Raw genomic sequence first — 72,089 nt, 5'->3', positions numbered from 1 at the left:
CTGGGTGCTTTTGTTATCAATTCTACTGAAGCGTATTAGCGCCACAAAGGTTTGCGTTATAACGCAAACATAAGAAAAAAAAAGATAAAAAAAATAAATTGTGTGGCGCTAATACGCTTCCGTACAATTCTTCTGTGTTCTGTATTGTCAACAACATTTGTTTATTGGTAAACATCAGTCATTTCTTCGCTTGTAATGTAATCTACTCACTCATCTCTTTAATTCAATGAACCATGGTGAGTAGTGTTACATTACAAATAAGTCAAAACTTCAGTGGATTCTTGAAACATAATCAATTGTTTCTTGAAAATATGACGTCACAACAATGGTTTAATCATGTGTAAACGAAACGTTTTGCGTCATACAAGAATGTAAACCTGATGACTTTGTTAAGTTAAGTCTAGTCGCCATGTCGCGTCCATTAAATTTAATTCGTTGTCCGTAAATGAATATTCATGACATGTGACCATTTGTTTGCACTAAAAACCCGTGCAGTCATCTTTCTGGCCATCGACTCTCGCTATAGCCTAACACGTGTATTCATGGATGATTTAATGTGAATTTGTATTTGTAATAATGATTACTTTTGTTATTATGTTTGTATTTGAAACATAATATATAGAATTAAAGGTTATAGCGAGTAGCACACCAACATTAGATCTTTGTTTTTTGTTAAGGCCATAAAATATAATTAGTTTATATTCGGACGCACGTAGTGAGGGAGAATATAATCATCGCGACTCGTAATGGTGTTAGTATTTTGAAAGGAGAGATGATATTTTTATCTATTCGCGCAATGTGCGTAAAAAAATCAATCTCGGAATGTTATTATTCTTCACTTTAATAAATCTTAGTTGTTTACTAAGAATAATAAGTTACGTTATACTGACATGTCTTCCTGGAAACAGGTAGTCTGTAGACTAACTTATCTAAATTCGGTTTGGTACACAGCAGATGCACCTTAGAAAAAAAATGTCTTACTTTGAGAACATTTTGAGTTGTCCCAGTACTCAGATTCTGAACACTGACAGCGAGATTCCGTACACTGGTGATTTTCTTCACATTCAATAGCAGAATTGCAAGACTGTCCAAGGAATTTTTCTTAAATAGAAAACAAGCTATCTGATGTTCTTAAAAATATATTTGTTAAGAATTGTAATAATGAAGAGTAAAAAACAAATTCCGTTTAACGGTATTGAATAACTAATTTAACGACATTATATCTAACATGTCTAATAAGGCAGTACAACATGCATTGGTGTTCTCCCCCATGTTATAAGATGTTTCATTAAAAGGACGTAAGTTTATGCATCAAGTTTACATAACATTTATTATTACAATAACTGATTCCACCTCTACATATTCTGGCATAGTGTACAGTAAAACCTGTATAATCCGAACCTCTTCCGGACTTAAGATTTTGTTCGGTTTTTGCAGATGTTCGATTTAATCGGGATCACAACGCATCAAGTTTGAAAAGACTGGACTTAAAAAAATGTTTGGTTTAAACAGGTTTTCGCGTTTTTATGCAAGATTCGGTTTAAACAGGTTTGACTTTATTTCAAACATCGGAAAACCTAGACTTGACAGGAATGCACAGATAAATAAAAAATGTACTAAATGTTGATGTCTCGAGTCGAAAATTATCGTATCTCATTCAATATAGTGGAATAATCTAGGTGTAGATCTTGAACATTAACCGCATTTTGACAAGACATAAACTTTTCGTCGTATAAACAATTTCCTCTCTCACTATATTTTCCGTTTGTTATAAGTTCAACTGTCTGATTTAAATTAACCTATATATAAACGAGACATTTAATGTCGCAAAAATAAAATCAATTGCGAGTTAGAATCAAACTTACATTAATAGAAGATAACTAAATTATCTTTTATAAACAGTTAAGGGAGGGTTGTCCATTTCTGACTTACTTTGAAAAAGTTATTTTTTAAAATTGTAAATACACAAACACCGAATACTATTAAATTCATATTGAACAAAACATATATTAATATCAGATTATTACATGGTATTTTTCGTATCAGATGTATTACCAGCCCAAGGTTCAAAATCAGCCCAAGAGCCGAAGGCTCGAGGGCTGATATTGACCGAGGGCTGATATTACATCTGATATGAAAAATGACATGTTATGATCTTTTTGTCATATGCTTCAACAATGGAGAAATTTAACAGTTTAATGTATTGATCATTTTAAAAGAGGGACGAAAGATACCAGAGGGACAGTCAAACTCATAGATCGAAAACAAACTGACAACGCCATGGCCAAAAATAAAAAGACAAACAGACAAATAATAGTACAGATGACACAACAAAGAAAACCAAAGACTAAGCAACACGAACCCCATCAAAAACTTGGGATGATATCAGGTGCTCCGGAAGGGTAAGCAGATCCTATATTTTTCATGAAGAAATTCTGCACAACTTGTAGCTTTAAAAAACACAGGGACCTATACAATAAGAATAAGGAGATGTGGTATGATGCCAATGAGACAATTATTCACCAAAGTTCAAATGAAGTGGATGTAAGCAATTAGACAATCGTATAGCATTCAAGAACGAGAAAATCCTATACCGTATAGTTGGCTATTAAAGGCCCAAACATGAAAAAATATGAAACAATTCAATTAAGAAAACTAAAGTCTTAATTTATAACAAAACAATTTTAGAAAAGAATATGACAGACATGAACCAACGACCACCACAGATCTATAGGCTCCTGACGGGATAGGCACATAAAAGTAAATAAAAAACCAAGAAAGGGGAAGGTTTAGTAAGTCCTTAGATTATACTTGAAAGATATTATAAAGTGTTTTGTATTTTTCAGCCCAGAAAAAAGACCAAAAAAATGCCTTTTACTTGAAACCCATACCAAAATCGACTGGACAAGTTTGGTTTGCTGCTATGCCCGTGGGTATAAATATGCTGACAGCAACAATTGCAAGGTTATGCAAAGAAGATGGACTAAAGGGATTCAGGTCGAACCACTCGCTTCGTGCCACGGCTGCTACCAGGTTATATGAAGATGGTCAAGACGAACAGCTGATATCTGAAATAACAGGCCACAAAAGTAAGGCAGTTCGCGAATATAAAAGAACAAACACCGAAATGAAACGAAAAGCGAACCAGACGATCAACAGTAAGCCATCAGAACAAAAGAAACCCCGTTCAGAACTACAAATAAACAGTGCACGTCTACCTTTCAAGTGGATGGCAATAATATCAACATAACGCTTCAAGTAAACTTTAAGAATTCGAAGTAACGTGTGAAGGATTTTCATTTCAATGCTGTTTAAGACACAACTCAGTCGTGGACCAACTATCATGTGAAATAAATTTATGTACATGTACAAATATCTGATCTTTTTCATAAAGTGTCTTATAAATAAGAATATGTGGTATCAGTGCTTATGTCTTCATTGGATGTTGCTCGTGAACCGATAAAATGTTATCAATCACATTTTTTACTATACCCACAATAAAATTTGAATGGAAATGTGTCAAAGAGACAACAACCCGACGAAAGAGCAGAAAACAAGCATTTTATTCAATTGAGTTTCCAATCAATCAAGTTCTGGGTGCTTTTGTTATCAATTCTACTGAAGCGTATTAGCACCACAAAGGTTTGCGTTATAACGCAAACATAAGAAAAAAAAGATAAAAAAAATAAATTGTGTGGCGCTAATACGCTTCCGTACAATTCTTCTGTGTTCTGTATTGTCAACAACATTTGTTTATTGGTAAACATCAGTCATTTCTTCGCTTGTAATGTAATCTACTCACTCATCTCTTTAATTCAATGAACCATGGTGAGTAGTGTTACATTACAAATAAGTCAAAACTTCAGTGGATTCTTGAAACATAATCAATTGTTTCTTGAAAATATGACGTCACAACAATGGTTTAATCATGTGTAAACGAAACGTTTTGCGTCATACAAGAATGTAAACCTGATGACTTTGTTAAGTTAAGTCTAGTCGCCATGTCGCGTCCATTAAATTTAATTCGTTGTCCGTAAATGAATATTCATGACATGTGACCATTTGTTTGCACTAAAAACCCGTGCAGTCATCTTTCTGGCCATCGACTCTCGCTATAGCCTAACACGTGTATTCATGGATGATTTAATGTGAATTTGTATTTGTAATAATGATTACTTTTGTTATTATGTTTGTATTTGAAACATAATATATAGAATTAAAGGTTATAGCGAGTAGCACACCAACATTAGATCTTTGTTTTTTGTTAAGGCCATAAAATATAATTAGTTTATATTCGGACGCACGTAGTGAGGGAGAATATAATCATCGCGACTCGTAATGGTGTTAGTATTTTGAAAGGAGAGATGATATTTTTATCTATTCGCGCAATGTGCGTAAAAAAATCAATCTCGCAATGTTATTATTCTTCACTTTAATAAATCTTAGTTGTTCACTAAGAATAATAAGTTACGTTATACTGACATGTCTTCCTGGAAACAGGTAGTCTGTAGACTAACTTATCTAAATTCGGTTTGGTACACAGCAGATGCACCTTAGAAAAAAAATGTCTTACTTTGAGAACATTTTGAGTTGTCCCAGTACTCAGATTCTGAACACTGACAGCGAGATTCCGTACACTGGTGATTTTCTTCACATTCAATAGCAGAATTGCAAGACTGTCCAAGGAATTTTTCTTAAATAGAAAACAAGCTATCTGATGTTCTTAAAAATATATTTGTTAAGAATTGTAATAATGAAGAGTAAAAAACAAATTCCGTTTAACGGTATTGAATAACTAATTTAACGACATTATATCTAACATGTCTAATAAGGCAGTACAACATGCATTGGTGTTCTCCCCCATGTTATAAGATGTTTCATTAAAAGGACGTAAGTTTATGCATCAAGTTTACATAACATTTATTATTACAATAACTGATTCCACCTCTACATATTCTGGCATAGTGTACAGTAAAACCTGTATAATCCGAACCTCTTCCGGACTTAAGATTTTGTTCGGTTTTTGCAGATGTTCGATTTAATCGGGATCACAACGCATCAAGTTTGAAAAGACTGGACTTAAAAAAATGTTTGGTTTAAACAGGTTTTCGCGTTTTTATGCAAGATTCGGTTTAAACAGGTTTGACTTTATTTCAAACATCGGAAAACCTAGACTTGACAGGAATGCACAGATAAATAAAAAATGTACTAAATGTTGATGTCTCGAGTCGAAAATTATCGTATCTCATTCAATATAGTGGAATAATCTAGGTGTAGATCTTGAACATTAACCGCATTTTGACAAGACATAAACTTTTCGTCGTATAAACAATTTCCTCTCTCACTATATTTTCCGTTTGTTATAAGTTCAACTGTCTGATTTAAATTAACCTATATATAAACGAGACATTTAATGTCGCAAAAATAAAATCAATTGCGAGTTAGAATCAAACTTACATTAATAGAAGATAACTAAATTATCTTTTATAAACAGTTAAGGGAGGGTTGTCCATTTCTGACTTACTTTGAAAAAGTTATTTTTTAAAATTGTAAATACACAAACACCGAATACTATTATATTCATATTGAACAAAACATATATTAATATCAGATTATTACATGGTATTTTTCGTATCAGATGTATTACCAGCCCAAGGTTCAAAATCAGCCCAAGAGCCGAAGGCTCGAGGGCTGATATTGACCGAGGGCTGATATTACATCTGATATGAAAAATGACATGTTATGATCTTTTTGTCATATGCTTCAACAATGGAGAAATTTAACAGTTTAATGTATTGATCATTTTAAAAGAGGGACGAAAGATACCAGAGGGACAGTCAAACTCATAGATCGAAAACAAACTGACAACGCCATGGCCAAAAACAAAAAGACAAACAGACAAATAATAGTACAGATGACACAACAAAGAAAACCAAAGACTAAGCAACACGAACCCCATCAAAAACTTGGGATGATATCAGGTGCTCCGGAAGGGTAAGCAGATCCTGCTCCACATGTGGCACCCGTCATTTAAGTGGTTCTCAAGTAGAAATTCAAAAAGGGAAAAAGTTTACGGACGTCGGACACCAAATGTAATACATCCGACATGAAATCTGTCTATCATATGCCTCAACAGAGGAGAAAAACAACAGTATACTATATTTTTGTATTGACGATAAAAAAAATCAACAAAACATAATGGACACTGTTTGGCCTAAATTATACTTGAATCTTTGAAAAATGCATTCATTATATCATTTGTTTTTTAATTTGGCATTTGACACAATATACTTTCCTGTTTCCTAATAAATGTTTTGTACCCTAACTTGTAATGTTTTTTCACTGAAAACGTTACATTGAGGTGCTTTTTCCGGAATTTGCCGAGTAATGCCGGAATGCCATGCGATAACGTTACGGAAAGGTTTGTAATAATTGTCGGAAGCATGTGATAAATTTTCATATCAGCCCGCTTAACACCATTTCGGCAAATATGGAATTCACGTGTTAATGCTAGTATCATACTGTAAAAATTATAAGTTATTTACTCTAAGTAATATGATAATTTGCTTTTATCATCTCCCTTTGTTTGAATATGCATGATTTCATCAATAGCATTTTAACATCGAATTGAAACAAACATTAGATCAATCACCAATAACTTATTTGCGTATTTAGATGTGAAATTCGGTAACAGTAAGAAAAGTATTAGGTTATACATTAATATCTCATATCTTTCGTGATGCAGCGTAAAACAATTTCAATCAATTATCTTATTCAAATAATATACATACTTAATAAACATTTGTTTCCATTCCAGAATAAATCGACAGGACACTGGCATACACCATCTTTACACAGAAGTTTTGCGACACATTCATTTGAATTCGTGCAAGGTCCTTTAGCTATTTTTTCTGCAAAATAATTGATTTGATTTGATGATTTCTTATTTACATTTGAAATATTTCTATGTCTGGTTTGTCTTAGAATTATGAACTTATATTTTCTGTTGCTCTCTCGTGGAATGATAAGAAAAACTTTTATGATACAGACGTGTTATCTCGTTTATTCAAGTCTACGTCATTCGGTATCTAGTAGATAAAAATATAATTGACAATCAAATCATACCACATATTTTATATTATTCTAGGGGACACATATTTCAAACTTCCTCCACTCTCTTGACGATCTAGCCTTGATATATCTGTTACTTTTTATCACCATATATTGTGCAGAATTGATAAAGCATTTAGAAGGTGCAATTCATTGATGACCAATTCTTTAAAAAAATATTTTTCTGTTCTGTTCATGCGCGCAGAAGTTTATTGGAAATCAAGTGTGAATGTTGTTAAATTACTGCTTTCCAGTAAGTCTCGTCTAAAAAAAATGACAATGGAGTATTAATAATCTTTGTATTAAGGACGAAGTGTGATACAAAAGTAAAATAACAAAAATATCGAACTCCGAGGAATATTCTAAACGGACAGCCCATAAGCAAATGGCAAAATCAAAAGCTCAAACACATCAAACGAATGGATAATAGTTCTCAATTGACCCCTGACATTGCAACAATGAGTAAACGTGGTAAAGCATTATGCCAATTTCGATTTTGATATGGTAGGTTCTTCACTTAGAAACAGAATCGGCTTATTTGGTTAGACAATAATAGTTCATACTTTACTTAATGCGGCGTTATATAATATTCAATCAATCACGTTACATAGATATTTTAAATACTTAATAAACATTTGTTTCCATCCATAAAAATATCGACAGGATACTGGCATACTGTATCTTTTTCACAGAAGTTTGTCAAAATTGACATCTATTATTTAATCATTTTGCAACGTTTTTTGAGAATAAATAATACACTGCAACTGATTTACTAACAACAAACCAATGATGTGAACATTTATGTTAATGCTGTTTCTACTATCGATAAATAAGTGACATAATATCCGATTGAGGCTATTTTAGCAAGTTATTTTTAATTGTAAGCTGTTTGTTGGCCTAACACATATAACACACCCATACACACATATAAGTACTTCTGAACCAGTGACAACTCTACGACAGATTTTATCCATCGGATCACCAGTGATGGTGATACAAGGCTGAAAAACACATTCTGTATATATAACTCGTCTAAATAACAGCCCAACAATGTTACATCTGTAAATTTGCGGAAGCAAATTTTTGTTCTTCCCTGGCCGGGATTCGAACTCATGCTACTGAGATATCGTGGCACCAAATCGCCTTGCACTATGCCCGGCACGCTAGACCACTCGACCACCTAGGCTCGATAAAAATTAAGCTTTCGGTGGCCGGGTGTTACCTATCCTCGTCAGTTTTTATCTAGCGTCTTAACACAGTACATGATATATAAGGCATGGAGATGGAATATTACAGATCAGCTAAATTATCTATCGTAGAGGATCTTACAAATTAATGTAGGATACAGTCACAGAAATAATTATATTATAAGTACGTCTGAACCAGTGACAACTCTACGACAGATTTTATCCATCGGATCACCAGTGATGGTGATACAAGGCTGAAAACACATTCTGTATATATAATTCGTCTAAATAACAGCCCAACAATGTAAAATCTGTAAATTTGCGGAAGCAAATTTTTGTTCTTCCCTGGCCGGGATTCGAACTTATGCTACTGAGATATCGTGGCACTGAATCGCCTTGCACTATGCTCGGCGCGCTAGACCACTCGACCACCTAGGCTCGATAAAAATCAAGCTTTTTTTTTCGGTGGCCGGGTATATATGGATCATGTATGTATACTGTTATAAATACTTACTAGCTAAACACGTATTCCCATTCCAGAAGTGCGTCTGTGTGCATTGGCAGGTACCATATTACAGAACAATGTTTTCACGCATTCCGTAGTATGCTTACATTTTGAGTGTAACACTTTTTCTAAAAGAAATTAAAAAAAAAATATACAATTTGTTTAGGTTGTTAGATGTAAACTCTTTAAATCAAATTAAATATCAATTGTGTAATAGATTAACTCTATTTTCCTTGTTAATTATTTTTAAGAACACCGCTTTACATCCTAATGCCTCACTTTCCCTGCAATTATTTAGGAGGACTTGATTTATATATAACAAAAGAAAGTCAATTCTGCGATTAAAATTATGGAAATTCATTCAATTTTCTAGTACGCTATCAAGTTTTCATTTGGTTTAATATATAAGTTTATGCAAAGCCCGGACATGTTTTATTAACATTCAACATTTAATATTTAATACATACATATTTCTAACTGCAAAACATTAAGTAGCATTCATTATGAAAATAAATTGTTTTACCCATAATGCGGTCTGTACCGTTCCATATTTGTTTTTCGCAACACTGACATTGTCCATCGAAGCTAAACAGCTTTCCATTACACTGATTTGTAGTTTCACAAGAAGAATTGATGGCTTGCCCTTTATGAAAAAAAAATTGGTGAGTAATTTTGCTAGAAAAGTTAAAATAGGTTAATATGTCTTCATTCCTAGACTAATAAAAATGATGGACAAAAACGTAAATTTGTTTGTAGGGGAGAGGTGCATGGTGGTGGCATTATGACTCTGAGTCAGTGTATTAAACGTTACTCATTACATCACACATAAAATAAGAAAATAAGAAGGTACTCCTTTTATTCCAGCATATTATAATTGTTAATGAATATGTAAAAAGAGGTATACACGATTTCATAGTTTTTAACCACATTCTATTCTAAAATACTTATAATAGGATTTTTTCATCAGCTTCGCAATATATTTTTCTAAATCATATCCTATTTAAAAATTAAAAAAAAACCGTCTTACCTTTTTCAGTAATAAGGTCAGTACTATTTAGCTTAGAACTATTTGATTGTGTCTTGTTGTTTCCTGTTAAAAAAAAACAAAAACAAAACCTACAGATAAAGTACAGTATATGACGATTATACATTTTAATGATAAGAATAACTTCGACCTATGCTTTCATTTATACATAAATAAAATGAAAACAAAAGAAACTTTATGTTGATTAAAATATTGAATCAGGAAGAATCGCATCTAAGTTATTCAACTATTTGAAGCTTCGAATAACCAACATGACTTTTTTTCGTTTAAACTTCACATATATGCGGAACATGGAAAAGTTAAAGAATATTAGATGTTAGTATATTAATTTGAAAGTAGCAGTTTAAGCTGATGAACTATATTAAAACTTTGACTAACACATCATTTAAACAAATCTTCATACCTTTATTAGACATTCAAATGCCAAAATATTCCACAATAAGAATAAACTCTGCTCCAAAATAAGATGAGAGTTCAGCGCTAAAAACATGCTTAACCCCGCTACATGCGTGATGTGCCTGTCCCAGGTCAGATGTCTGTTTCCTAAGTAGTTATCGTTGATAGCTGTTTGTCATAACTGTTTTCCGCTTATTAGATTGTTGTTGCTTTAATCAGGCTGTTAGGTTTTCTCTTTTGAACTGTTTCCCATATTATTATTGCGAGTACTTTTAAAGCATAGACGGTATATGGGTTGAGCTCATCGTTGTAGGTCCTATGATGACCTGTGGTTGTTTACATCCTCGTTATTTGGTTATTGTTAGAATATTGCCCAATTAGCGATCATACCACATTTCCTTATTGCTATATATTAGAGTCATATGTGTCAAACAAAATTGAAGCCTGCAATCAACCGACAATTGTCCACATGAATGTAAACGAATATTTTTGTGTGCTTATTGGCATAATTTGCATGTATTGTCTGGTATCTTGTCACGTTTTTTTGCAAACGTTTATACAAAAAGAAAGGTGGAAGATTCCAAAAGGGAGGCAAAACATATCAAAGGAACATCTAAACTCACAAGTTGAAAACAAAGCGACAACACCATGTAAAAAAAAAAGACCGAAAGACAAACAACAGTTCACAAAACAAAACACAGAAAGACTGGGTAACTTGAACCCCACAAAACAGGTAGTGATCTCATTTGCTTCGGAAGGGATAATCATACTCATAAGTCGAAGACAAACTGACAACGATGTGGCAATAAACAAAAAGCGACGAAAAACAAACAGCAGCCTACAAAACAAAGCAGGGAAAAAGACTGAACAACCAAAATCCCAACCAAAACCTTTGGATAAGCCAATAACTATTTAATGCACTATTCTTTGATCACCTTTTTGAGTGAACATCATACTTTGTTTGGCCGTTTTAATTGTTTTGATTGGAGCGTCACTGATGGGTCTTTTGTAGACGAAACGCGCGTCTGGCATGCACAATTTGAATCCTGGTATCTTTGATCTGTGTTGAATTCGTAAATGTATAATACAAAAAAAGTTCGTGAGATATCAACGGACAAAAATCATTTATAAGTCGAAGAGAAAATAATAACAACATGACAACACAAACTATAATTTGGGGGAAAAAACAAGCAACATTCTACAAAACTCTCATAAAAAGGCTAAAGAATGTTCAAATAATAATAGACAAGAAAATAATATTACTATATAGATAGATAGTCTGAAAATATATAATTTATTCGTAGAAGCTTAGGAAAGTCTTAAGAAATGGGAAATATTTGTGTGCATGAAAAATATCCGTATAACCATAATAACGTGATATATTAGTTTCAGACGGTTGAAGCTATATTCCATTTTTTAATTCAAATAACTTAATTTTTCATCAGCTTCGAGATATAATAGTACATTATGAACTTTTCATAAAAAAATCGTACCCTCAATAAAAGTAAGGTCAGTATAATTTAGCGTGGAACTATTATTCAATGTCTCGCACATGTTATCCCCAAAAGAAAAGGAAACATTAGCACAGTATATAACGGTAACATTTTTATGAAAAGAGAAACTGCGATTAATGATTTTTCAAACGTTGATGATGTGATAAACAAAGGAAGCACATTCCTGTTGATAAGTTTACTCGCTGAGGAAATGTCGCGTGGTGTTTTATTAAAAAAAAAAAAAAAAAACGCATTTGTATTACAATTTTTGCCAGATATAAAAAAAAACCTTCGAAATATTTGATAACTTTTCAATTAAAGAGAACATTTTACAAAAAACAGTCGATTGTGGTTCATGTATGCGTAATTACACGTGGATCTCCTTTGTGTATAAGCATACATTCCAAAGAAAGATGAAGTGTTGATCTTTTGAAAGCATTAATGTGCATCTTTGCCTCGGGCGATAGTTTTTGGTAAATTTTCTCCAAAATGGAAAATAATTTTATTGAAAAAAGTAAAATAAACCTTTTTTATGTTCAGGGGTGTTTTAAATGATTATTTTGTTTCGAAAACATTTAAAGCAAAAATATTTTATACATCATCTAGCTTCATTATCTGCCCTGTCATGGCGGCACCCACGAAATTTATTAGCTAAAGAAAAAAAGTAGTATGTCCACTAGGAAAAAGTAATTTGTCGGGAAAAAACAATGTAAACAACTTAAAAATTACTTCTACTTTAATTCAGAATGTTGTGTAAATAACAATAATTATATGATTACATAATCAACGTGAGTTGTGAGAATAGTGATTGTTTACATCGGGACTTGTCAGGTATATACTCGATAATATGGCGACTTTAGAAGCTATTGCCGATCTTAAGTCTGTTGTCATGGGTATTGATTCAAAGGTAACACTCTTTACATCAAGGCTAAACGCATCTAATCACTGAGGTCAGGTCAGAAGTTGTGCAAGTAAAGTCAGATCTTAGTACTACACAAACTGAGGTGGAAAAGCTTAGACTAGATCACAACGAGCTAGAGAGAGGTATAGGGTACATAGAGTCACAACTCAATACTCTAGAAATGGAAAAAATGGAATGTCTGAAAAAAAACATTGACGACAAACTTTTCGCATTGAAAGAAAATCAACTTTTTCTAGAGAAACATGAGCGTAAATACAATATTCTTATTTACGGTATAAAACAAAAACAAGATGAGAACATATGAGAAGTAGCAGACAATTTCTTTGTGAGGGAGCTGGGGATAGAAAAGTTTAAAGCAGAAAGTTCTCCCCTTGCAAATGCCCACAGGATCCCATCAAGAGCCCCAGTTGTTGGCCAAAAAAGACCAGATGCTATAATTGTGAGGTTTATGCACTACTCAGACAAACAATTAATAAAGGAAAATGCATAAAAAGTTGCAAATAAAAAAATCAGAGTAGTAGATGATTTACCCGTTATAATGAAAGAGGCACGAAATGATCTGGCAAAAGTTGCATATAAAATAAGAAATGACGAGAAATTACAAACCAGAATAAAAGTAAGAGGCATACTCCTGGTCCTAGAAACACGACATAACTCAAAGGATGTGTGGAATACGCGCAAAACAATTAATTGTGTCAGATGATACAAGTACATGTCTGACTGTGACTACAGAAATTGTAAATACAGGCTGATGCGATCATGTGCTTTTCTTTGTTGTTTCTATGACTGAAAAACTTATCATACAACTTTAACATATTAAAATGTTCAATCTTTTGAAGAACTTGATGTCAGTAAGTATATTGCTGTGTTAAATTTGCTTATGTGTTTTTTCCATTATGCTTTTGTTGAAGTCACAACCATATAGTATATACATAGGCTGCATGTTAGTTCATAGTCTTGTTATTTAAGCTTTACTTTTTTCTTTAGTTTTGGCCCAAAAAATATGTGCATTTTTTATCATCATTCTTTGGTACATACAGGAAGAACCTAATATTATAAAAAGAAAATGTTTTATTTAAGGAGTCGTTTATAAAAACAGATTTTCTAATCTGTAAATGAAAATGAAAAATTAAAAAATGATGTAAAAATAATCTACCAGTAAACAAATAAACTCCATTCTTAATATTTTAACATTCTAATAAATTGCTTTCATATGACCAATCCTGCGAGATTTGTATTAATGGGACAACAACCCAACAACACCCCATACATGAAAGTCAAAGGAACATATAGTGTTAAACATGTGGTGTTGGGCTCTCAAAAGTTTATATTCTTTGTACTAAATTGTTGATATTTCAAACTTTAAATCACAAACTATAATGAATACCTTTCTTTACCTAGTATGTTTTACATCAGCATTTGCATCTTTTTATCAAAATGAAGATTACATAGTACTTGAAACCCTGTATGTACCATCCATGTTTCTGCATCTAAATACTAAAATATACTGTTAGAATTATAAGTTTTAACAGGATTTGTGAAACGCTATTCATTGCTCTAACATAATTTAATGCTTCTTTCTGCTGTTTGTTTAGCTTTCACTCCAATTGTTAGTGCTTTTTTTCTATACTCATGTTTAACATGTGCATTACATAAGCCCTTACTTTGCAAGTTTGTAAACCTACATATATGCTATTTATAATCAGGTCAAGATCAAATTATATACTGTTTTGTGGAGAAATATTTTCCTGTGACATGAATGCTCAATCTTAAATTGCAAAATAGCATAAATGCTTACATGAAGATTTGTAGTATTAACTAGAAGAACTATAAGCTAAGAAATAACTCAACAAACTATGAAACCCGAATGCATAAAGTACCATACGTGTACTTTTTTCTGTCTTTCTAAAAACATACAGCTGGGCAAAAGAGTGAAATCTGTGTACACACATATCATGCATATACAACTAACTTTGATAAAAAAAAAAAAAAAAATTGTTTTTTCATTATCTCTACCTTTTTGAATAAACCTAACTATTTGTGTATATTTGGATGAGTAATTATAAGATAACTTAAAAAAAAATATATATAAATAACTTTAATGAAATTAATGACTAAGCTAACTGTCATCTCAATCATTGACTCTCAAGAATCATTCTATTGATTGATGATGTAAGGGAGATAATCGTCTTCAGTTTTTATGATAAAGATATCACCCATAGAGCACATCATTTCTGTACTTGAAAAAAAAAATAGAACAGCAGTGGATATATTACTTTTTGAACAACATAATTTGTTTTTAATTATTTGATTTTCTTGCTTTGTCTTTTTTTTTATTATTTATGATCTCATTTTTTTCTTCTTTCTATTTTTACATTTTACAAATTGTATGTCTTTTTCTCTATTTCATGTTAATGGCACAGTACTTTATATTATATTATACAGCATCGTTGGTGTATTCTGGTTACAATTAGAATTCCACACAGACATGGCAGGTGAGATCAGACATCTGAAGGATATTTTGACATTCACACACTTAAAAGTACACAGTTGTATGGGTCATTCATTTTTTATGCATTCATCAAAATTACATATTATTGTTTTGTTATAAAATAGAAATATCACTTGAAAATGAGTAATAATAATATAAAAATTTTCTCATACAACTGTCAAGGTCTTAATCAAAAGAGAAGCGAAGAGATGTTTTTGATTATCTTAAATAAAAAAACTGTAATATATATTGCTTACAAGATACACATTTTTCAGAAAATGATGAAATATCAATAACAAATCTATGGGGAGGAGAGTGCATTTTTAATTCATTTGCAACAAATCAAAGAGGGGTAGCAATTTTATTGACAACAACTTTTGAGTATAAGATACATAAAGTAAAAAAAGACGATCAAGGAAATTTGTTAGGATTTGATATGGAAATAGAAGGAAAAATAATGACCCTAATAACCTTATATGGTCCAAACAAAGATACACCAGAATTTTATATAAAACTAAGTGAAATGATAGAAACTTTAAACAATCAGTCAGTTGTTATAACTGGAGACTATAATTTAGTACAAAACCAAAGTCTTGATACATATAATTATCAAAATATTAATAACCCAAAAGCTAAGGAGAAAGTTCTAGACTTAATAGAATTTTATAATTTAACAGACCCATTTAGGGAAATTAATCCAGACTTAAAAAAATTCACATGGAGAAAAGCTAATCCCATAAAACAAGCAAGATTAGATTTCTTTTTAATAACTCAAGACCTTAATCAAAATGTATATGATGTACAAATTCACAACATCTATAGATCAGATCACTCCCCAATAATATTAATTCTGAAGATGAATGATTTCATGATTGGAAGAGGATTATGGAAATTTAACAACTCACTTTTACATGATATTGAATATTCCAAAACTATTAAAGACACTATACTTAAAGTAAAAGATCAATATGCATCACTAGTATATAATAGAGAAACTTTAGAACAAATAAATGATTTAGATATCCACTTTACAATAAATGACCAACTCTTTTTAGAAATATTACTTACTGAAATCAGAGGAAAAACTATTTCCTATGCATCTTATAAAAAGAAGGAAAGAGATAAACAGGAAAAAATGTTATCAGAAAAAATTCAGAAATTAGAGGAAAGCACCTTGACAGAGGAAATATTAACAGAAATTGAACACCATAAATCTGATCTTAGAATAATAAGGAAAGAAAAAATGAGGGGGTACTATATCAGATCAAAAATGCAATGGATTGAAGAAGGGGAAAAACATTGGATAAGGACCTTTTACACAAATATAAGCTCATCAGTATCCCAAAACTGTTTTCTGTCAGATTTCTTTGAGATCCAAAGAGGCTGTAGACAAGGGGATCCTTAATCACCTTACATTTTTCTTTTATGTGATGAAATTCTAGGAATTTTAATCAGAAAGAACAAAGAAATTAAAGGAATTAGAATTGATGACACAGAATATCTTATCTCCCAATATGCAGATGACATATCAATAATACTTGATGGTACTCCCAAATCTCTAGATGCGTCTCTTCGCTTACTACAAAAATATGCTGACATGTCTGGTCTCCATATGAACTTGGACAAAAAAAAGGTGGTGTGAATAGGCAAAAAAAAATATATTCAATACACCATGTGTGTAAAATGGGGATTGGAATGGGGTTCCAGAAGGTTTACACTACTAGGAATAAACCTTTCTGTCAATTTGCATGAAATGGAATTGTTAAACTATGGTCCAAGAATTAAGGAAATTGAGAATATAATAAAAATTTGGTCTAAACAAACATTAACACCGGTTGGAAAAATAACAATCATCAAGACACTAATTATCTCAAAATTGAACCATCTGTTTTTAACATTACAAGCACCATGCAAAAATACTTTAAAACAACTAACTGACAAAAGTTATTCATTTATTTGGGAAAACAAACCTGACAAGATAAAAAGAGAAATATTATGTTCTGAACACAAATTAGGAGGGCTGAAAATGATAGATATTGACAAATATAAAGAAGGATTGAAACTAACATGGATTAGACGGTTGTTGAAAAACCACCCAAAACTAAATAAGCTACTAGAAAGTACTGAAAAAATCAGTATTGAAAACCTAGTTTATTTAGGCCCAACAAAATGATGTAAAAACCCTTTTTGGGAAGAGTTCTTTAAAGCTTGGACAGATTACAAAATAAATTTATACCAAAAAATGAAGACGAGTTTGTATCAGATTGCTCTGGAATAATGAAAATATTAAAATAGGAACAACATCTATTTCTATAAAGACTGGGCAGATAAAGGGATCTTTTTGATAAATGATCTATTAATCAATGAGGGAAAACTAATGACTTTTCAACAATTCCAAGACATTTATAAAATTAAGTCAAACTTTCTTACTTATAAAGGGGTAATTTCATCAATAAAATCATATAAAAAAGCTCTCAAGAAAGATATATCCATAAACAATCTTAATAAAACACGAGGACCAATTATTCCAAATAATATAAGAATATTTTTTTAGCTAAAAAAGGCTCGAAAGATATGTATAATGTTCTATTAGAAAAAAAACAGTTCTAAACTTAACTGTGAGAACAAATGGTCCTTAACCCTGAACAAAAATTTCGATTGGAAAACCGTGCATAATAGGTCTTTTTACTCCACAAAAAGCTCAAAACTTCAATGGTTCCAGTATAGAATAATACACAGAATCTTGGGCACAAATACATTTTTATTTGAAATAAAAATAAAACAAAGCGATAAATGTACTTTCTGCAATGAATTTACCGAAGATATTGAATATGGCATGGTATTGGTTGCAAAAATTTGATATTTTTCATTTAAATGCAATATTTCTTATTTAATTGGTATATTTCTTCATTTAAATGCAATATTTTTTATTTGAATGGTATATTTTTTCATTTAAATGCAATATTTTTTATTCAGATGGTATAATTTTTCATTCAAATGGTATAATTTTTCATTCAAATGGTATAATTTTTCATTCAAATGGTATAATTTTCGTTCAAATGCAATATTTTTTATTCAGATGGTATAATTTTTCATTCAAATGGTATAATTTTTCATTCAGATGGTATAATTTTTCATTCAAATGGTATAATTTTTCATTCAAATGGTACAATTTTGCATTCAATTGGTATAATTTTCGTTCAAATGCAATATTTTTCATTCAGATGGTATAATTTTTCATTCAAATGGTATAATTTTTCATTCAAATGGTATAATTTTCGTTCAAATGCAATATTTTTTATTCAGATGGTATAATTTTTCATTCAAATGGTATAATTTTTCATTCAGATGGTATAATTTTTCATTCAAATGGTATAATTTTTCATTCAAATGGTATAATTTTCGTTCAAATGCAATATTTTTTATTCAATTGGTATAAAATGTCATTTGAATGCAATATTTTTTATTCAATTGGTATAGTAGTTTTTTATTTATATGCAATAATTGCATTATGGGAAATTCTTTGACGTCCTAAGGTCAAATTTGCAACAACGTTTGTGATTGGTCGGTAATTGTTCGGATTTCTCCCCTTTCTTTCTAAACTTGAGTGACCAAGAATTAAAAAACGCGCCAGAATATCGCCCCTCTAACTAAATTTGACGTTCGTGCGAGTTCGTGCACTGGCTGTTAATGCCATTAATGGCCAGGACGAGCAAAAAATGCGAGTGACAAGTAATAATAATTAATTTGACACACAACTTGTTCATGGATAGAAACAGATGCCTGCGTGCATGGCAAAAACACCTCCAATGAAAACCTTTTCTGAAGAAACTCTCCTACAGTCTACACATTGAAATAAAAAAGAATACATAGCTAGCCCCCCTCCCCCATCTAAGTCCAGATACATGTAATCATGACGTTCTTTAGTGCTATATCATTTTTTACTTTTCTTGATCCTCAGAGACGTTGCAGGAAGGCACACATGAAAAAAGAACAAAAAGCATCCAGGACGTTACAATTATTTGGACTAAGCCCCCTCTTTTTTACTACATGTAGAAAAAAAAATCACCTAATAACGACAGCAGAACCAGAAACCCACAAATAGAGACATAAGCTGTTATACTCCGGAACTAATTCTTTAATAAAGACAATTCAGGATAAATTGGAACCAGTTACTAACCAATGTTACAACAATAGTCCTATGACATAGGACTTCACTATGTGAGGCGTGAACTTCATATTTAATACTATCTATAATATGTGCTCTCATGTCTTATGCTGCAAATCATTTTACATTTAGGATTCGTTGCTTAGCTTTTTTTTACTGTTCTCGTCTCCGAATCCCTTAAATAGATTTTTTTTCAAGCCCACAGTAGTTCAATAATTACTATATGTCTTTGCATAAATAAGTATGCAGGGCATATTTCAAAACATATTTTATCTTCAGGACTTTTAAATGATTTACTTTTCAATACTGCATTGGGAAGGGGGGTATACAAGTTTATTTTGTGACACATTATATAATATAATTAGGTATCCAACAAATTATATGATTGTACGTTTAGCTATTATCTAGACCCGTACAAAATATATATAATAAGATACATTTAACAGGGGCGGATCCAAAACCTCGGTGTCTAGAGGGGGGAGGGGGGGAGTGGGTTCAAATTTAGATATTTGTATAGAGATGTATATATGCGAGTATTGGCAGTAATGTTTATGGTGTGTGTGTGTGTGTGAGGGTAGGGGTTTCAGATCAAAGATCGTTTCTATAATTCTATATCTTTTAGTTTTTACCATTTCACTCTATTCTCTATCCTTTGATCTCTATTATATTTGTCCTAAACATGCGTGACATATTTGCCACTGAACATAAGGCAACCAAAAGTCAATCAACGTATTCTGTATATTTCATCATTTCTTTATTATGTTATCTATAGGTTTGGTCCCGCCCCTTATCTATTTTTTTGCACATTAGGGACGACATCAAAAGTTCAATGTAGGATAAAAAACTTATTTCATATAGTTTTTTTCACTGACCCCCTACCCCCCCCCCCCTTTCCTCCTCTTAACTTAATTTGGGACAAATTGATTGACCAATATGGATATATATAAAATCGATGTTAATTAAACAAAACGTGCAGCAATTTTGACCCCCCCCCCCAAAAAAAAAAACTATTTGAATTAAGTTTTTTATCCTTCATTGATTTTCTGATGTCCCTTATCCTCTCTATGTAAACCCAATTCATGTCCTGATAAATGGTGACTCATGCATAGCATCATATGTGGTTATTAAAACAAGAAACATATTCATATTATAATAATTAATGTATGCTAGGACTTATAGATAGATGTCATTAGTCCCAGGTCATGTAATAAAGTAGGTCTTATAAAAATACAATAGCATTTTAATTTTGATGATTATATATATGTTTATATATTTAATAATGCCATTTTTTTGGAAAAAAGGGTAGGGGCAAGGCGTTTTTAAAACATATCAATGGGGCGCGTTTTTTTTTGTTCTTCGGAAGTTAGCCAGAAGAAGTCCATTTCTGTTTGTTTTTGCATTTGGAAGATCTTCTGGCTCTCTTCCACCTCTTCTTTTTTGATAGGTTGACGGCAGAGGCACATAACAAACATGGCGTCGTTTAGTCTAAATGAAATTAATAAATTTATGAATGCAGATATATTAGAATATGAGCTGTTTTATAAACGTTTTTATGGTATGACAGCCTTAGTAGGACATCCCTGTAGGACGATAAGCTGGATAAATATAAGAACTACACGGACAATAACAGTTAAGGGACGATTATTTGATATTCTAGGGAAGGGATTTTGATTGATTGGTGTTTAACGCTACTTTCAACACTATTGGGCTATTCCGTGGTGGTCAGTTTAAATTTATAGATGAAGGATGGGGAAGGGAAAAGAGGACATTATTATTCATTTCAATCTGTCGCTAATCATGCCTATTTTTCAGCTCTTACCAGGCAACCATATTCATATATGAAATCCTTCTGTCCCCCACCCCAACAAATAAATAAATATCAAATGGTTTTCCTCTTATTTAACACAAGTTTAAATTGATTGATTGTTTGTTGCTAATTTTAACGCCCAGTGAAAATTGTTTCATGCTTGTTCAGGAAAACACGAGTTTAGAAGTCACGTATATAATATAAAAATTAAGAGATGGAATATGATTGCTAATAAGGCAACTATCCACCGGAGTTCAAATATGAAGTGGATGTAAGCAATTATAGATAAGATAAGATAAGATAAGATAAGAAAAAAATATTTTAAGTCCTACAAACATAAGCTCTGTAGAGCTTTTTGCCGTCATGTAGACAAATGCTTTTTGTAGACAATCGTAAGGCCTTCAACAATGACAAAAACCTGATACTGTAAAGTCGTCTATAAAAGGCCCGACATGAAAAGTGTGAACAATTCAAACGAAAAAACTAACAGCCTAATTATACATAACAAAACAATTTACAAAATATCAAATTTGAGTCGATACAAGAACCAACGACAACCACTAAACTACAGGCTCCATCCCTGGGACAGGCAAATAAAGAATATGGCAGGGTGGATATAAAAACGAAGATGTGGTATGATTGCAAATGAGACAACTCTCCACAAGAGATCAAATGACACAGAAATCAACAGCTATAAGTCACCGTACGGCCTATGACAATAAGCAAAGCCTACACCGCATAGTCAGCTATAAAAGGCCCCGAAATCAAAAATGTAAAAACAAATCAATCGAGAAAACTAACGGCCGAATTTATTTACAAAAAAATGAACGAAACACAAATATGTATAACAAAGCAACAAACGGCAACCACTGAATTACAGGCTCCTGACTTGGGACAAGCACATACATACAGAATGTGGCGGGGTTAAACATGTAAGCGGGATCTCAATCCTCCCCTAATCTGGAACAGCGGTGTAACAGTACAACAACATGTTTGTGAGCAACCCATCCCGAAGCTGGGACAGTGGTGTAACAGTACAATAAAATAACAACCTGCACAAATCAGCAATTAACTCAAAAGATTGGTACGAGACACACAAAAAAACTAACATTAAGACAATAGACACAAAGCACCAACATAAGAGTATTTGCAATTACTGGAATAAAATTGAGAATGGAAATGGGGAATGTGTCAAAGAGACAACAACCCGACCACAGAACAGACAACAGCAGAAGGCCACCAACAGGTCTTCAATGCAGCGAGAAATTCCCGCACCCGGAGGCGTCCTTCAGCTGGCCCCTAAACAAATATATATACTAGTTCAGTGATAATGAACGCCATACTAAACTCCAAATTGTACACAAGAAACTAAAATTAAAAATAATACAAGACTAACAAAGGCTAGAGGCTCCTGACTTGGGACAGGCGCAAAAATGCGGCGGGGTTAAACATGTTTATGAGATCTCAACCCTCCCCCTATACCTCTAGCCAATGTAGAAAAGTAAACGCATAACAATACGCACATTAAAATTCAGTTCAAGAGAAGTCCGAGTCTGATGTCAGAAGATGTAACCAAAGAAAATAAACAAAATGACAATAATACATAAATAACAACAGACTACTAGCAGTTAACTGACATGCCAGCTCCAGACTTCAATTAAACTGATTGAAAGATTATGTCTTCATCATATGAATATCAGGCACAATCCTTCCCGTTAGGGGTTTAGTATCATACCATCATAACATATATGAGAAGAACATAACCCGTGTCATGCCAACAACTGGTTTTTAAATAAATGTGTTTAGTGCAGATGCAAAGACCCTATAAGTGAATCAATATCAACGCCAAAATATGCAATCTTTAATGACCTGACAACAGTATGGAAGTTTGCTCAAACCTAATTACAACTGGTACTGAAATAAATCTTGTTCTCCCAGACTGCTTTACCAATCAGTACACAACGCGCGGCAAAGGATATATTAAAAAAAGAAAACAGTCTGAGAAACGTCTGGTTTACGTTGTATATAGATATAAGAAGATGTGGTATGAGTGCCGATGAGACAACTCTCCATCCAAGTCATAATTTGTAAATGTAAACCATTGAAGGTCAACGTACGGTCTTCAACACGGAGCCTTGGCTCAAACAGAACAGCAAGCTATAAAGGGCCCCAAAACATTAGTAGCGTAAAACCATTCAAACGGTGTCTAATCTATTAAAAAAAACACCGATATATTTGCATATAAATCCATATACAATAAAACGGTTTTTGAAAAGTGGACCGAACGTTTTGACCATCGAAATTTTGCAATAGAAATACTAGTTATGACCACAAGATTTTAACAGCCAGTGCAGGACTCGCACGAACGTTAGATTTGGTTAGAGGGGCGATACTCTGACGCGTTTTTATAATTCTTGGTCACCCATGTTTAGAAAGAAAGGGGAGAAATCAAAACAATTTCCGACCAATCACAAACGTTGTTGCAAATTTGACCTTATGACGTCAAAGAATTTCCCATAATGCAATTATTGCATATAAATAAAAAACTACTATACCAATTGAATAAAAAATATTGCATTCAAATGACATTTTATACCAATTGAATAAAAACTATTGCAGTTGAATGAAAATTATACCATTTGAATGAAAAATTATACCATTTGAATGAAAAATTATACCATTTGAATGAAAAATTATACCATTTGAATAAAAAATATTGCATTTAAATGAAAAAAATATACCATTCAAATAAAAAAATATTGCATTTAAATGAAGAAATATACCAATTAAATAAGAAATATTGCATTTAAATGAAAAATATCAAATTTTTGCAACCAATACCATGCCATAATATGCATAATTGAACACATATTTTGGACATGCCATAAAATAGCAGATCTGTGGATGAGACTCCGTGACTGGATTTATAACCAAACACAAATAATTATTCCGTTTAACATGGATATAATTTTATTCGGAAATTTAGGAAAAACAGTAAATAATAAAATAAAAAATTTAATAATACTATTATCAAAATTCTTTATTTATAGAACAAAACTGTGTGAAAATCAAGTCAGTTTTGCAGGGCTGAAAAATTATCTAAAATACTAATACTAGAAAAGAATATATTTTTTAAAACAAAGCCTCTTCACATTGCCAACCTCTACTGGGACCCCTGGCTTCCATTACTAGAATAATTTACACTTAACAAATTAGCATTACCCTATGTAATGTTACTGTGTATATTGTTTTAGCCTTCTCCACACCACTATATATGTTTTATTTAATATATTGTTATATGTTTGTTTATTGTTTTTTGTTCTTGTTTTGTGCCTAAAACCACATGTACGTTTTTTAATATCTATTTTGTGTTTGTATGATTTTTTTACAATGGAAAACCAACTTTGCCAAATTTATTTAAGGTTATATCTTAAGACACATGCTAGTTTTGACCAAAATAATGCTGCCAAAAATCCAAATTCAGTGATTTTTTTTTGTTTTTTTGTTTTTTGTTTTTTTTTTGTTTTTTTGTTTTTTTTTGTTTTTTTGTTTTTTGTTTATTTACCTATTATTTTCTCTTCTCTCTTTTCTTTCTTTATGAAATAAAATTCTCTCTTTATTGAATAATATGGAAATAATGGATACATAATAATATAGTGTATATATTTTATGATTTAGAATACTAACAATTACTAACTATTTTCTATCTAAATAAACAATCTAATGTTTAACGAGGCCGGGATAAGGTACCGGTACTTTCTGTATCCAACTAAAAAATGTGAAATTTTTATCAATAAAGTATGTAAATAAAAAAAAAAAAAAAAAAAAAAATCATCTCGCTTCAGATTATGTTATTTTTATTTTTATTAGGGGTGCAGGTTGATATAGTAGCATAAAAAATTCACAGTACTAAAAAGACATAACAACAGAGACGGTGTGTTTGAATAACATAGTTTTATTAAAAGTACTTGACGGCATACTTAACTTGTGGATCTTTTTTGTGCATAACTTCAAACAAATTCAATTTTTTGTGTGTGTTATCTAGGGTAAGAAGTCTTCAACCTATGACAATTTTTGTCTGCCCTTCCACAAAATATATAATTAGAATTTTCTTTATATTTTTTAACTAAATATAACTGTCTTATAAAGATTGAAATGATGCTCTGTTAAAAAATTGTTTTCAAGAGCTAAATTGACAGCGCGTCATCCCTGCAATAAATGTCATTTTTACGATTGAAAGAATTAGTTGGCGTAATCAGGGGAAGACAAATTTGACTAAGTAGAATCTTGATTGTAAATATTCAAGAATGTTATACATAATAATTAGAATATTGCATCAAAATTAATACATATGATGTTTAACAAAGTTGGCTAAACTATCTCTAGAAACAAAAAGTTTTGTTATCTTAAGATATATTAATGACGACATAATCGACACCCGATTGATGGTATTGTTGCTACAATATGATATATACTGATATAGGCATATGTGCTTATCAGAAGCTCATTGACGGCTCTTGATATACTTTTATTTTGTTAGGAGCATACAACACAAAACGTGGATGAATCATGATTCCCGAGTCATTCAGTTCCTATAACATTCAATTGAAATTCAACAAACGCATGCTATCTTATTTATGTAAAGACAAATCAAAATAAAAAGATATAAATAGGGCAATTCCCCCGAAAAATGTCAAATAAAAATAACAACGCAGCAACTAAAATTAAAAAAAAAATCGATTGATCGATCGATTGGTGTTAAACACCATTTTCATCACTGTTTGTAATTTTATGGCGGCCAGTTTTTCTTGGTGGAGTACAAGAAGAGAACCACTGACCTTCGATAGGGAAACTGACAATCCTAGTCAATTACGATTTGTGTCGAACGAACCTGCCACCAGCGGGACTCGAACTCCGAAACTCAGTGTTGACAGGCAAGTGATGCAGTAGTTGAAATAAGTGACACCAATGCCCTCTTAAAAGATCGGAAAGAAACAAAACAAGAAAGTTGAGAACTAGTTAATAATTGAGCAACACAGATCCGACAAATTCGGAAAAGAACATAAGTGCTCTGAAAAGCTTAAGAATTCCACCTCTACATATGGCACCCAACTTAGAATTTGAAATGCTATTTCAAAAACAATCATGGCGAACCAATTGAAAAATTCTCTTAAAACCACGAGTCTACATGCATCTCCTTTAGTTAAAAACCTGTAGAAGTAGAATGTGATCTCGTTGTAAAATGAATATGTGAAGGTATGTTGGTAGATTATTACATGAAGGATAAATAGAAGATTAATGTTTAATGTATTAATAGTAAGTTTATATGGACCAATTTTGTTAGCATATCGAGGTAAAGAAATAAAAATAGGTCAATTTCATAAATAAATGTATTATTAGTTTAAACGATACAGGGTATCTATTAATTAGATATAAGAAGATGTGGTATGAGTGCAAATGAGACAGCTCTCCATCCAAGTCACAATTAATAAAAAGTAAACCATTATAGGTCAAAGTATGGCCTTCAACACAGAGCCTTGGCTCACACCGAACAGCAGGCTGTGAAGGGCCCCAAAATGACTAGTGTAAAACCATTCAAAAAGGAAAACCAACGGTCGAGGTTATATAATATATAAAAAAACGAGAATCGAGAAACACTTATGAACCACATCAACAAACGACAAACACTTAACAACAAGTTCCTGATTTAGGACAGGTGCAAACAAATGTAGCGGATTTAAACGTTTTAACAGACGCCAACTTTATATATTAAGGCTGTTTGTTGAATGCAAATGAGAATAGCCATGATTTCATTTTTATAACAGTAACAGTAAGCAAATGTCTTTCTATAGGAATGAGATAATGTTCGTTAGTCTTTCTATAGGAATGAGATTATGTTTGTTAGTCGGAATACCTGACGTGCTGCGTTTTATTTACTTACAGGTGATATCATTATGGACTGTTTATTCCCGGTGAAACGCTTCATTTTTTTATTTTGTTTGAACTATGTTATCATTATGGACAGTTTATTCCCGTTGAAACGCTGCATTGTTTATTTTGTGGGAACTATGTTATCATTATGGACAGTTTATTCCCGTTGAAACGCTTCATTGTTTATTTTGTTGGAACTATTATCATGTTATTCGTTTTATTGTAGTTTTATGATCCTATTCATCGACTTTAATTGGTAATATACTTTGATAATACTCGACATCTCTAAGTAGACACTTATGGTACATTTACCATTTCACTAACCATGAATCAACTTTTACATTCTTAAGGTATGTATACGAACAGTAAACAGAACAACAAATTCACCGTAAATCATATTTTTTTTAGGAAATACAACATTTTTTTTTCCATATTGTATTACAAATTATTTATTTTTGCCCGGTGAAAATCATTAAAAATACAAAACATTAAGTTGTGTGTGTTTTAGATAAATACGTTGAATTTTTAGGTATCTATTTCGGTTTTGTTTTTGTTGACATTCTATAAATATCTTGCGTTTTTGTTTAACCGTATACATACTACTAATCTTTCGGTGGTCAACAAGACGGTCTATGTAAAAAATACTGGGACCGTGAAAACATTGATCAAAACCCATTCTTTATCGTATAGTAACGTACAATAGGCATGGCAAATGGAAAATATTTCAAATGCAGCGGTCTCATTTATGCATATAGGCAGGAATATGGCGGTTTTTCACTTGTTACGATTATTGATAACGTTTGATTTTGTAATTTTTTATGCACTTCCCATTTTTAAATTTGCCTTGGAGTTTGATATTTTTGTTATACTTTTTCATGTAAATAATATACCAAAAACAAATATTGAAAACAGCAATAAACGGCAACTAACGAAGGATCCATGATTTGGGCACACACATAAAGAAACTGACAATTTTTAACTTGTTTCTTGGCGGTTAAAAATTCCATTACCTGGGTCAGTGGGGGTAGCAACAAAATATAAGAACAATCTCATTTACTATTATAAGAATTATTGTTTTATGTATTTTTTTGTTTATTTGTTTAGTTATACATTATGCCGTTGGTTTTTCTTTTTCGTTTGAATTTTTTTCACAGTTTGTCATGTCGGGCCTTTTATTCTTTTTGACTACGAGTATACATTATTCTTGTGTATATTTCGGAGTTTATTATGACGTCCATTATCACTGAACTAGTATACATTTTGGTTTAGGGGCCGGCTGAAGCACGCCTCCGGGTGCGGGAGTTTCCCGCTGCATTGAAGACCCATTGGTAGCCTTCGGCTGTTGTCTGCTCTTTGGTCGGGTTGTTGTCACGTTGACACATTCCCCATTTTCATTCTCAATTTTATTATGGTTTTAGCTTAAAACTGAAGTGCGAACGGTGACTTATTATTGCTTAAATCTACGTTATATATCGTTTTCAGTACGTCTCCTTACGTACAAAGTCTTGAAAATAATTAGATATAATCGAGGTAAGGGTTAAAACATTTATCATTTAGTTGTGACAGGTTATCCTTCTATCCCCTTCTCTCTTAAAGTATCAAATGGTTGTCCAAATACATAGATATTGTTTACATCAAGGAATGTGTGAAGTTCTAGCTAGACATCGTCGAGATCATATGCCCATATCAATATTTTTAGAAAGAACTTTCGACTTCAAGTGAATTTGATTTATCAATAATCCAGTGAGTTTTGTTCCTCCATCTGTAGAAAGAATTATTTCAAACCGTCGTATGCTTTTATTGATTGATATTTGTCCACGGCTCATTGTTGTAAAGAAGTTTGCTTTCGATATTCAAGGGGATAATCCTTGTGTTAAAAGTATTTAAATGAAAGTTTCCGAATGGCAGATTTATCTCACATTTTGTCTAGATTCTTGAAAAACGACAAGTTGCTTTGGCTTGAAAATTTGAATGTTTTGACCCGAATGAAACGATAGCTTTGTAAGAGTTGTTTGGACTGCAAAACATATGCAGAAAAAAGGGAGGGAATGAGTGTCTTTGTAGGGTATATAGTCACATAGAAATATTTTTAATAGTCTTGTCTTTTAATTTGAGGAAGCTTGGAAAATTAAATTAGCGACTATGACCCCCCTTGGGATTTTTCAGTGTACGGATATGGATAGTAAACTGCACATTGCTAGTAAACATACAGACCTTGTTGTCAACGTTAATGATTAAATACAAATATACAGGAAATACGAAAACAAAGTAATACAATTACAGCAATTAAAAAATATAAATGTTCGCTATATGTATCTATATGTGTGATCTCTTTGTTAAACTTATTTTGCCTTTTCCATGTTTTCGTCGTTCTTTTTAAATAAACTGTACCGAAATGAGTTTTGTTTTTTTTAATTTGATGGTTATTGTGATGAAAATGTATAAATCGCTCGTCATTTTTTAAACAAATTATATGTGGACACATATTTAATAAAGATACGCAATGTCTCAAGACATCTGAAGACACTGGTGATTTTTTACAGCAAAAAAAATCACAATTGATGAAAGCTAACCAAACTTCTCATGATTGCGTCAAGAATTAAGGTGGAGAAGGAAAAGCTGACCTTTCGAAATACTTAAACAACACTTTTTTGTTTTTGTTCTGTATCTTAAATAAGTGTTTTGTTTGTTTAGCGTTTTTATTTATTTTGGCTGTTTTCTTCTAGTTATTGTTTTCAATTGCCCATTTGTATCTCCCCTCTTTTTTTATATTGTAACCATGTCGTCTTACATAGTAGTATCTGCCGCTGTCCAACCTCAAAATTAGCATAGACAACGGCTTTTGTTAAAGAAAGTAAATTTTGTGTTTAAAAGGTGATTGTTTTACAGTATTATCATAGTCATACTCATTACAAATAATTTTAATAATCCAAAATGAAAGATTGAAGGACAGTTCATGTACTATTGCCTGTTTGATTTATAAAACGACGCCATTAATTACTGCACATCAAATACAACTTCATTGTTCAAATTTGAAGTTTTTCTTTAACATTAAACCACTTCATGTATGATATTCTTATAGTTATTGAAGAGGTTATTTTGCAGTCAGAATATTGCTTTATTTAAAGTGAGACGTCAATCCAGATCTGAGTGCGAATTAAACGATATATGAGTACACATCCTTGATAATAAGATACAAACAAAACCCACAATACTATTAGTACTTGATTATTTCGCATCTGAACTTAAGAATCATCACTTGCTTTTTTATCGCTACATGTATACAATGATCACTAATAGAAAACAATGACTCATATTTTAGTAGAAGAACATGATGTTACCAAGTTTGGCTACACATTATCGTTTTTGCAGTATAGCTTAAAAAAACTGACCTGTAAAAATTAAACAGCTGGTACAAGTACAGAGAGCTAATTATTCTACATTCTAAATATTCATTGATACAATATACAAGATACTATACTAAATAAACAGGAGATAACGTTGATAACGTTTTAACCTCTTTCAAATCAATAAAAACCGACAGGTCATAAGTAATTGTAACAAATCTAATTGCTGTGGATCAAGATATTGTCAAGTTTGAACAGACAAAATAACGTTTTCAATGTTTGTTTTGTACCAACATCTGTTTTGTTCTCAATCTTTCATTAGTTTTTTAAGAGAACAAAGAACAACAAACCTTTTTTATGGTTTTTGTAAATATTTTTTGACCAGTAAGATAAAATGTCTCTAAATGAGGTACGGTGAATCCTTTTAAAAGACACAAAATGCAATCATTTATTTGAATTACGACTAATGTGTGTTTCATTTATTTCTATTTTCGGTTATAAAAACAATGATGGTATTTTTTGTCCGTCGATGTTGACGGCTTGATTGTTACATAAAGATGAAGGACATCAGAAACCACTTTCCTGTTTTCATGGAAGTGTGTGTACAGTGGTTTTATGACATATCTAAATACATCAAAACCTTCTTTTCTCACGGAATACGGACGTTTAATCTTAATCTGTGTATAATGTAAGTGTCATAAGTCATTTTCATAGTCATTCAGACATTTATCTTAACTTGTAATATTTAGCTTTTAAACATACCTCTGTACATTTAGATTTGATATTCATTTGGTATTCCATTTCACTTTTAATATGCAACATTTGAATTATCACGCAAAATAAATTAACAGAAAATTATTAACTTGTTCAGCAGGTTCTGTCAGGACTCATTTATACATTGAAATGTTGCAAATGTTACATTTTTTTCAGGACGATTATTATGAAATAGCAACAAGGTAATTTAGAAGAACATATTATTAGTTTGACATGGGCGGAGATCGAACCAACAGTCTCACTCACTCGATGCGAACATGCTTGTACCGACAAAGATTCGAGTCGCTGGAATACAATGCAGATACAACAACGCAATAAAGTAGTTAAGATTTCTCATATATTGCCACATTTGATTTAATAATTAATATCAAGATTTACACACTGTCATATGTATTTAAGAAGAACATAACAAAAATTGTATGTAGCACATCGCCATTCCTCCGTTGGAATTAGCTGCGAATATGTATACTTTTGAAAAGACACACGAAAATAAAACAGCACACAAAAGAAAAAGTATAAATGCAATACATTGCTAGCTTTTCACAGACAAACAGTTTAATTACTTATTGTGACAAAATACAAAATGTTTAATACGGTATAGGTTTTGCTCATTGATTTGGAATTTTTAGGATCGTTGTTTTATTGACAAACATATCACATCCCATTAATTTTATATTGATTAGTTACAGACATCTATATGATTTTAAGCAACAATTAAAGACATCTGTATAATGTTAAGCAACACTCTGAAATTAAACATAAATATCTTGATTATGAATCGCAATTTGAAATGATTGATATAATATAAAGATACGTCTGGGATAATCACTATTATAGCTATGGTTATTTAACCAATTTTTTTTTAGAAAACATGATACACTTAGAAAAAGAATACGGAAGAACAAATTTGGTTCAGATGCTTTTCCTTATTTTAAAGTTCCTAAATTCGTGTAACTGGGTGTGTTAAATTTCTCTTTTTAACCAAAATGTTATATTTTATTTGAAAATCATAATTTAATCTATCTGTTTTATTCCATACATTTTGTGACGAATAGTTCACTATACGCATTTTTTCCCAACAAATGACGTTTCACGTCATTAAGCCTGGAAATGCCATGGCGGGTCACACATGATCAGATTTGTTCTATGCATCAGCATTTAACAAAAACATTGGCTATTGGGTTGAGGTAGAGCTGCTGTATGGTGTTGGTCTGCTGTATATTTTATACCTTCCAAGAGTCTCCTCCAACAACACTCAACAAAGTAAATAAAGTACAACCTCTTCCCATGTATAGTAGTTTCATACTTTCTTGTTTTTGCTTAACATTTGGGAAACACCAGTATATTCTAAGCATAACCATGAAATTAATTCGTGGGCTTGTAGAGAAATGTTTGTTTAGTGGTCTTAATTGCACTTGAGAAGAAACAATGTTTTCAGGTTAATAGATACATGCGACTTCAGTTTTCACAAATGCGTCCATATTTCTTGTTTTGGGATTGAGAAGTCAAAACTAAATTCTGAAAAAAAATTGGATGTTTATGGCTCAAGGAAAAAAATCAGTGAGATTGGTGCATTTCTTTTGCTGTTAAGTATACACATATTTCTTTTTCAAGTTTCCCTATTCACATGTTGAGTTGAAGAAAGAGGAATTTCTTGATATCAATATAGCAACCTATGTTTTTATTACTTGTTTTTTCTGCTTTATATCGATCGGAGGAGTAAAGCCATTTTAAATGACTTTTATAGTTTGTTTATCTTGCACTGTTACACCGCTGTCCCAGGTAAATGTAAGTGGGGCGGTTTGGCGCCCGCAAACATATTTAACCCTGCGAATTCTGTATGTGCCTGTCGTAAGTCAGGAGACTGTAATTCAGTAGTTGTCGTATGTTGCTGTATATTATATTTGTTTTTCGTTCATTGTTTTGTACATACCTCAGGCCGTTAGTTTTCTCGTTTGAATTGTTTTTCATTTGTCATTTCGGGGCTGACTATGTGGTATGGATTTTGCTCATTGTTGAAGGCCGTATAGTGACCTATAGTTGTTAACTTCTATGTCATTTGGTGTCTGGTGAAGAGTTGTCTTATTGGAAATCATATCACATCTTATTTTTATATTGAATAATGGTTTCAAATATGTGTCGAAACTTCTCAATCAGGTAATGAATATGTTAAACAAGAACAGTGTCCAAATTTTAATACTAAGTATTATTCAAACGTCAAAAGTGTTGAAGTCAAATTTCAGTCGAGTTTTCAAAGTCAAATGTCAAGATATTTAAAGTCACGTTTTCGAGTTAAAATGTTGAAATTTAAAATTTTGAAATATCAAGAATTTGATAGACTAAGTGCAAATTTAGATGATGATCATAATTAAGGAGCAATGCAATAACATTCAACTTATAAAACCCACTATTATCAGATAACTCAGTTTGGTCAAATGTTATCCTTCGATCTCTGTACAGCATTCAAATTCGGTTACTCGATCTCAATCGGAAAATTAAAATAAAGTGGCATAAAGCATACATTTAAGAACCAGTACAGTTAGAAGAAAACCTACATCAGTATCAGGCCACTGTGACCACAGAATAAGTTGTTAATAATATGCTCTGAAAGCTCATCAGTGGAATATAAAAAAAAATATAAGTGCTAACATACCCTTAATATATGGACACATGTGTCCCTCCGGCTGCATGAAGACGATTAACGAGGATCTGGATTGGGTTTACAGAATAGAGCATAATGGGAAAAATGTGCAGAATAAAGGGCTAAAAAAATAAAAAATAGAGAAAAATACGCCAAAAAAAAAAAAAAAAAAGAGAATACTATAGGGTGCTAAAGTATAAAGAATAGAGAATGACAGGCAAGATTTATAAAGAATAGAGAAAAATGGTCTAAAAAATAAAGAATACAAAAATGAAGGACTCCCCCCCCCTTTTCCACACCCTCATTAACATGACCGAAATTGTCGTCTTCTGAAATTTGAAGCGGGTAACAACTGAGGGAATCCGGAAACAATCTCGAGATGTTCCAAAAGGGGTGTGATACAGGGTATGCGATACGGGGTATGCGATACAGAGTATGAGATACGGGTCTCCATCTTTATCAAATATTCAAAATAACAAGTACTAAATACATGATTTACAAAAATAACACTTACAAAGGGATAACATATAATAATGTAATATGCTACAGTGAAAACAGCCATTATTTTCATTTAAAAAGAGGACATCCTTTACCCATGTACAGGTAACACCTAGAGGTAAATAAATTTCCTTTTTACTATAGTTAACAACGTTCTTACATCCTACTGTTGAAATTCTTAAACTTAAAACTAAAAGTAATGCTTGTCATAATTAAGTAGTTATCGGCACAGTTTATGTTTTAAAAGCAATTCCTGCTGGATATCCATACGCTTCATAGTTAGTGTAATTTCCGTAGACCCACAAACCAAAACGTGTCTTCTCTCTATGGGTGATGTGATGTGGTCCACTAGATATAGGGATGCTAAAACTACTGAAGCGATATTCCTCTTGGGAAATGCTGAAAATATTTTTTAAATTCACGAATTTACCGTCAAGTACAAAGCCATCGACTGCGTTTGTTGCAACTGTGATGCTGATGAAACTTTCAAAATCTGTTGGAACCATGAAATCATAATCATACAGGTACTGCATGTACTGGTTAATTCCGGGAATTGTCATCATAAAGGCATCTCCATGCTTATCTGATAGCTCATGCGGGTAAATATGTACCATCACATCGCTTGCAGATGATACATATGAAATATGTGTATGGAAATAATCCAGAAAGTCTCTAGATTTTAGAACGTTTGTGGTGCGATGGTTACCATTCTTCAACACTACGTTTGTATTATTTACAGCAAGCACGCGAACTGTATTTTCAGGTCGATAATTTAGATATGGAATCACGTAAAGATTGTCTAGTTGATTTGTGGGTAATACCATTTCAATGAACGGCTGACAGCTACTAATTTTTTTATCAATATAATTGCATCTGTTTCCACTGACGACAACAACGGGCTTAGATGAAATGATTCTTGTCCCCGTTAAGTCTGACGAGTGAAACATTTGAAATGATGTATACTTATTGAGTACTAATGTTAATGTTTGATTGTTAGAATATTGTATGTTGTCATAGGAAATTGTTCCATCTTTCATTTTAAAGTTTATTTCTATTACTGTATTTGAATACACAGAAGATAAGGCAAATACACTCTGACATATGCTGTTATATACAGTGAACGAGGGAATGACATAATCTACAGATACAAATCGAGTTGGAAGAACAAAAAATCCTTCGGAAAATTCGGGAAGAAAAATAAATCCATAAAGGAGGATCGGGACATTGGAATGTATTTCTACTCCAGCCTGGTGTAAACCATTTGTCATTAATACATTGGAATCAAGGATATAAGTACTATAAGCTGAATCCAATGTTACTGAAACATTTTTATTGTTTGCGAAATAGAAAATAGACAATTCCCCCCTTCTGTTAACTGCTGGTAATATTCTTGGTGATGGGCTGCTGTATGCTTGGTGAAATATCACAATAAAATCTTTCTCTCTTCCATCTGCAAAAGGTTTAAAAAATAAAAATTAAAAAGTTGTTTATTATCTTTCGAAAAAGAAGTCAAAGTTTTAAAACTGATACTACGTGCATCAATATAGAAACAATAACAATATTTATCTTTTGTTTACACGTATCAATAAAATAATCCGAATAGTTAAGAACAAGAAATTGGAAAGTTTTACTACGAAATGTTTGCTTAAAAAAACAATATTCGCGCAGTGACAAAATAAGGAGAAAGGGACTTTTCTTTAAAGTTTGATGAACAGGTATAACTTTAGGAAAACAAAAAATATATATAAATCGCTGTTTATCTCACCATGATTTTTTAACTACAACAGCGGCGTTACAAATTGCATTTTATAGGCAAATTATATGGTTGCATCCTTAAGGCTATTGCCGATATAGAAATACAAATACTACAACGTAAAAACATGCGTAAAAACAACAGACTGCTGATATCTTCAATCAAATATATTCACTAGTTTATGTTATATGTTTTAATAAAGGTATAACTTTCATTTCATTACATTATAACAACAGTTTGTAGTTTTATACTTTTCTTTATCCTTAACGCTTACTATAACATTTTAATATGAAATGTGTTGTCAATTAGAGAAATCGGGACATTTATAAAATAACAGATTTCGTATGAAATTTAACTCGCTGTGATCACATTATGAGGTAATTGCAAGGTTAGGAGGAAACAAGACGTTCATAATGTCTGTAAAATACAATATGCTTAATTGCGAAATCGGATGACGCCTGCAAAAAATTGTTGAACAACGTTGAACATTTTTATGATTAAACTAAATTTAAAAGATCAATATAAATATTTAAAAAAAGAAATTGTGATAGATTTCACAGTTATAACATTGCAAAGTATTCTGATTCGGTATTAAGCATCCATTTGATAGAAGTCAAACTGTTCAGGTCTAAATCTGTATAACTAGTAGTAATGTATCCTCCTGTAATGTGTTCCTGAAGACGATATTGACTAAAAAGTTAGCTCTAAGTGTTGGATTAATTATACTCATTTGTCACAAAGACAGATTAATATTGATATAAATTTAACTTATTGTTTTAAAAGAATATATTTCACAAATAGGATAACAAGAGTCATCACAGATATTGAACACTACTACAGATTGTTATGATTTACACCGAATAACAAATGTAATTCTCCTTAATACCAATTTCTTCCAAAACATATACGTTTATTTCGCAATTGCATAAATGTATATCTTATTTTAAAATTAACCTTGCTTGTCAATACGTATTTATATTCTATTATTTACAACCCGGCAAAAAAAAATAACAATTGAAAGTATGGGTAATATTATTGCATCTGTTGACCAGAAAAAGGGATATCTATAATGATATCAATTACAATTTTGCTATTTAATGTTATGAAAATATAGACTGTTTCTAGTGTTAGAAATTAGTAATTTATTCACAATTTTGAAACATAAAATAGATGGACATTTACATAGTATCTAAAATTGGGGTTTTTCTGCACAAAGTATTGGATCGATGACTGGTAAATTATAACGTCCCAATAATTTTTATCTTTAAAATTGATGCGTGCTTTCTAGCTTGATACCATTATGACATACTTCAGATAGGGCTATAACAAAATATGTGCATCAATCGTTATCACTTATTGTAATGCGTATAACTTCAAAAGGAAGAAAAAAAAAAAAAACACCGTTAATATCATTACCTGCATACTGACAGTTATCACCAAGATAGCCGTCCACACATATACATCTGTGTCTGTTTTCAGATATCAGACATTTGCCACCATTCAAACACTGTTCAAAAGCACACTTACCTTTCAAAAAATAAAAGCGAGTTCAGGTAATATGAATTTAAGGGATGTTAAAACTGAAAGATAGAATATGAACATACACGAAATTAAAAAACTATCTTTTCATTTCCTAGCTCTGGACTGATACCGCTGCTGGTAAGTTTAGTTCCCGATGGTATCATCAGCTCATTAGTCGGTGCTTCGGTACTAACAAGATTTATATAGCCTTCTATTCTTAAATTCCACATTGATAAATAAAGAAATTATAAAAAAAACACTAAAGTTCCAATTTCCTCAGGCAAAATTAACCTTAGATGATTTTAACTGTGTTTTTATGTTCCCTTTGGTGATGAGTTTACTTAGTAATATATCTCCTAACGTTTCTACGCATTTATACATACTGGGTTTGAACGTTCATGGTAAAGGTCAGTCCAGAAAAGTGCTTCGGACGCACGACATTTATAAAGTGCCATTTTCATTTACAACTTACAATTTACATACCACATATATCTAGCTTATTAGCAATGAATTCCATTTTATGAGATTCATTCTCATTTGTTCATAACTGATATTTTGAACATTGTGCAATTATCTTGAACTTATACATGACATTCCGAATAGTTAGATAAATCTCAAGTCTATGTTTGAGTTTTGATTAAAACGTACATGACACGTCGCTGAGAAAAACACTTTAGTTTGAGCTGTGGAGTTTTTGACCCCCAAATCATTATGCATCTTTCAATATGACGGTTAATTGTAAAATTAAGGTAGTTGATTTCGAAAAAAAATTGTCCTGTATGTTTGGTTGAGTTTTATTTGCGTGAAATTCGTGATTTATCGACAATACTTTTGGGGACTTACATATAATTGTTACCTAACAGAATTTAAAGAATAGTTTTACGAGTAATTATGAACAAAAAAAAAAAAAAAACAAAGATTTATAGTAGGTATTAAATTATGTTGTTATTTGGTGAAAAGTTGAAATTGTGTTAATGTGTAGAAAAACATCGACTGGCCATCATTTTGGCTTTTACGAAAACTGATTACGGTTAACTGTTTTAATCATTAACCTTGGAAACTGTGTGAATAAACGATAGAGAAAAAATAAACGGTAGAATCATGCATGATTCTATTCCTCATTAATATATTCTACAAAATTTAATCGATGTTCACAATAAATCGAAAAAAAATAAACATTATTAGTTCAAAATTATGATCCTTCTTTTGACAAAAAATAGTAAATCTGATGGTTTCAAACACAATTCTAATAGCATAAACTTATAATTGTTAACGTTGTGACATGATTGCTATCTGAAATGAACAGCAGTTCGTTCGATTTCTAGTGTCGCAAGTACTGTTTCAGCATGATATACTACTAAATTGTAGAGCTGGTAGAGTCTTAACGATAAACTTACTCTTTTTAAGCTCAAATCTTATTATCCATTTACTTGTCGCATTTTATTGTGTAACAAATATGTATTCCATTCTATAATATGCAGATTAATTTATTTTCGATATCCTTATTCATTTTGCTGACAAGGAGCATATATATGTTTGTGTGCTACTTGTTAAGCTACTAAGATATACAATGTACCACTACTTACTTTTATGGTTTATGATCTAGTGCAGTGTCTCCTTATTCATATTAATTTTATTGAAGACAAAAGCTAGTTTAAGTTTTGTTCAATTTTGTAATTGAAATGAACTTGATGAATTCATGCCATATTTGTAAATTTAATTCTAAGTCTGATTCAGAATAAAGCCCCCGGGCTTAAATTTTATCTTAAAACTATAAATCTTACTTTTCTCACATAACTGTCCATTCCAGTAGTCCTGTTCACAGCAAACACAACGATTATTTCTGCATTGTAATGTTGCTTTACATTCAAGTGACGAATTGCAAAGATAATTCTCGTCTTTTTCTGAAAGCACATTATATTAAACATTATTAAATATATGTGCTGTTCTATTTTTAAGCACCTAAAAGCGACATAATCACCATTAATGCATAAGTGAAAAATGAATTTCTATTTTGCCACAGTTTGCTATCGCATTGATTTATCACGAATTAATGTATATACATGTACACATAATTTAAGAGTTGCTCCATTATAGATATCACTATCATTCATTCTGTCTGTTCAATATTCTTATTTTGTTTTGCTTTGTATCATCGTTTTAGTTTTTTCCTTATTTCCTTTTACACATTTTACCCCTTTTCCAGCTTTCCGACAGGTAAAAACAGTTATTCACTGGCAATGATAACTTAAAAGACTAAAAAACTTCCTATTCTTGGATTTCATTGGTACAAAAATTCTCTTTTTGTATTAAATATTTCTATTTTAACTTATATTATGAATTATAAAATTTCCTACCTTTTTTATTTGAACAAAAGTAAGAAAATGTTCGGGTTGAATTTTTTCCAAATTGCTTTTGTCACCAAACCCCTTATATTAGTTACGGATAAATTAAAATCCAGTGTAATATAATTCTCACAAAAGATTTATACTTATTGAACACGTTGATCCTGTCCAATAGTCAGACGATGCACACTGACATACACTCCTAGCACAATATAAAGTGGTTCCACATTCCTCCTCTTTCCTACATACCTCATCAATGTATTTTTCTGAAGAAAAAAATTATTGTGTAAACAATATACCAATGTCAGTTAGGATCACAGACATTTTTTAAGTCGAGGTACATGTACATACAAGAAAACAAAGGTATATGTATTCAACATGTATCATCCTGCAGACAATTTTGTTCGTAACAAGTAACAAAGCTCAAATTCAAGAATATGACAAACTGATAACATATCACATTAAGAAGAAAAAAAAAGTGTTTAGCAATTATGACATTCGAACATAAAATAAATAACAAAAAGATAAATCAGAATCGCAGTAATATACCTTTATCGATAAGACGGTGTAGACCTAATGTAAATGAAAATAACACTGTTATAAATTTCGTGCGTCCAAAGTGCTTTTCTTTTTCTTTTTAACTTTACCAGGAACGCTAAAAACCTAACATCTGAAAACTGAGGATATATAAATATGTGAATACGTGAGGAGCTATATAACCACATTGGACATCAATTGAAGCTTCCTAATGACCATCAAATTTTGCAGATAGATAAAACTAAATTTCGAATACGGGACGTCGTGGTCCTCTGCGAGTGCGCAACATTCAAAGACAGACCTAATGGGTAAACACAATTTTTAGATAACCACTTTAATGTATAAATCTATATTTAATATGACATGTATTAAGAGTCAAATAATGTTTTTTGATATGGTGAGTTGTCTTCGTTTTTGTTTATTTATAGGCTTGAACGTTAAACGTCCGAGAATGTACAAAACAGGGAAGACAATAGAAATGCACGTAATAATAAATATCTTACTCGTAAAACATTTCCATTTGTCCCAATACTCAGATTCTAAGCACTTACACAAAGATTGCCTGCACTGGAGATTTTCTACACATTCTGTAGAAGATCTACATGAATGTCCAACCAATTGTTCTGAAATTGAAGACAAGCTGAATTTCTATGTTAACATGGATGCCTAATTATGAAAATGGTGTTAACAAACCATCCAATCATTGTGAAAACTCATGTCAATAAAGGCAACCATGCCTAATGACGTTTCAAAGTAGAAGGAATACTTTTGAGGATTTTTAAAATGAACTCTAAAGCCTATATTTCGAAATTTTTGTTTAGAGAAATAAATTTTCATGTGTAATGTCGTGTGATATTCGACGAAGAGATATATGATATACCAGAATAGTCGTCCGATCTGTCAATTTAAAAATTGTATACTATTCCCTATCGTGACATTTTGACTGGTCTGAATTTGTTAGGCGTTGTTTGCATCACAATGAACGCCTACTCTGTCTACGCAACGGATTGCGCTCCGATTAGAATTAATACGATTTCCCAGAAGTTTAAATTTGAACATTATAAAAAGGATGGGCAAGCCTAGAGTTACTAAATAAAAATGTAGCTGACTTCCATTTGAGTGTTGAAATCTCGTTACCCACTTGATGCAGTTATATGTAGAATATGTGAATAGCAGCCTGTGGAAATAACAGCATTTAGATAGGAGGACATCTTGAAACTATTTTTTATACAATGGCAATTGTAATTATTTTGAATTTGTTTGAAAAATGTTTACCTGCTGAATTATATAGCCTTAAATAGAAATAAATGGAACAGCAATCAATTTAATACGCATCAAACCAATAGTATGTTACGCTCAAATGATTCCAAATCGGTTAGATCTACTAAATGCTTTCATTTTTAGCGTTGAAAGTGGTATGACATTTTAGATCTTAATGTAAATATGTTACTTACTAAATATACATTTGTTTCCATTCCAAAATAAATCGACAGGACATTGACATATTTCATCTTCGCAAAGGAGTTTTGCACCGCATTCATTTGAATTTGTACAAGTATCATTAGCAGTCTTTTCTGTAAAAAAAAATTCTTGAATTTGGAACAATGTCAATAAGTTAATTTCTTTTATTTTAGATTTACAAATATAAAACGAATGTTGAAATTTGCTTTCTTTTATATATCATCGCGATAAATCTTTGCAGTTGTGTTCACGGAAAATCGGTATTCTTTCTTATGTTGTCCCCTTGACAATTAGAAAAACAGACATGATCCATTTTAACTAATGCGGTCAAATACAATTAACACTTTGTAAAGTCCGTGCGTCCGACGCGATTTTCCGTATTTACTTCATAAGGAACAATGAAGACAAATGGCACCTTCAATAATTCAATAAGTACCAAAACATTGACTACTGAGTTGATTATACGTAGGGGACTAACAGTCCGTCATGAATGGTATCGACCTAGTATATATTGCAAGTAAATGCAGAATTTCATGGGGTATGTATAAATGAACAATCCAAAATTCTAATTTATGAAACTGTTTTTTACATATGCTACACAGTGTATTTAGATTTTTTGTGTGTGTGGGATAAAAGATTACTTATTCGTAATGCAGGACTGTACAATTAGATTTGAGATATTTTAGAAGAGAAAGTATGGTAAAGGTAATTTTTTGACTCCAAGAAATGCAAAATTTGGTTAAATTTGTATTTCCGTTAAAATCATGTTAAATTTGAACGTTAATGAATAACTGATGAAAAAGATGATACTGTATAGTCTAAAAACATTAGTTCTAAACTGGTATTTCTGATATCTTTATTACTCGAAACTACGTAAATTTAACATAGTTTTGTATTTGGAAAAAAAATGAACATTTAACAATATGGAATATCCGTTTCACCGATGATAGCGGATATGTTCCTTATGTCGTAACTACAATCCCGTCTTCTTTTCCCGAATGTGACCTTCCGAATTAGACTTATTAACGAGTTTGTTCTTACATGAGCAACACGACGGGTACCACATGTGGAGCAGGATCTGCTTAACCTTCCGGATCACCTGAGATCACCCCCAGTTTTTGGTGGGGTTCGTGTTGCTCAGTCTTTAGTTTTCTATGTTGTGTTTTGTGTACTATTGTTTGTCTGTTCGTCTTTTTCTTCTAGCCATGGCGTTGTCAGTTTATTATCGACTTATGACTTTGAATGTCCCTCTGGTATCTTTCGCCTCTCCTTAACAAAAAGTAATGTAAGTGAAAGTACAAACAACTGCCGTTATGACAACTTAAAGCAAACCATTAATTATGATAAGGTTAAAACATTAATAACAATATTTGAGGTTATTTGTATTTCTTTCATTTAAAGACGTTTGTAGGCCTGAAAGGACCATTAGCTGTTAAATTCATGATCACCGATTTCACTAAAATTCTTATATATAATTGTCAACATACTAAAACGTAATAACAAATTGCAAAAAGTAAAAAAAAAAAAAAAACAGCATTTAACAATGCATGCACTCGTTATATTGTATCATCATTTCGTGCGTATTTTAGACTAGACGCCATCTAATTGACCATCGAGGTTACCTTCTACGACAGCCTATAGTCATTCGACCTAATATAAACATAAATATAAATATAAATAGACGTATAAGCTCGTAAAAGAGGAGCGAAAGATACCAAAGGGACATTCAAACTCATAAGTCGAAAATAAACTGACAACGCCATGGCTAAAAAAGAAAAAGACAAACAGACAAACAATAGTACACAAAACACAACATAGAAAACTAAAGACTCGTAGAGTTATGAAATTATAATTTTCCAGGTTAGTTTGATTTCATGTCATAAATTATAAAAAAAAAGTTTTACCTGTATATGAATGGTTTCTTGTAGGCCGAACCGGTTAAAGACGATTTGTTCGTGTTGGCTCCCTTGTGTCACTGTTCAATGTTGACTTTCGTTTCTTTTTAATAACTGAACACGTTTAGGGCATGCGTAACCGATCTTCAGCTAAAGGTTAAGATATGGTTACATGAAAACGGATTCAACGAGGTTGAGTTGTTGACTTGCAAGCCTATACATTTGTGATGATTTTCTGTTATCTAATTTTGACCAAATTGACCCAAAGTGACTGCTAATAGCGCAATATTATTTCAATATTACACTTTTAAAATTGCTTGAAACCAAAATTATTTTTTTTGTCTGAATTGCACCTAATGCCCCATCAACTACATATTGTTTGAAGTATTCAACATTAAAAACACTGACATCTGGAGGATATTGTTTGTTACATTCAAAACACGTTTTTCTTTTTTAAATTCTAGCGCCAGCAATGCGACCTTTCCATAAATTCTCCAACACACCTCTATCTTATCGAAAATATTTCTCTTACATTGATTTCAAAACTCTCATTTACAAATGTGCTCGTGATGTTTTACGTCGGGAATCATGTTTATGTTTGACATAATTATTACTTACTACTTAAGCAGGTATCCCTATTCCAGTAGTGCATCTGTGCACATTGACAGGTACCATATATACAGAACAATGTTGTCCCGCATTCTGTAGTATGCTTGCATTTTGATTTAAAAGTTTTCTCTTAAAAAATATAATAAAAAGTATTTAAAATACATACGTGCATATAAATACTTTTGAAATTATAAATTGAAAATGTTTGAATTATACTTATTATGGTTTAAAACATTTAATCACATAACCGGAGTCCACTTTCTCGACAAAAGTGCCGAATTGCTATCGCATATGATCTTAATATATCAATGTTATACAGGACAGATTTGTTCACCATGTGTAAAGTTATTGAAAGAAAATCAATATTCTAGTATTTTGTGTCCATTCTCTATTGATGTTTTTATTTATGCATATGTGTAATGCAAAAGAAAACAATTATTGAAAACAAAACGTTAATCATCATTTTACAAAATATTGATGTATGTTTAAGCAATTACAATTTCAATTACCATATTAAGCATAGCAGGATGCTTTCATCCCGGTCCAGATCCTTTTGCAATTTCCTTGATTTTTGTTTGTTACTTTAATTTGCGTTCTTACTCGACTTATAAGATTTGAACACCGGTAAAGTTAAGCTTGCTGTCTAAATTTAAAACAAATGATTGAAGAGAGACCATAACCAGATGCATGAATATTGTGTAATTTAAACTATTATTAAAGTGACATTTATCAATATTTATAATAGATAATGTTTTCACTGTCGTCATTATAATCGCATGTGTTAATACCATTAATGCAGTCTGTACCGTTCCAGATGTGGTTTTCGCAACACTGACATTGTCCATTGACACAAACCAGCTTCCCAAAACACTGATATGTAGTCTCACACGAGGAATTAATAATCTGCCCTTTACAACAAAAAATAATTGTTATTCAAGTTGTAAGTAGAAATTGAGAACAATGCGTTATCTTTTTTTTTAGGTAGACATAATGGGTTTTTTTTTCTGGACCGTTGTGATGTATTTTCTTAGAATCCAATCAAGTAGTCCATTTAAGGATATAAGAATAGTTTATACTCATTCTCCATTAGTAATTAAGAATTTTGAGGCGGTTATCGGCAAACATGTACGATCATTCATAAATATTGTGTACTGTATTATTTTTTATTGTTACTCGTGTGTTTGTAGTACGTATATTTTCCTATATAAACTGTTAAGTACTTTGAGACAGATAATGGCAACTGCATGTACATTTATGGCAATAGATTTTTTTCATATTACCGACTTTTGTCTCCGGAGTTTATATTTTTTCGACAGGTTATCTTTCCTGTAGTAGGACATCCTGGTACCCGATCAAGTCAAATAAGAGCGACTTAGAGAAGTAAAATCAAGCTTACAATCGGTACAATTTGGATGGAAAATCAATTGTTTTATATTTTCTTTACACAAAATCATTGGAAAACAGTTAACTTTCCCCCCAAATTGAACCGATTATATGTTTGATTTTCCTTCTTCTGGTTGCCCTTATCTGACAGAGTGCCGGAATGTCCTACCATAGAGTAGGTAGCATGTCGAAAAATAATATAATCCGGAGTCAAAAGTCGGTAATATGAAAATAGTCTATTTATTGATAAGGTAAAATTATTATTTATTTTTTACCGGTGTTTTTATCTTTGTAAAAAAAACTCCACGGTAAATTTGAAAAGGTAGAGTCCATAAAAATTGAAACAAATAAAAGTTAAACTTTATCAACCAACGGAAAGGAAGGAAAACAAATGTCATATTTCTTACTTGATACAGACATTTGCCAAAAGATTGTGAATTAAACCTGGTTTTATAGCTGGCTAAACCTCCCATTTGTATGACAGTTGTTAATAGTTTTGTTATAATGACAAAATTGGATGAGCAACCCAAACAGACATAATAGTTTAATGTGAAAATAATTGAGATCCAGCAGCAAAACTGTTTCAACAAACATTACAGACATGTAACACAACTGACAAAAAAAAATAAAAAAATAAACCAAACGTACAGTACGGTGACCTGTAGTTCTTAACTTACATGTCATTTGGTCTCTTGTGAAGAGTTGTCTCATTCGCAATCATATCACATCCTCTTATTTTTAGGTATACAAATAAAAGCGCTGTTATTTTGCTTTTTGTTAAATAACTCAGTTAAGGATGTACTTAGGTGAAGTAAAAAAAATCTAGAATTTAAAACTGATACTATAAGACAGAAGAGCATTAGTTAAGGAACAAAATAAGCTAAACAAATTATAGGTTATGGAACTCCTTTTTGAGATATTTGATTTTTAAAAAATGTGGGAAAAGGCTGTCTCGGACTTTTACCTCATATTTAGCATTGGCATTATTTGGGTCTCGAATCGTAAGAAAAAAAATCTAGAATCTTTTTCAATTTTGGTTAAGACTTTTTTATGAGCTATTGAAGTCTTCTATGAAAAGAAATATGGGTGATATGGGGCAAAATATTTTACCCTGTTAAGTAGGAAAAAAACCGAAAGAGTCTGACTAAAATCCCTACACCTCACCAGAGTACATCCTTAATTAAAAAAAACGCCAACAAAAGTGTTATGGTGGTTAATAGTAAATACCGATTTTCTAGGTAAATGCTTTTGTTTAACTGTTTGATTGTACTTACGTTTCCACTGCTCCAAGGTTGTAAAGACAATGTTTATTATAATATTTTATATTTTAACATGGTCATGTGTTCACGTGCTTGGCCAAATTTAGGTAAATCGTCAATGGTTGCCAATAAGTCTGATTTTTTTTGTTTTCTGTTTTTTTTTGTTTTTTTCGTTGGAAGAATATTGTGTCGAATGAAAGTATAGAGATTTAAATAAAAACAGGTAGACAATTTTTTTTCAACTGCTTTTTATAGTTTGTTTTTTATGTTGAACTGTTACACCACTGTCCCAGGTTAGGGGGAGGGTTGGCGCCTTTAAACGAGTTTAACACCGCCACATTCTGTATGTGCCTGTCCCAAGTAAGGAGCCTGTGATTCAGTGGTTGTAAATTGTTGCTGTGTAACATATTTGTTTTTCGTTCCTTATTTTGTACATGAATTAGGGCGTTAGTTTTCTCGTTTGAATTGTTTTACATTTGTCATTACGGGGCCTTTTATAGCTGACTATGCGGTATGGGATTTGCTCATTGTTGAAGGCCGTACGGTGACCTATAGTTGTTAATTTCTGTGTCATTTGGTCTCTTGTGGAGAGGTGTCTCATTGGCAATCATACCACATCTTATTTTTATATAGACAAAGGTTTAATATTTTGAAAATATTACAAATACCCTTGATGAAGTGTTCCTGAAATGTTACGATTTAATAAACGTTAAATCCACTTCATTTTGGACTCTGTTGGATAGTTTTCTCTTTGGCAATTATACCACATCTCCTTACTTTCTATTAAGTTATGGATGACATGGTTAGTATGATTTGTTTTGTATTGATAGTTGTTGATGAACATCAAAACACAGTTTGATAGAAGACAACATATCGACTTCAATTAACATATCCATGCATTCATCAAAACGGTAACTACCTGAGTACTGCTTTAACGGGTTTGTTGTTAGGCCTTTTTTTAAGTCAGCCTTCTATAAATTTTTATACCGATACAACATGAACAACTTAAAAAAAAATATGAATTCCAGACAGAGATTACTAAATTAAATTTGCTGATATTTGATATCAACTATTCATAACTTATTAATATATTTATTTGGTTGAACACAATATAAATCCCCTTATTTATTTAGAACATTATAAGTGTAAAGCTTCACTTTGCACTGTTAAGGACATAAACCAGCATAAAAGATTTTTTTAATTATCAAAAATATACGAAAATATGAAAAAATATTGAACAAACAGTACTGTGATAACAAAAATTAGGTTAATTGAAGTATGTGAAGACAAATTTTACATTATTGAAAGATAAAAATGTTGCGATGTCGGCTCAATGGTGCCTCTAGATCTATATAAACATCCAACGTACAGTTAAAGAAAAATTCCAAAAAGGATAAACATTGTTGAGATCTTTCTATATCATATAGTTTAATTATTCAACATAAGCTTCGATATTTTTTTTAAAGATTTTAATACTTCTGGATAAAAGGATAGTATAGGGCATATGCTATAAGACAGCATTAAGACAGCATACCAACAAAACACACAACGCATACAACTTTTTTCCCGAAGTACAGTACCATTTTTACAAAGAGAGCTCTCATTAACTGATAAGTATACAAATGATTTATGTTCTCTGTTTTAATTCAAAATGACAACTTTTTCATTAGTGTTTTTTTTCACAAAAAGTTTACTATTAATACATTTCATTTTCGGTAGAACGTGTATAATAAAGATAATTTTTGCGCTTCTTTGTTTAGATAAATATTATTGTTTTTGGTACATATAAGATAGCTCCAATCATTAAGAGAACGTGTCTGTTAAACTGTATAAAAACACAGTAGAAGTATCAAGAATTTCAAGTTTTACTGAGACTGAAACTTTGTGATGAATACCGTTGCAGGAAGTTTACGGGGTTACGAGTAATACAGTGATACTTGGCCTTGAACGTAATTAAAGTACTTAAAGTAAAAGGACGATACGTTGAAATATTATATGAATTTTTTGCTACATAGCTTTTGCACTTAGAAATGATTTATATTTGGTACTGAAAATTTATGATATCGAGTTGTACCGTGTAAGCGGTTTTTAGATTAGCTGGGTACTCACTCTTTCTTGATACGGGTATAAAACATTTCAGCAAGTTTGTTTAAATAGAGTTGGTTATAACCTTACAATACATCGCATTAATTTTATGCTCCATCAGTTTGGAGATGTATCTGTAAATTGTGTATAAGTAAGACATAAAAAAATCGTCTTACCTTTATCGGAACTTAGGTCAGTACTATTTAGAGCAGATCCATTCGTCAGTGTCTTGCCATTTATTATTCTAAAGAGAAGACAAAATACCAGCACAATACATGACGGTAACATTTTGTTAAATTAATTTATTACGACTTAAGCTTTCATTATTAGGAACGATTGTGAAGTGGCCAAGTAAGAAAACATTTAATTAATACATGTATTGAGGCAGGAAATGTCACATTGAATCAATTCATATTTCAATAATTTGGCAGCTAATTATAACTGACATGTATCTCCTTTCTGCATTTTCTTAAAGTGGTGAACATTATGGTATTAAATAAAGTAGTTGTTGTTTGTTGCTGTATATGGGTCAATATCCGTCATGCGCACCAAACTGAGGAACTCAAAAGTAGCTTTAACGAAAAATCTCTGTGCAGTGATATTGGACATGTTTCAATTTTTAACAAGTGACTGAGCTTAACCCTTTGTGCTGATTTTGAGTTGAGAGGACCAAAGAATAAAGGTGTAAAAACTATGGAGCTACTAAATGTGTGCAAGGAACTAAATTTTCAAAGAAATAATGTTGTGAAAAAAGGATGTTTTACCCCAAAAGCCGCATCACAAAAGGCTTTTCGGTGTGTGCTAAATTACGGAAAAATAAATATCACTTAGTACCCCGAAAATGTAACCACATATGTGAAAATGTCTCAGCTTCAAAACGAGCTATCATACATATCTACGTTTACAATATGGGCACAGGAACGGAGAACAAAGCTACCATTACCGCCTACCTGCAATGAATTGTGCATCTATGCCCATATCATATTTGTTTTTTGTTGATTGTTTTGTACACAAATCAGGCCGTTATTTCTTTTTCGTTTCAATTGCTTTACATTTTTTTCAGGGCATTTTAGAGCTTGATATGCAGTATGAGTTTTTCTCTTTGTTGAATGCAATACGGTTACTTATAGTTTCTAGCTTCTACATCGTTTGGTAGCTGGGGCAGACTTTTAATTGGCCGTTATATGTGCCATTTTTAATATTTTAAATTAGCTCAATTTCATAGATATTGGTTTACCAGATCCTTTTTCATCGCAAACTTAAAACACTCTCCGTAAAACATTTTATCTAAACTTTGATAATCCAAGATTATAATTCTAGAATGGTAATTGCAGAAACAGCGAAATTCAAACGGCCTTCGTCCAAAACAGGTAAAAATATGTACCTAAGTTATACTGTGTACTTCAAAATCGAACTAGGTTAACCTCTGGAAATTTTATTTTTAAGTTTTACAAATTCCAAAGGCACCAATCAAGACAATTTATTGCGGTTACAGCAATATCAAATGTAACCTGCATTTTATCGCAGCCAGCAAAGTTGCAACTTACACAACCTTTCTAATAAAATCAATTCAAATCATAACCTGCGAATTCTTCTACACGATGTTTCAACAAGAGCACTTCTTTGAAATTGTAATTGCGATAGCAGTGAAAATCAAGCTACGCCTGTATTTCAGAGGAGACCCATGTTTTTATTGCATTCATGAATTATTAATTCCTATTTCAAAAAGAACACAGTCATCATTAGGGTATCGTTTCTACCATTTGAAAAGAACGCGTATTACCTATGGTTGGGTATTTGCAATGTGTTTTGGATAACAAATTCAGAATATTGGGAATTCATTTTCTTTAGACATGTTAGACTGATTGAAAGCATTCTGGTTTCCAAACCTTTGTTTTGTAATGATTGTATGCATTTTTGCAGTCTTTAATATAATAATAAGGGGATGTGGTATGATTACCAAAGTTAAAATAAAGTGGATGTAAGCAATTATAGGCAACCGTACGGCCTTCAAAAACGACCAAAACCCAAACCGTATAGTCGGCTATAAAAGGCCCCGACATGAAAAGTATGAAACAATTCAATTGAGAAATCTAACGGTCTAATTTATAACAAAACAATTTACGAAAAACAAATATGAAAGACATGAACCAACGACAACCACTGAACTATAGGCTCCTGACTTGGGACAGGCATATAAAGAATGCGGCGGGGTTAAACATGTTTGTGAGAGCTCAACCCTCCCCTAACCTGGGGCAGTGGTGTAACAGCACAACATAAGAACAAACTTTACAAATCAGTTGAAAAAGACTCATCAGATCGATACAAAGCAGAAAAACAGAAAACCATTAAACAAAAACACAGACCGGACGTGGCAGGATATTTATCCATTCCGAGTACTTATTAATAGGGACGAGGAATGGATAAAATAAGGACTTATTGTCTTACCTCTTGTCATTACTTATATTGTTTCGTTGTGATTTTGACAGGCTGTTTACCACGTCTTTATTCTTTATCTGTTTGTTGTGCACTGATCGATATTTTTGTCTGGGAAACAGGATTTTGTTCTACTTGTAACAGCTGGATTTGAACTAGTTTTGAGTAACTGCGAGTACTCTTAGATCAGTACTTGGAGTCTTTTGTCTGTTTGTATCTTTGCTAGTAACTGTGGCTTTTGTGTTTCATGAAGATCTGATGAGTCAAGCCCTTTTCAACTGATTTTTACAGTTTGTTTATTAGTTTTGCTGTTGCAGATTAGAGGGGAAGCCCTCGCAAACATGTTTAACTCACCAAATTATATACGTGCCGTCATTTTATTGTTTTAACATACATCTTTGGTTCTCATGTTTGAATTGTTTTATATTTTCTAAAATGACAATAAACACATATCCATCCATTAATCCTGACTGGCGAATAGTTTAAGAGATGGCGTGTCAGTTTGGCTTCGTTTTATGAGTTAAATTTCACTTTAGTATCTTCCGCCTCTCTTCATCAGCGTTGTTTTAAGTGGAATATTTTTTTTAAAAGATGGTAACAACTGATATCACGTGGTGTGATACGCATTCGCTAACGTTTAAGGGAGATCAATATTAAGGACAAATGGTTTACTTTCATGGGTGGGGTTGAATGTGTATTAAAGATTAAACTCATTACTTTCTTGGTTAACACGAGTGTTTGTTTAATTGTGCATTTAATGGGAAATTCACTTAGAAACGAAATCATTAGAGAAACACTTTTGTATAATTTTATGAACAAAACAAGAATGAAAGACAATAAGTCGATACGGCAAAAAGTTTGAAATGCGAAAAATGGAGGCTATTGATCAATGAGACAGCAATCCTTCGAGAAAAACATCTAAAGACATATAGAGAATAACATAGTACATTATTTAAACAGTAGGCAAGTTTCTATACAACATTGTACTTCGTCGTCTCTTAATAGTTCTGAGTACTAGCATTTGAAAATAAGGATATTGTTATTTAAACTACAGTTCAAACCAAAGCTTTTATTTATTGAATGAGGTTTAAAAGTCTTCTAAATCAACGGGAGGCGAAACAAAGGTGGCCCTTTGTAATGTTAAGGTCCGCAGAAATGTAGACATGCTCGCCTGTTTTTCCGTATTTAACCGTATGTTGATCTCTAGATGTATGATTTTATTTTGTTTAATAGCGTGAGTAAGGACGGACGTGTTTAAATCATTACTGGTCGCATATATCTCATGTAGTGTGGTTTTCCTCTTCTCTATGTGAATCCTATATGGGCTGATTTTTTCCGATGTATCAAAATGCAAGAAAATGTATAACGTCATCTGATATGGTAAAATCTGCTACAGGCATTTTGTGTACTCTATATGTTAGATCCTTATGGTTTGGTGATAAAAAAAAATAAAAAGAAAATAAAGAACATTTTTTTTTGCGTTAATACAATATAAAAAAAGGAGATAAGGTTTGATTGCCAATGAGGCAACTATCCACCAAAGTTCAAATGAAGTGGATGTAAGCAATTATAGGCAACGTTACGGCCTTCAACAATGAGTAAAACCCACACCGTTTAGTCGGCTATAAAAGGCCCCGACATTAAAAATATGAAACAATTCAATTGAGAAAGCTTATGGCCTAATTTATAACAAAAAATTTTGGGAAAAAACAAATATGACAGACATGAACCAAAGACAACCACTTAACTACAGGCTCCTGACTTGGGACAGACATATAAAAAAATGTGGCGGGGTAAAATAGGTTTGTGAACGCTCAACCCTCCCCTAACCTGGGACAGTGGTGTAACAGCACAACATAAGAACAAACTATAAAATCAATTGAAAAAGACTGTGCTTGCTCGACCAGTCAGTTTAAACCAGGTGATTGGGTTTACTAAGAGATAAAACAATCAGGTGCTGACTTTTATTTTATCACCAATTCAAAAATGGTAAATAACTGAAAATACAAAATAAAGTACAATTTTACAATGTGTTAAATAATATTATTAAAGTTAATGATTCATCCGGTATGGAGTAACGGAGTAGTTCAGAATGTAGCAAAGGAATGCTTCCAATATAAAAATAGATAAATTTATACTTTTGTTACACAGTTAAATGTATCACGGACAGTTTGAGGGCATCAACTATAATATTTCAAATGTTACTCACACTGTGGTTAGCCACAATTGTGATCAAGAATGAAACCTGCGACAGTCCTTTGTCCAGTGATAAGACGTGGCAAGGTAGATTTGCAAAAAACGGATGCGAGGATACGGTAACAATATAATGTTGTACGGTGAAGTCTAGATTAAATTCCGTAAAAATATAAACTAATCGTGAATATAATTACACAAAATATATAGATAAATTAGCGGATGCAAGGCAACACACTCCCCGTCTGATATCAGACTGATATCACTATTAAATGATGAAATCGTATATGAATATAAAATATATAAATCCCAATTGAAACTGGGTACGACACCGTTTCTCATTCTTTAGAAGGAAGTATCCGACGATAGGATAGTCATCTGTGTACATTTTCCATTTTTGTAGTTGCAACGGTAAGAACAATTTTTTCCAACGTTGATAGAAGGCGATGGCGATCGAAGATGGTCCTCTTCTGACTTTGCTATAGTCACATATTTGTGAGTCTCTGGCGAAATAAATCGTTTCGCCTTAACGTTTAATCCTGCGGATCTAGTTGTTCTGTCTGTAATATGACGATCTCGATATTTGATTTTGTCGTAGTAATGTCTGACAAAAGGCGTTACTTTATGATGATGTCCAGATAAGATCACTGGTTCCTTTTCACTAAGATTCGAGTCAGACTTGACGATACTGCTTCCTACTCGTAGTAATCCTTGCTTGTTTAAAGGCAGATTGAGATTAACAATTGGTCCTTGTTTCGGAATAGGTTTTTGTTTCTGAATGCAACTTTTTTCTTCTCCGTGAATTTCAGGTCTTGCTGATTCCAGAATGAAATTTTCGTTATCCATAGAATATTCTATAGAAGTCATAGATTTAGCTTTTCTTGACACAAGTGCTGTTCCTTTAGAGGAATTCGTTAATCTTCAAGACTTGGTACTAGGTCCAGTACACTGAAGGAATTTTATGGAATGCGTTTTTGCAACCTTGACATTCGAGTTAAAGTTTTGGTCGTTATCATGACCAACGATTATATTTACGGCCTCGGAGGCTATTTCCAATCTTGAGGCAAGAAGTTCTTCTGGTTCCGTGATTGAAACGTTAGTTATCTTCGTGTTGACTTCAAGTGGAACAGATTGCTTTTCAATATATGTATTTCCAATTATGACCCAACCAAGTTTCAACTTTTGGGCAAATGGAGTTCCGGATGGTCCTAAGCGTTGTTCGAGGACGTGGTGTGCCTCTATAAGGTCTCTTCCAATTAACAGTTGAATTTTGCACTTTTCCTCTATTTGTGGAATGCTTCCTCTGAGTTCTTTTAAATAAGGATGATGCATTGCGACTTCAGGAGTAGGGATTTCGTCCCGATTATTGGGAATATTATCACATTCAATTAATGTAGGCTGATCAAATTGTACGTCACCATGTACAGATTTTATGACGAAATCTCTTCCTCTTTTCCCAGAGGTAGCTACTCTGCCGGTGCATATTGATAGGGAGTAGTTTTCCGGTTTATCCCGTACGTCAAACAGACTGAAGAATTCAGACGTGGCAAGAGACCGGTTGCTTTGGTCGTCAATGATGGCGTACATCCTGATAATTTTGTCTGACCTGTCCTTGTGGTACACATCCACAGGTAATATCTTGGCACAAAATTTCTAACTCTTAGGATCTTTGTGGATCTCTGTGCAGGTTGAACTCACAGAGGTTAATTTGATTTCAGCGGACTCGCCGTAGATTGTGTCGGAGGAACTAGATTGAGAATGTTTGTGCGGTTGCACCCTTGTTATGTGTAGTGTGGTGGTGTGTCGTTGACTTCCACGCTCGTTACAACTGATGCTCGCGTTGCAATCACGACTTCTGTGTGTGGTTGACTCACAACACTTGTAGCAAACATTGATTTGGCTCGGAAAGCTCGGCATTCGTTTAAGGGATGCTTTGTACTATGCAAAATGCAAAGACTTTGTTGTTGACTGCTGTCTCCAGGTTGCTGTTCAACTGCCGTCTTATGGACGTTGACCTTAGAATACGTCTGAGCTGTGAACTTTGGCGCAGCACCTTTTGTATTTGGTTTGACTTTTGACCCAAATATGAAACCAGGATCGTTCTTAATTTTGCTAATTTCCGTGATGAAGGCAGATAATTCTGCGAAAGGCGGCTCGTATTTAGACTTGCATCTTGAAGCCCTTGTTAACTACTTTTCTTGGAGTCCGTACGGCAGTTTTTCCACAATTGGATTTATCCCAGACGAAGAGTCGAAATAAGATAGCAAACATCCCAGCTTGGGATTTTCCTTGTGATATTCTATTTCTGATAGAATATCAGACAAGTCATAAAGACGTGCACTGTCTTTGTTCGTCAAGGTAGGAAAGTTGATCAGTTTACTTGTGAAAGAGGCCTCCAACATTTCTGGAGCATCATATCGCTCATCCAGTCTCTGCCATAACCGCTGCAGGCCTCTTGTTGGGTTGTTGGCATTAGATGCTCGTATGCTAATGGCATGTCTAGCAGATTCTGGCCCAAGCCACTTGATAAGTAGATCTATCTGTTCCGTTTCGGAAACTTGCCACTTGATAAGTAGATCTATCTGTAATTCGTCTATGACATTTTCTAAGCTAGCTTTCCTTGTATGGAAGGATTTGGCCCGGTCGTTAAAGTTTGTTAACCGGGAGAACAGCAGGTCCTTACGTAGGAGAAATCTAGTTATTTCCGATGTATGATTGATTTGTTGCTGGTGTGCAGCAGGGGTCTCTTCTATAATGCCTTGTTTTTGGTGTGAGACATGGATCTCTTCTTTAACGCCTTGTTTTTGGTGTGAGACAGGGGTCTTTTCTATAACGCCTTGTTTTTGGTATGCACCAGGGATCTCTTCTGAAACGCCCTGTCTTCCTATGCCAGTAACTGTTCCCAGATCTGGGAATACATTAACTTCTGGTGACTTGGCATGTGTAGGTAAGACCGCAGGTGTTTGTGATGGCAAGTACAATGCCACGGATGGCACGAAGTATGGTGCTTCATGACTTAGCTCAGTCTTAACAGGAGTTTGTTTTTTTCTTTTGAGGGCCTGTCACTTCCTGTACGGCAGTTGGTACAGGGTATTTATTGACGAAATCTTGCACACGTTTGAGCGGGTCTTCTGTCTCGTCAGGTAGATGGCAAAACGCTTGACTGTCGTTGCATTCCAGAATACGAGCCTCGGCTTCTGCGGCTGCAGCTTCTCTTTGTGCTTCGAGAATGTTCATAGCAGCCTTAAGTTCGGCTTTTTCTCGGACTGCACGTGCGGCTTCCTGTTCCATTTGAGTTTTTCCCTGCGAACGGCCTCCTGTTCTTTTTTAGCTTTGTTGTGCTCCTCCTCCTGCTCAATTCGAGCTTTCAGGTGAGCAGCCTCAAGTTCCATTTAAGCTTTCATGGGTGTGCAGCCTCAGCAATTCTACGTGTGGCCTCTTGTTCCGCCACGGCTTTTCTACGTGTGGCCTCTTGTTTTGCACGAATGGCTTCTTGTTCTATTTCGGCCTTGATTTCTGTTTGTCTGTATAGGGCCTGTTCCTCTAATACGGCCTCCTGCTTTAGGAGCGTAGCTTGTTGTTCGGCAAATGCTATCTTTGATCTAGCAGACTCTGCCTTCCCACGCTTTCTCTGTGCTAGGCTTGACATGTCAGAGACGTGGGAGCTTCCACTGTGAGTGGTTTTCTTACCCTTAGATGTCTTCGTTTTTGTGGATTTAGCCTTTGTCAGGGTGAGGCGATGCTCGTGTAAAGTTTCAATTGCCAGGTCCACTTTGGACAGTCGAATATCTGTTGAAAGATTACACGTATCAATATCTTTAAGACTGTCCAACGTTCTTGTATTTTTTAGAAATTTCAGGTACACGTCTGTGAGCCTGCGATAATTAGTACAGGCTTGTACAATTTTATCTTGTGCTGTTAGCAATTGCTGGAACTCGTTAGTAGGCGTGGTCACTTGCAATAACTGGAATTCTAGATCTGACTATAGGGCCTCTAGCTCCTGACAGAACTTGTCACGTTTCTCTGTGAATGCTCCCTGACCCCTTTCCGTGAGGTCACGTATTCGCCTAGTCTCGGGATTTTCATCTAAATGTGTGGTTTCAGACGGATTTTCTAGTAGTTCTTCATTAGCGTCAACTTCTGGGTGCTGAACCTCGTTTTACTGCTCCGCGTGACTGGGATCGATGATGTAAATCAACTAACTGTAGGCAATGTTGGTTCAACGTTGTTGGTTTGCTGCCTAGGACACACAAGCTATGTTACGTAGTGTCATGGTACCAGCTAAGAACGATGCTCCGTTGTATTTCCTGGTCAGGAGATGTGTAGACAAGTTGTTGTCAATTTACTGGATCAAGGAATGTACGGCCGTTGTCTGGTTGTAGGCGTTGTCACTGCCGCAAGGTGGGGTGTTCTGTGATACACAACAGGCAAGTTGAAGCTTATTTACTGTACTGGCTCGACCAGTCAATTTAAACCAGGTGATTGGGTTTACTAAGAGATAAAACAATCAGGTGCTGACTTTTATTCTATAACCAATCCAAAAATGGTAAATAACTGAAAATACAAAATAAAGTACAATTTTACAATGTGTTAAATAATATTATTAAAGTTAATGATTCATCCGGTATGGAGTAACGACGTAGTCCGGAATGTAGCATTTCGATGCTCCGATACGGCGTAGTTCAGAATGTAGCAAAGAAATGCTTCCAATATAAAAATAGATAAATTTATACTTTTGTTACACAGTTAAATGTATCACGGACAGTTTGAAGGCATCAACCATAATATATGGTTAGCCACAATTGTGATCAAGAATGAATCCTGCGACAGTCCTATGTCCAGTGACGTGGCAAGGTAGATTTGCAAAAAACGGATGCGAGGCTACGGTAACAATAGAATGTTGCACAGTGAAGTCCAGATTAAATTTCGGAAAAATATAAACTAATCGTGAATATAATTACACAAAATATATAGATAAATTAGCGGATGCAAGGCAACACAAAGACTTCACTCACAGATCGATACAAAGCAGAAAAGAACATCAAACAAAAACAAAGACTGGATGTGGCAGGGTTTATACCACATCTCCTTACTTTCTATTAAGTTATGAATGACATGGTTAGTATGATTTGTTTTGTATTGATAGTTGTTGATGAACATCAAAACACAGTTTGATAGAAGACAACATATCGACTTCAATTAACATATCCATGCATTCATCAAAACGGTAACTACCTGAGTACTGCTTTAACGGGTTTGTTGTTAGGCCTGTTTTTAAGTCAGCCTTCTATAATTTTTTATACCGATACAACATGAACAACTTAAAAAAAAATATGAATTCCAGATAGAGATTACTAAATTAAATTTGCTGATATTTGATATCAACTATTCATAACTTATTAATATATTTATTTTGTTGAACACAATATAAATCCCCTTATTTATTTAGAACATTATAAGTGTAAAGCTTCACTTTGCACTGTTAAGGACATAAACCAGCATAAAATATTTTTTTAATTATCCAAAATATACGAAAATATGAAAAAATATTGAACAAACAGTACTGTGATATAAAAAATTAGGTTAATTGAAGTATGTGAAGACAAATTTTACATTATTGAAAGATAAAAATGTTGCGATGTCGGCTCAATGGTGCCTCTAGATCTATATAAACATCCAACGTACAGTTAAAGAAAAATTCCAAAAAGGATAAACATTGTTGAGATCTTTCTATATCATATAGTTTAATTATTCAACATAAGCTTCGATATTTTTTTTAAAGATTTTAATACTTCTGGATAAAAGGATAGTATAGGGCATATGCTATAAGACAGCATTAAGACAGCATACCAACAAAACACACAACGCATACAACTTTTTTCCCGAAGTACAGTACCATTTTTACAAAGAGAGCTCTCATTAACTGATAAGTATACAAATGATTTATGTTCTCTGTTTTAATTCAAAATGACAACTTTTTCATTAGTGTTTTTTTTCACAAAAAGTTTACTATTAGTACATTTCATTTTCGGTAGAACGTGTAGAATAAAGATAATTTTTGCGCTTCTTTGTTTAGATAAATATTATTGTTTTTGGTACATATAAGATAGCTCCAATCATTAAGAGAACGTGTCTGTTAAACTGTATAAAAACACAGTAGAAGTATCAAGAATTTCAAGTTTTACTGAGACTGAAACTTTGTGATGAATACCGTTGCAGGAAGTTTACGGGGTTACGAGTAATACAGTGATACTTGGCCTTGAACGTAATTAAAGTACTTAAAGTAAAAGGACGATACGTTGAAATATTATATGAATTTTTTGCTACATAGCTTTTGCACTTAGAAATGATTTATATTTGGTACTGAAAATTTATGATATCGAGTTGTACCGTGTAAGCGGTTTTTAGATTAGCTGGGTACTCACTCTTTCTTGATACGGGTATAAAACATTTCAGCAAGTTTGTTTAAATAGAGTTGGTTATAACCTTACAATACATCGCATTAATTTTATGCTCCATCAGTTTGGAGATGTATCTGTAAATTGTGTATAAGTAAGACATAAAAAAATCGTCTTACCTTTATCGGAACTTAGGTCAGTACTATTTAGAGCAGATCCATTCGTCAGTGTCTTGCCATTTATTATTCTAAAGAGAAGACAAAATACCAGCACAATACATGACGGTAACATTTTGTTAAATTAATTTATTACGACTTAAGCTTTCATTATTAGGAACGATTGTGAAGTGGCCAAGTAAGAAAACATTTAATTAATACATGTATTGAGGCAGAAAATGTCACATTGAATCAATTCATATTTCAATAATTTGGCAGCTAATTATAACTGACATGTATCTCCTTTCTGCATTTTCTTAAAGTGGTGAACATTATGGTATTAAATAAAGTAGTTGTTGTTTGTTGCTGTATATGGGTCAATATCCGTCATGCGCACCAAACTGAGGAACTCAAAAGTAGCTTTAACGAAAAATCTCTGTGCAGTGATATTGGACATGTTTCAATTTTTAACAAGTGACTGAGCTTAACCCTTTGTGCTGATTTTGAGTTGAGAGGACCAAAGAATAAAGGTGTAAAAACTATGGAGCTACTAAATGTGTGCAAGGAACTAAATTTTCAAAGAAATAATGTTGTGAAAAAAGGATGTTTTACCCCAAAAGCCGCATCACAAAAGGCTTTTCGGTGTGTGCTAAATTACGGAAAAATAAATATCACTTAGTACCCCGAAAATGTAACCACATATGTGAAAATGTCTCAGCTTCAAAACGAGCCATCATACATATCTACGTTTACAATATGGGCACAGGAACGGAGAAAAAAGCTACCATTACCGCCTACCTGCAATGAATTGTGCATCTATGCCCATATCATATTTGTTTTTTGTTGATTGTTTTGTACACAAATCAGGCCGTTATTTCTTTTTCGTTTCAATTGCTTTACATTTTTTTCAGGGCATTTTAGAGCTTGATATGCAGTATGAGTTTTTCTCTTTGTTGAATGCAATACGGTTACTTATAGTTTCTAGCTTCTACATCGTTTGGTAGCTGGGGCAGACTTTTAATTGGCCGTTATATGTGCCATTTTTAATATTTTAAATTAGCTCAATTTCATAGATATTGGTTCACCAGATCTTTTTTCATCGCAAACTTAAAACACTCTCCGTAAAACATTTTATCTAAACTTTGATAATCCAAGATTATAATTCTAGAATGGTAATTGCAGAAACAGCGAAATTCAAACGGCCTTCGTCCAAAACAGGTAAAAATATGTACCTAAGTTATACTGTGTACTTCAAAATCGAACTAGTTTAACCTCTGGAAATTTTATTTTTAAGTTTTACAAATTCCAAAGGCACCAATCAAGACAATTTATTGCGGTTACAGCAATATCAAATGTAACCTGCATTTTATCGCAGCCAGCAAAGTTGCAACTTACACAACCTTTCTAATAAAATCAATTCAAATCATAACCTGCGAATTCTTCTACACGATGTTTCAACAAGAGCACTTCTTTGAAATTGTAATTGCGATAGCAGTGAAAATCAAGCTACGCCTGTATTTCAGAGGAGACCCATGTTTTTATTGCATTCATGAATTATTAATTCCTATTTCAAAAAGAACACAGTCATCATTAGGGTATCGTTTCTACCATTTGAAAAGAACGCGTATTACCTATGGTTGGGTATTTGCAATGTGTTTTGGATAACAAATTCAGAATATTGGGAATTCATTTTCTTTAGACATGTTAGATTGATTGAAAGCATTCTGGTTTCCAAACCTTTGTTTTGTAATGATTGTATGCATTTTTGCAGTCTTTAATATAATAATAAGGGGATGTGGTATGATTACCAAAGTTAAAATAAAGTGGATGCAAGCAATTATAGGCAACCGTACGGCCTTCAAAAACGACCAAAACCCAAACCGTATAGTCGGCTATAAAAGGCCCCGACATGAAAAGTATGAAACAATTCAATTGAGAAATCTAACGGTCTAATTTATAACAAAACAATTTACGAAAAACAAATATGAAAGACATGAACCAACGACAACCACTGAACTATAGGCTCCTGACTTGGGACAGGCATATAAAGAATGCGGCGGGGTTAAACATGTTTGTGAGAGCTCAACCCTCCCCCTAACCTGGGGCAGTGGTGTAACAGCACAACATAAGGACAAACTTTACAAATCAGTTGAAAAAGACTCATCAGATCGATACAAAGCAGAAAAACAGAAAACCATTAAACAAAAACACAGACCGGACGTGGCAGGATATTTATCCATTCCGAGTACTTATTAATAGGGACGAGGAATGGATAAAATAAGGACTTATTGTCTTACCTCTTGTCATTACTTATATTGTTTCGTTGTGATTTTGACAGGCTGTTTACCACGTCTTTATTCTTTATCTGTTTGTTGTGCACTGATCGATATTTTTGTCTGGGAAACAGGATTTTGTTCTACTTGTAACAGCTGGATTTGAACTAGTTTTGAGTAACTGCGAGTACTCTTAGATCAGTACTTGGAGTCTTTTGTCTGTTTGTATCTTTGCTAGTAACTGTGGCTTTTGTGTTTCATGAAGATCTGATGAGTCAAGCCCTTTTCAACTGATTTTTACAGTTTGTTTATTAGTTTTGCTGTTGCAGATTAGAGGGGAAGCCCTCGCAAACATGTTTAACTCACCAAATTATATACGTGCCGTCATTTTATTGTTTTAACATACATCTTTGGTTCTCATGTTTGAATTGTTTTATATTTTCTAAAATGACAATAAACACATATCCATCCATTAATCCTGACTGACGAATAGTTTAAGAGATGGCGTGTAAGTTTGGCTTCGTTTTATGAGTTAAATTTCACTTTAGTATCTTCCGCCTCTCTTCATCAGCGTTGTTTTAAGTGGAATATTTTTTTTAAAAGATGGTAACGACTGATATCACGTGGTGTGATACGCATTCGCTAACGTTTAAGGGAGATCAATATTAAGGACAAATGGTTTACTTTCATGGGTGGGGTTGAATGTGTATTAAAGATTAAACTCATTACTTTCTTGGTTAACACGAGTGTTTGTTTAATTGTGCATTAATGGGAAATTCACTTAGAAACGAAATCATTAGAGAAACACTTTTGTATAATTTTATGAACAAAACAAGAATGAAAGACAATACGTCGATACGGCAAAAAGTTTGAAATGCGAAAAATGGAGGCTATTGATCAATGAGACAGCAATCCTTCGAGAAAAACATCTAAAGACATATAGGGAATAACATAGTACATTATTTAAACAGTAGGCAAGTTTCTATACAACATTGTACTTCGTCGTCTCTTAATAGTTCTGAGTACTAGCATTTGAAAATAAGGATATTGTTATTTAAACTACAGTTCAAACCAAAGCTTTTATTTATTGAATGAGGTTTAAAAGTCTTCTAAATCAACGGGAGGCGAAAAAAAGATGGCCCTTTGTAATGTTAAGGTCCGCAGAAATGTAGACATGCTCGCCTGTTTTTCCGTATTTAACCGTATGTTGATCTCTAGATGTATGATTTTATTTTGTTTAATAGCGTGAGTAAGGACGGACGTGTTTAAATCATTACTGGTCGCATATATCTCATGTAGTGTGGTTTTCCTCTTCTCTATGTGAATCCTATATGGGCTGATTTTTTCCGATGTATCAAAATGCAAGAAAATGTATAACGTCATCTGATATGGTAAAATCTGCTACAGGCATTTTGTGTACTCTATATGTTAGATCCTTATGGTTTGGTGATAAAAAAAAAATAAAAAGAAAATAAAGAACATATTTTTTGCGTTAATACAATATAAAAAAAGGAGATAAGGTTTGATTGCCAATGAGGCAACTATCCACCAAAGTTCAAATGAAGTGGATGTAAGCAATTATAGGCAACGTTACGGCCTTCAACAATGAGTAAAACCCACACTGTTTAGTCGGCTATAAAAGGCCCCGACATTAAAAATATGAAACAATTCCATTGAGAAAGCTTATGGCCTAATTTATAACAAAAAATTTTGGGAAAAAACAAATATGACAGACATGAACCAAAGACAACCACTTAACTACAGGCTCCTGACTTGGGACAGACATATAAAAAAATGTGGCGGGGTAAAATAGGTTTGTGAACGCTCAACCCTCCCCTAACCTGGGACAGCGGTGTAACAGCACAACATAAGAACAAACTATAAAATCAATTGAAAAAGACTGTGCTGGCTCGACCAGTCAGTTTAAACCAGGTGATTGGGTTTACTAAGAGATAAAACAATCAGGTGCTGACTTTTATTTTATCACCAATTCAAAAATGGTAAATAACTGAAAATACAAAATAAAGTACAATTTTACAATGTGTTAAATAATATTATTAAAGTTAATGATTCATCCGGTATGGAGTAACGGAGTAGTTCAGAATGTAGCAAAGGAATGCTTCCAATATAAAAATAGATAAATTTATACTTTTGTTACACAGTTAAATGTATCACGGACAGTTTGAGGGCATCAACTATAATATTTCAAATGTTACTCACACTGTGGTTAGCCACAATTGTGATCAAGAATGAAACCTGCGACAGTCCTTTGTCCAGTGATAAGACGTGGCAAGGTAGATTTGCAAAAAACGGATGCGAGGATACGGTAACAATATAATGTTGTACGGTGAAGTCTAGATTAAATTCCGTAAAAATATAAACTAATCGTGAATATAATTACACAAAATATATAGATAAATTAGCGGATGCAAGGCAACACACTCCCCGTCTGATATCAGACTGATATCACTATTAAATGATGAAATCGTATATGAATATAAAATATATAAATCCCAATTGAAACTGGGTACGACACCGTTTCTCATTCTTTAGAAGGAAGTATCCGACGATAGGATAGTCATCTGTGTACATTTTCCATTTTTGTTGTTGCAACGGTAAGAACAATTTTTTCCAACGTTGATAGAAGGCGATGGCGATCGAAGATGGTCCTCTTCTGACTTTGCTATAGTCACATATTTGTGAGTCTCTGGCGAAATAAATCGTTTCGCCTTAACGTTTAATCCTGCGGATCTAGTTGTTCTGTCTGTAATATGACGATCTCGATATTTGATTTTGTCGTAGTAATGTCTGACAAAAGGCGTTACTTTATGATGATGTCCAGATAAGATCACTGGTTCCTTTTCACTAAGATTCGAGTCAGACTTGACGATACTGCTTCCTACTCGTAGTAATCCTTGCTTGTTTAAAGGCAGATTGAGATTAACAATTGGTCCTTGTTTCGGAATAGGTTTTTGTTTCAGGTCTTGCTGATTCCAGAATGAAATTTTCGTTATCCATAGAATATTCTATAGAAGTCATAGATTTAGCTTTTGTTGACACAAGTGCTGTTCCTTTAGAGGAATTCGTTAATCTTCAAGACTTGGTACTAGGTTCAGTACACTGAAGGAATTTTATGGAATGCGTTTTTGCAACCTTGACATTCGAGTTAAAGTTTTGGTCGTTATCATGACCAACGATTATATTTACGGCCTCGGAGGCTATTTCCAATCTTGAGGCAAGAAGTTCTTCTGGTTCCGTGATTGAAACGTTAGTTATCTTCGTGTTGACTTCAAGTGGAACAGATTGCTTTTCAATATATGTATTTCCAATTATGACCCAACCAAGTTTCAACTTTTGGGCAAATGGAGTTCCGGATGGTCCTAAGCGTTGTTCGAGGACGTGGTGTGCCTCTATAAGGTCTCTTCCAATTAACAGTTGAATTTTGCACTTTTCCTCTATTTGTGGAATGCTTCCTCTGAGTTCTTTTAAATGAGGATGATGCATTGCGACTTCAGGAGTAGGGATTTCGTCCCGATTATTGGGAATATTATGACATTCAATTAATGTAGGCAGATCAAATTGTACGTCACCATGTACAGATTTTATGACGAAATCTCTTCCTCTTTTTCCGGAGGTAGCTACTCTGCCGGTGCATATTGATAGGGAGTAGTTTTCCGGTTTATCCCGTACGTCAAACAGACTGAAGAATTCAGACGTGGCAAGAGACCGGTTGCTTTGGTCGTCAATGATGGCGTACATCCTGATAATTTTGTCTGACCTGTCCTTGTGGTACACATCCACAGGTAATATCTTGGCACAAAATTTCTAACTCTTAGGATCTTTGTGGATCTCTGTGCAGGTTGAACTCACAGAGGTTAATTTGATTTCAGCGGACTCGCCGTAGATTGTGTCGGAGGAACTAGATTGAGAATGTTTGTGCGGTTGCACCCTTGTTATGTGTAGTGTGGTGGTGTGTCGTTGACTTCCACGCTCGTTACAACTGATGCTCGCGTTGCAATCACGACTTCTGTGTGTGGTTGACTCACAACACTTGTAGCAAACATTGATTTGGCTCGGAAAGCTCGGCATTCGTTTAAGGGATGCTTTGTACTATGCAAAATGCAAAGACTTTGTTGTTGACTGCTGTCTCCAGGTTGCTGTTCAACTGCCGTCTTATGGACGTTGACCTTAGAATACGTCTGAGGTGTGAACTTTGGCGCAGCACCTTTTGTATTTGGTTTGACTTTTGACCCAAAAATGAAACCAGGATCGTTCTTAATTTTGCTAATTTCCGTGATAATTCTGCGAAAGGCGGCTCGTATTTAGACTTGCATCTTGAAGCCCTTGTTAACCACTTTTCTTGGAGTCCGTACGGCAGTTTTTCCACAATTGGATTTATCCCAGACGAAGAGTCGAAATAAGATAGCAAACATCCCAGCTTGGGATTTTCCTTGTGATATTCTATTTCTGATAGAATATCAGACAAGTCATAAAGACGTGCGCTGTCTTTGTTCGTCAAGGTAGGAAAGTTGATCAGTTTACTTGTGAAAGAGGCCTCCAACATTTCTGGAGCATCATATCGCTCATCCAGTCTCTGCCATAACCGCTGCAGGCCTCTTGTTGGGTTGTTGGCATTAGATGCTCGTATGCTAATGGCATGTCTAGCAGATTCTGGCCCAAGCCACTTGATAAGTAGATCTATCTGTTCCGTTTCGGAAACTTGCCACTTGATAAGTAGATCTATCTGTAATTCGTCTATGACATTTTCTAAGCTAGCTTTCCTTGTATGGAAGGATTTGGCCCGGTCGTTAAAGTTTGTTAACCGGGAGAACAGCAGGTCCTTACGTAGGAGAAATCTAGTTATTTCCGATGTATGATTGATTTGTTGCTGGTGTGCAGCAGGGGTCTCTTCTATAATGCCTTGTTTTTGGTGTGAGACAGGGATCTCTTCTTTAACGCCTTGTTTTTGGTGTGAGACAGGGGTCTTTTCTATAACGCCTTGTTTTTGGTATGCACCAGGGATCTCTTCTGAAACGCCCTGTCTTCCTATGCCAGTAACTGTTCCCAGATCTGGGAATACATTAACTTCTGGTGACTTGGCATGTGTAGGTAAGACCGCAGGTGTTTGTGATGGCAAGTACAATGCCACGGATGGCACGAAGTCTGGTGCTTCATGACTTAGCTCAGTCTTAACAGGAGTTTGTTTTTTTCTTTTGAGGGCCTGTCACTTCCTGTACGGCAGTTGGTACAGGGTATTTATTGACGAAATCTTGCACACGTTTGAGCGGGTCTTCTGTCTCGTCAGGTAGATGGCAAAACGCTTGACTGTCGTTGCATTCCAGAATACGAGCCTCGGCTTCTGCGGCTGCAGCTTCTCTTTGTGCTTCGAGAATGTTCATAGCAGCCTTAAGTTCGGCTTTTTCTCGGACTGCACGTGCGGCTTCCTGTTCCATTTGAGTTTTTCCTTGCGAACGGCCTCCTGTTCTTTTTTAGCTTTGTTGTGCTCCTCCTCCTGCTCAATTCGAGCTTTCAGGTGAGCAGCCTCAAGTTCCATTTAAGCTTTCATGGGTGTGCAGCCTCAGCAATTCTACGTGTGGCCTCTTGTTCCGCCACGGCTTTTCTACGTGTGGCCTCTTGTTTTGCACGGATGGCTTCTTGTTCTATTTCGGCCTTGATTTCTGTTTGTCTGTATAGGGCCTGTTCCTCTAATACGGCCTCCTGCTTTAGGAGCGTAGCTTGTTGTTCGGCAAATGCTATCTTTGATCTAGCATACTCTGCCTTCCCACGCTTTCTCTGTGCTAGGCTTGACATGTCAGAGACGTGGGAGCTTCCACTGTGAGTGGTTTTCTTACCCTTAGATGTCTTCGTTTTTGTGGATTTAGCCTTTGTTAGGGTGAGGCGATGCTCGTGTAAAGTTTCAATTGCCAGGTCCACTTTGGACAGTCGAATATCTGTTGAAAGATTACACGTATCAATATCTTTAAGACTGTCCAACGTTCTTGTATTTTTTAGAAATTTCAGGTACACGTCTGTGAGCCTGCGATAATTAGTACAGGCTTGTACAATTTTATCTGGTGCTGTTAGCAATTGCTGGAACTCGTTAGTAGGCGAGGTCACTTGCAATAACTGGAATTCTAGATCTGACTATAGGGCCCCTAGCTCCTGACAGAACTTGTCACGTTTCTCTGTGAATGCTCCCTGACCCCTTTCCGTGAGGTCACGTATTCGCCTAGTCTCGGGATTTTCATCTAAATGTGTGGTTTCAGACGGATTTTCTAGTAGTTCTTCATTAGCGTCAACCTCTGGGTGCTGAACCTCGTTTTACTGCTCCGCGTGACTGGGATCGATGATGTAAATCAACTAACTGTAGGCAATGTTGGTTCAACGTTGTTGGTTTGCTGCCTAGGACACACAAGCTGTGTTACGTAGTGTCATGGTACCAGCTAAGAACGATGCTCCGTTGTATTTCCTGGTCAGGAGATGTGTAGACAAGTTGTTGTCAATTTACTGGATCAAGGAATGTACGGCCGTTGTCTGGTTGTAGGCGTTGTCACTGCCGCAAGGTGGGGTGTTCTGTGATACACAACAGGCAAGTTGAAGCTTATTTACTGTGCTGGCTCGACCAGTCAATTTAAACCAGGTGATTGGGTTTACTAAGAGATAAAACAATCAGGTGCTGACTTTTATTCTATAACCAATCCAAAAATGGTAAATAACTGAAAATACAAAATAAAGTACAATTTTACAATGTGTTAAATAATATTATTAAAGTTAATGATTCATCCGGTATGGAGTAACGGCGTAGTCCGGAATGTAGCATTTCGATGCTCCGATACGGCGTAGTTCAGAATGTAGCAAAGAAATGCTTCCAATATAAAAATAGATAAATTTATACTTTTGTTACACAGTTAAATGTATCACGGACAGTTTGAAGGCATCAACCATAATATATGGTTAGCCACAATTGTGATCAAGAATGAATCCTGCGACAGTCCTTTGTCCAGTGACGTGGCAAGGTAGATTTGCAAAAAACGGATGCGAGGCTACGGTAACAATAGAATGTTGCACAGTGAAGTCCAGATTAAATTCCGGAAAAATATAAACTAATCGTGAATATAATTACACAAAATATATAGATAAATTAGCGGATGCAAGGCAACACAAAGACTTCACTCACAGATCGATACAAAGCAGAAAAGAACATCAAACAAAAACAAAGACTGGATGTGGCAGGGTTTATACCACATCTCCTTACTTTCTATTAAGTTATGAATGACATGGTTAGTATGATTTGTTTTGTATTGATAGTTGTTGATGAACATCAAAACACAGTTTGATAGAAGACAACATATCGACTTCAATTAACATATCCATGCATTCATCAAAACGGTAACTACCTGAGTACTGCTTTAACGGGTTTGTTGTTAGGCCTTTTTTTAAGTCAGCCTTCTATAATTTTTTTTACCGATACAACATGAACAACTTAAAAAAAAATATGAATTCCAGATAGAGATTACTAAATTAAATTTGCTGATATTTGATATCGACTATTCATAACTTATTAATATATTTATTTTGTTGAACACAATATAAATCCCCTTATTTATTTAGAACATTATAAGTGTAAAGCTTCACTTTGCACTGTTAAGGACATAAACCAGCATAAAAGATTTTTTTAATTATCCAAAATATACGAAAATATGAAAAAATATTGAACAAACAGTACTGTGATAACAAAAATTAGGTTAATTGAAGTATGTGAAGACAAATTTTACATTATTGAAAGATAAAAATGTTGCGATGTCGGCTCAATGGTGCCTCTAGATCTATATAAACATCCAACGTACAATTAAAGAAAAATTCCAAAAAGGATAAACATTGTTGAGATCTTTCTATATCATATAGTTTAATTATTCAACATAAGCTTCGATATTTTTTTTAAAGATTTTAATACTTCTGGATAAAAGGATAGTATAGGGCATATGCTATAAGACAGCATTAAGACAGCATACCAACAAAACACACAACGCATACAACTTTTTTCCCGAAGTACAGTACCATTTTTACAAAGAGAGCTCTCATTAACTGATAAGTATACAAATGATTTATGTTCTCTGTTTTAATTCAAAATGACAACTTTTTCATTAGTGTTTTTTTTTCACAAAAAGTTTACTATTAATACATTTCATTTTCGGTAGAACGTGTAGAATAAAGATAATTTTTGCGCTTCTTTGTTTAGATAAATATTATTGTTTTTGGTACATATAAGATAGCTCCAATCATTAAGAGAACGTGTCTGTTAAACTGTATAAAAACACAGTAGAAGTATCAAGAATTTCAAGTTTTACTGAGACTGAAACTTTGTGATGAATACCGTTGCAGGAAGTTTACGGGGTTACGAGTAATACAGTGATACTTGGCCTTGAACGTAATTAAAGTACTTAAAGTAAAAGGACGATACGTTGAAATATTATATGAATTTTTTGCTACATAGCTTTTGCACTTAGAAATGATTTATATTTGGTACTGAAAATTTATGATATCGAGTTGTACCGTGTAAGCGGTTTTTAGATTAGCTGGGTACTCACTCTTTCTTGATACGGGTATAAAACATTTCAGCAAGTTTGTTTAAATAGAGTTGGTTATAACCTTACAATACATCGCATTAATTTTATGCTCCATCAGTTTGGAGATGTATCTGTAAATTGTGTATAAGTAAGACATAAAAAAATCGTCTTACCTTTATCGGAACTTAGGTCAGTACTATTTAGAGCAGATCCATTCGTCAGTGTCTTGCCATTTATTATTCTAAAGAGAAGACAAAATACCAGCACAATACATGACGGTAACATTTTGTTAAATTAATTTATTACGACTTAAGCTTTCATTATTAGGAACGATTGTGAAGTGGCCAAGTAAGAAAACATTCAATTAATACATTTATTGAGGCAGGAAATGTCACATTGAATCAATTCATATTTCAATAATTTGGCAGCTAATTATAACTGACATGTATCTCCTTTCTGCATTTTCTTAAAGTGGTGAACATTATGGTATTAAATAAAGTAGTTGTTGTTTGTTGCTGTATATGGGTCAATATCCGTCATGCGCACCAAACTGAGGAACTCAAAAGTAGCTTTAACGAAAAATCTCTGTGCAGTGATATTGGACATGTTTCAATTGTTAACAAGTGACTGAGCTTAACCCTTTGTGCTGATTTTGAGTTGAGAGGACCAAAGAATAAAGGTGTAAAAACTATGGAGCTACTAAATGTGTGCAAGGAACTAAATTTTCAAAGAAATAATGTTGTGAAAAAAGGATGTTTTACTCCAAAAGCCGCATCACAAAAGGCTTTTCGGTGTGTGCTAAATTACGGAAAAATAAATATCACTTAGTACCCCGAAAATGTAACCACATATGTGAAAATGTCTCAGCTTCAAAACGAGCCATCATACATATCTACGTTTACAA

The 72,089-nt window shown here is 33.3% G+C and overlaps 1 protein-coding gene across 3 annotated transcripts; it reads right to left on the bottom strand.

The window, feature by feature from the left end:
- Positions 1–34,258: 34,258 nt before the first annotated feature.
- Positions 34,259–71,505, bottom strand: LOC127702907 (IgGFc-binding protein-like). Of its 3 annotated transcripts, none has more exons than XM_052207211.1 (9): positions 71,359–71,505; positions 45,225–45,344; positions 44,446–44,565; positions 41,926–42,045; positions 40,975–41,094; positions 40,081–40,200; positions 39,374–39,493; positions 37,485–37,595; positions 34,259–35,765 (listed from the first exon to the last, which is right to left on the bottom strand). In XM_052207211.1, exons 1-9 carry the CDS (start codon positions 71,468–71,470, stop codon positions 34,549–34,551), a joined length of 2,160 nt encoding a protein of 719 aa, XP_052063171.1. In that variant the 5' UTR covers positions 71,471–71,505; the 3' UTR covers positions 34,259–34,548. The 3 variants fall into 3 exon arrangements, with proteins under 3 accessions (XP_052063171.1, XP_052063170.1, XP_052063169.1); XM_052207210.1 differs by lacking the exon at positions 71,359–71,505 and adding an exon at positions 60,370–60,516; XM_052207209.1 differs by lacking the exon at positions 71,359–71,505 and adding an exon at positions 49,340–49,490.
- Between the last annotated feature and the right edge of the window lie 584 nt (positions 71,506–72,089).

This window comes from Mytilus californianus, unplaced genomic scaffold (assembly GCF_021869535.1).
Source record: "Mytilus californianus isolate M0D057914Y unplaced genomic scaffold, xbMytCali1.0.p SCAF_5, whole genome shotgun sequence".
NCBI lineage: Eukaryota > Metazoa > Mollusca > Bivalvia > Mytilida > Mytilidae > Mytilus > Mytilus californianus.
This window is presented reverse-complemented; position numbering and strand designations above follow the sequence as displayed.

Excerpts from the sequence above, each read along its gene's own strand:
- LOC127702907 (XM_052207211.1), bottom strand. The coding sequence starts at position 71,470 with ATGTTACCGTCATGTATTGTGCTGGTATTTTGTCTTCTCTTTAGAATA. Across the intron at positions 40,201-40,974 it reads CAAATGGAAATGTTTTACGA|AAAAATACATTGATGAGGTA; the intron begins GTAAGATATTTA and ends TTTTTTCTTCAG. Across the intron at positions 39,494-40,080 it reads AGGATCAACGTGTTCAATAA|AAAAAGACGAGAATTATCTT; the intron begins GTATAAATCTTT and ends ATGTGCTTTCAG.